The following is a 72089-nucleotide window of genomic DNA, read 5'->3' on the forward strand; positions in this document are numbered from 1 at the left end:
TCTGCCACCTGATTCTCCTTACCTGGTCTATCTAACACTGTGATATTAAATTCCTATAATAATAAAATCCATTTGGTAAATCTGCCATTAGTTACTGGTTTATTCATTAAATACTTAATGGCAGAATGGTCAGTATGTACAAAAACCTCATAACCAGTTATATAATGTCGGAATTTATTCACAGCATGTATGATTGCAAGCATTTCGTTTTCAGTGACTGTGTAGTTTAATTCTACAGGTGTTAGATTTTTACTAATGAAATAGATGGCATAATGGAAAGACTCTTCTTTTTGGCCTAATGAGGCAACTACTACAGTATTAGATGCATCTGTAAAGATGTGAAATGGTAGGGTCCAGTTAGGTCCTTTTAAGACTGGTGTGGTTGATAATTTTTCCTTGAGTGTTTCAAAAGCTTGCTGACAATTCTCATTCCAGTTGAAAGTTGTATCTTTTGCTAGAAGCTTAAACAGAGGCAAAGCTATTTTACTAAAATGTTCAATAAACCTTCTGTAATAGCTTGCATACCCAAGAAAACTTCTTACCTCTTTTTGAGTCTTCGGAATTGGAAAATTGACAATAATCTGGATTTTTGATGGATCAAATTTAATGCCTTGAGAAGAAATATAGTGGCCTAATACTATCTCTTCATTTAACATCATAAAGCACTTTTCATTGCTTATGGACAGATTAGCTTCAATACATCTCTTCAAAACTTTTTCAAGATTCTCTAATGCATGCTCAAATGAATTACCATACACTGAAAAATCGTCCATATAAACTTCAACACAGTCATGAAATAAATCAACAAAAATAGCTAATACAGCTCTCTGAAATGTAGCTGGAGCATTGCAAAGTCCAAATGGTAAAACATTATAGGCATAAGTGCCCCAGGGACAAGTAAAAGTGGTTTTGTCCTGGTCCTCTAAGGCTATCCTAATCTGATTATAGCCACTGAAACCATCAAGAAAAGAGAATGATGATTTCCCAGCTAATGTGTCTAGCACTTGGTCGATAAATGGTAGTGGTAAATAATCTTTGAGGGTTGCTTTGTTCAATTGTCTGTAATCAACACAAATTCTCCACTTGCCATTTTTCTTGGGCACTACTACCAATGGGGATACCCACTGACTGTCAGAGATAGGATAAATAAAGTTGACTTTCAATAGTTTTTGTAATTCATCTCTAACAATATCCTGAAGCATGGGATTCATTCGTCTCTGCGGTTGCCTCACTGGTTTGATATTACTATCTGTATAAATATGGTGAGTACATATTTCAGGGTGAATTCCATGCATATCGGTGTAGTCCCAAGCAAATGCTCTCTGGTATTTTCTCAATAATTGGATCAATTTTTCCTCCTAAGATGAGTCTAGGTGAGTGTTAATATTCAAAGTTTTTCCTGGACTAATCTCTATGGTCTTGCTCTGTGTGTTTGTGATAGATTGAATGAGAAAAATGTTCTAAAATGTTGTTTGCAAAGATTGAATGGTGCATGTTTCCTGAAAATTCTGTGCCAAAAGTTCATCTGCAGCATGGTAGTGTTCATTTCTTAATTCTTCAGAAATATCAGATTGAGAAAGGAACAATTCTACCAAATCATCATTATTATGTTCTTGAAAATCATAGATTTAATTGATGCTGAAAATAGATTGAACTTCTTCCTTGTCATTGTATTTATCGTCAAGCCATAAATTGTGTGCTACTGCTAGTGATTGTGCTGATGGGTAAAGAGTGAGTTTTTTTCTTTCAGTTCCTCATGAAATAATCATATTACCTGATCTACATCCTATGAATGCATCAGCAGTTGCTAACCATGGTCTACCAAGGATGATGGGGTGTCCTCCTAAATTAGATTTTGGCTGAAGAACTAAAAAGTCCATTGGATACTCCCAAGAGTCCAGTGAAACAATTATGTCCTCCAAAATCCCTTCAGGAATCACTTTAGACCTGTTAGCTAGTTCTAGAACAATTGTTGTGTGCTACAAGTTTGTGAGCTACAATGTTTTCATTGTTTCAAGAGTCATCACATTTATTGCAGCCCCAAGATCAATTAAGGTGTTTGGAATCTGTATGTTGTTAATGATTGTAGTGACTCTGGGAATACCAGGCAACATACTTTTCCATTGAAATGGTGCTTTTCATAAGGCCAGCTAAATGTCCAATAACATGAATAGTTTGTGGATCAATTCTTTTCCTAGTAGGCTTCTTGAGGCACAGTTCTTTGATTGCTTTAGTATATATGGGAATGTCTTTTATGGCTTGCAATAGTGGAATTTTTATATAGACATTCTTTAGCTCATCTAAAACATCAAACTGTGGTATAGACATGGGAAGTTTTGCTTGGACCAATCGTTCTGGAAAAGGTGGTGGATGCAATGGTTTCATTTGTTTATTTTTGATGTCATCATTTTGTTTCTTTTGAGTTGGAGTTTCATTTTCATTTTCTTCGTTTTCTTCTTGTTTTTTAGCTATTGGAGGTTCTTTTTGAAGTACCTTACCAGACCTCAGATTGATATTTTGTAAAGGTAATGTGGGATATGATGGTCCCTCATCTACATTATAGGCTGGTCTCTCTGCTCTGTTATTTGGATTTGGTACAGGCTGAGCAGGAATCTGAGTGGGTCTAGGAGGTTGTTGGTTAGATGGGAGTTGTAAGTGGGGTGGATTTATTGGTGGAGGAGCAGGCAATGCTTGTTGAGTGTTTTGGGGTTGATAAACAACTTGCTGCTGAGGATATTGCTGATATGTTTGAGGATATTGCGAATGTGGCTGATGATACTGTTGATATGGCTGAGAATACTGTTGGTATGGTTGAGGATATGGTTGATATTGTTGAGAGTACTACTGAAATTGTCTCCATTGTTGTTGTGGGTAATTTTGGTGTTGCCATGGCATGGGCACATTCCAAGAATTCTGAGCATACATCTGATCTTGTGCAGGAAATTGCAAATTTTGGTTTGGAAACATACCTGGAGGTGGAGGTCTAGGTTGCCACGGTCTCTTAGTGCCCATGAAATACACATTCTCCATATCTGTATTAGCTGCTTCCACATTACAATTCTGCAAAATCTTGACTTTAGAGCAATGAAATATATCATGATTTTCAGTACAAAAGGCACAAACTTGAATGTTTTCTAATGGGCAGTCTTTCAAGGCATGTTTCTTCTAGCACTTTGGATAAAAGACAGCCATTATTTGATCTTCCTCTTCTTGTCTTTTCTTGGCTTTCAGAGTGTCAATTTGAGTTCCTAAGGTACTTAATAGATCTGTTTTGAATTCTTCTAACAGGTTTCCTATTTCAGCCCTTGTGACACTTGCTGAAGCAGATTTTGTGGCTTTAGATGATAGAACTCTTTTTCCATTTCTAGCTTTTCTCCTTGAATACTTTTCACATAACTCAGCAATTTCTTCGAAAGGCAAGGTGGAAATATCACCTTTGCCCATCAAATTAAGATCATCTAAGTATTCCTCTCGAATGCCCTTCAAAAATATTGTTCGAATCAGATCAAGAGACATGGTTCTGTGTTTTGATTTTTGTAAATTGTAAACAAACCGCTCCAAGTACTCCTCTAAATTTTCATCCTCTTGTTGATTCATCCTAAAGATATCATCTTTGGAATCTTTCGATCTACAATAAGGCTGGTATTTCTTTAGGAATATTCTTCTCATGGCATCCCAATCAGTTATTGCATGTTCACCAAGTCCCATGAACCATCTTAATGCTGATGCTTTTAATGTTGCTGGGAAGAGTCTAAGCCTATGGGCATCATCTGTGTAACCATATGTTCGACATACTATGTCAAACTCAAACAAGAATGAATTTGGGTCTTCTGAAGCCATGCCATAAAAGTTTGGTAGCATAGATGGAGGTATGTTTTTCATTTTTATTTCGTCATCTTCTTCTGGTTCTTGAATAGGAAATTTAAAGGTTGACTCTTCCTCCTCTCTTTGACCTTGATTTGGTGGTCCTCTTGCTGATCCATCTCCTTCCTCAGCCATTTTGATAGGTTCCTCTGTTGATTTAATTTCTTGTTCAGTGTCACTTGTTTCAAAGAGAAGTTCAAGGAGAGATTGTTGAGTTACTGTGCTACTTTCTATTTTTATAGAGGATTCAGGGAGATGTTTCTTCTGTGATTCGTGTGCTAATAGAATTTGCCTCTCAATGAGTGTGAGTCTTTGCCCTGATTTCTGTTTATCCTCTAATGTTTGTCTGGTAACTTTCCTAGCTGGTGTTGTGTGTTCAAATTTTCCTAAAGGGTCTGCTCCTAGTGGTAAATTAGTTTTTGGATGGGGGGTTTTTATGAATCTACCTTTATCATCTCTAGATCTAGACATATGTAAACATGACTTCTAAAATGATGAATTAAAATTAAATCTAGTTGCGCCTCCCCGGCAACGGCGCCAAAATGTAGTGGCCAATCTAGGGTGCTAGATTAGACTAGATTTAATATCAACCAAGGTAGGTAAACTTAGAGGCACATGTCTAAAGTCTATAGACCTAAAATGATCTTATCTACCTAACTAAGTGTTTACTATGACAGGCTATAGTACTCCTTTACAGGAGATTGAAATATGTTTCCTCTCACACTTTAGCACTCAGATCATCTAATTTAATTAACTGTTCTAAAGAAACAACGTGTTACTAGTCTGAGTTTTCAACCCTCTTACAAGGATATCATTCACAAAAGCTCTTTCCAGCTAACAAACTAAGCATTCATGAAAATCAAAAACTCTTTTAAGCACATTAAAACTCAGATGCATGAAAACAGAGTCCACAGAGATACTTCGAAATTCAATGGTCGATCAAATATTTTACAAGATATTGTTCAATAATCTAGGATTCGAATTCTCAAACTATCACCATGAATAATACTTGCAAGAACTTCTAATCGAATCAATAAACTCACAGGCAAGAAAATAACATTAAACGCTATTCAACACTATTCAGATTCGAAAATGCTATGGAAATGAAAATAAAAGTATACCAATCTCCACGTAGGGTCCCTCCACGCTTCAATGGCACACTTAGGAAACTTCAAGTGATGAAAACGTTTACGCATAAGCACTGTAATGGTAAAACAATGCCTGTAATTAAGTTTTGGAAATCAAATCACATGCAAGAGCAATGTTCTGGAAACAATACACAAGAACAAAAACATTCTGGACAATACAATACGCAGTCCTTTTATCTGCTTGTCTCCTATCCTCGTTCACTAACTTTTCCTTCTAGTCTATAATCGGATGTACATACATTATCATGCAGATGTTTCTGCTTTTACAAGAAAGGTGATTTTTGTCTTTTCTAATCTTAACTGATTTCCAAAGCAAAACGAAATCAGTTTAGGCAACTCTAGCTTTTTGCTGCTTTTGTGACCAAAAAGGCTGGGTTTGACCAGCATTGACCATGTATCCAGGAGCTTTAGATTCGCTGTTGAATAGATCTTTCACCATGTATGTACATTCGAGATCATGTTCCTATCCTTTGTTTTGATTTTCCTACCATGCCACGTGTCACATCATAAACTATTTACAGGAAGTCATGACATCCTGTAATTTTGTTGAAAAATTCTAATTTTTAACATAAAAATTCACAAATTAAATTTAATGTAAAATAACAACTATAATGCTTTGATTAATCAATTTCAATGGACTATGAGGGGTTTATGGGAGAAAAAGATAGACAAATGATGGATTTCTAGAAGAAAAGGATGGCAATGAAATAATACCAATAGTAGGCCCGGACATTTTTCATGCAATTTTCGTAATCACTAGTGACATGGAATTAGCCTCTCTGCTGACTTTGCTTTTCTTAGTTTTTTTTTTTAATTCGAGTTATGCTTTGATTCCAATCTTGTTCACTTTCTTTAGTAGTTAGTTTAGATATCAGATTGCTCATGTCATTGATGTTATCTCTGAAAGCCATATCTTAGACTACCTGGCGAGGTATCAGACCATGATTGATGTGATTTGATTTTAGTTTTACTTTTCTGCAATTAGATATCAACTTGCTCATATCATTGACGATTATATCCGAAAGCCATAACTTAGACTAACTGGCGAGGAATCAGATTATGAATGATGTGATTTGATTTTAGTTTTACTTTTCTGCAATTAGACATCAACTTGCTCATATCATTGAAGATTATCTCCGAAAGCCATAGCTTAGACTAGCTGGCGAGGAATCGGATTATGAATGATGTGATTTGATTTTAGTTTTACTTTTCTACAATTAGACATCAACTTTCTCATATCATTGACATTATCTTCGAAAGCCATAGCTTAGACTACCTGGTGAGGCATTGGACTATGAATGATGTGAATTGATTTTACTTTTATTAGATTGCAATTTTTGATTTATTTGAGTGCAGTAGCTTAATTCATTTTTCTGTATTTAGACAGCAGCAGAGATAATGGTTTCATGATCAATAGTTCATTATTTGCTTGATTTAAATAGTAGCACATTTTTATTCTTGTTCAAGTATTAATTTCATCACTAGTTTGTTCTAAGACCCTCTGAAGTGTTAAGTTCTAGAAATCATTATAGAGGACACAATTGCCTTAAAATCTATATCCATACTTGCCTTCTAGAGTATTCTTAAAACTCAGGAATAGGATTTCCATTCATATTAGGAGATAAATGAAGATAAAAACCCCCAAAACAAAATAAAAATTGAAAACGACAAAAAGATAAGTGTTACACTAAAAAATGTCACCATGACTATTTACAGTTAGTATGGCTCTATCAACAGTCATGCTACCCTCTTAGGCAAGTCTTATGCCTCTGCTCTCCATGTCAAACTCCAAAAAGAGAGAAAGTCTTTCTAAATGTATTTATCTCTGGGGACGCAGGTTCTCTCATCCTTACCTGCGGGTACACACCCAATGTTCACAAAAGCTGCATCTTTGGACGCTCTGTATGTAAAGGGGCAGGTGCGTCCCCCTGTAAAGGTTAAAATGCACAAGTTTCATCTTTAAAAAGTTACTTGTGGTCATTTCTAGAGCATTCTAGAAGGTTGTTCGACGTGTATTGAGCGCCTCCAGATGGTTCATGCACTCCTACCAAAGAGGAACTTATCCCATCAATAAGGGAGCTATCCCATCCAAAGAGGGGATTATCCCATTGATGGTGGACCTGATTAACTTCCTCTTGAGCACTATAAATACAGACATTGGGCCAGAAGGAGAAGAGGTTGGAAGCTATACATTTCTAAGGGTAAATGCTGCAGGAATTAGGACTCCCATTTAGAAGCTTGTGAGGAGAGATTGCCATCTTTGCTTGTTCTATTTGGAAGTGGGTGAGCTTTGTCAAAGTAAAGGAGAACTCTTGATGGACCCTGGGAGGGACTTGCACAACACCAAGGCTCAGGTTGTATTTGTTCCTTTTGTTACCTATTAATGCAAATGAGTCCATTCTTCTCAATAACTTGTTATTTATGAGTTGTTTCATGTACTCCTTGGTCTATGTGTTAAATATGTTTTATTCTATGAGATTATCAAGTGCTATTTAATCGTTTGATTGTTAGTGTATGCAGGTTTCAAAGTGAAGGAGGAGCTCATCCGGATCAGCGGAGCTGGACTACTACAACAGCGTTGGATTACAGGTAGGATCTAAACACTTGATTTCCCATATAGTAAATGCATGTTTAGAGAAGGATTGCTCTTGTTTGTCTTGTTTGTCACTAGAGAGTCTTAGGCTCCTAGGGAGGTTGGTTGTGTCCGCACAATTGACTCTTTCCGCCTGAAAAATTGGCGACTCCAACTGGGGACTCCATTGATGTGAAAGTCTTTTCCTTTGTATGAACTTTGCTCTGAGAAAATTGGTTTATTTTTCTGGTTTTTGGCTCTGTGACTTTGTCTTTGGGTGGGTTAGCTTAGGGTTAGATTTATTTTGGTTTTTCTTGAGTTTTCTAGTAGGACGCACCCTCTGAGTATTGCACAGTGCGTCCCTGGACGCACTGTCGCTGTGTGCACAGAGCGGGCCCGCACCTGTTCTAACGGGTTGCCTGCGTCCCCTACTAAAATTTGAGAAAATTCCATTTTTTGCATTTTTTCTCTTAGTTTTTGCTTTTTCTTAGTTTTTACTGCCCAGATTCATTAGTCTCTTGTCAAAGGTCTTCACCTGAACTTGTTTCGATAGCATTGAGTGTTTTAGTGGATTTCATAGAAGTTTAAGCCCTAGGGTTTGATTTTTGAGTAGGTCTTGTAGTGACTTTGGCGGTAGAAGTTGTCAAGCCTTAGATCTCTCTGGTTTTGTCAGCATTCTTAGAAGTCAGACCTGTCATAAAGTCTACCTGTGAGAGCAACTTACCATTGAGTTGTCTCTTTGGCCAAATTTCGAAGTACTTGTTGATTGAGTCTTGAATTCCATTTTACAAAAAGAACAAAAAGATTTGAGTTTTGTTTTGACTAGTCTTTTGATTCTGCATTAGCTGGTCCTTGATTTGATTTTGGTCAAGTAAAACAACCTAGAATCATCTTTGTGAGCTTTTGCCTTGTTAGGTTTGCTTAGAGTAATTTCCCTTTTGATTTGCTTGTGAGTCAAGTTTTCATTGATTTTATAGCTTTTAAGATTGATTTTTGTTAAAATAGATTTATATGCTTTATTAAAAAAGAGAAAATACAAAAACATCTCCTTTGAAAAGTTTTGTTTCAAGTAGCTTTGAAAAGTTTTGAAAGAAAAAGAGTTTTTCGTGCACGTAAGGAGTGGTCATGTTTGTATGCTTGAAAAGATAAAGAGAATTGTTTCTTTGATTGTCTTTACTAAGAAAGTTGTTTTCTATAAAATTTGCATCTCTCAACTCTCTTAGTTAAGAATTTCATTGAAAAGGAAAGTAGCGTAAATCATCTTAGGTGCATCTTTGTAGTGGTTTGAGTCGAGTCTACACACCATTGGTTTCACTTCCGCTACCTTTTGTCTTTAAGAAAAAACATAAAATTAACGCTTAAAGTAAAATCGACATAGTAACTTTTATTTACTAGGGCTCTGAAACACCAATTTAGATCAGGCTAGTGTCTTGGAGTAGGTGAGTAATTAACTCTCCAAGACAACAAAACCAAACAAGTAGCTTATCTTGTGATAGAATAAATCCAATTGTCTCATTTGTACTCTGGGAAAGCTCCTCTTAAAGGAGAAGCACGAGCTCGTGTCCGAACCAGTGAGGGGATCAATCCCCCCTCGTTGGGAACGACGCCAGACACGCACGTATTACAAACGGTAAACCTCGGATTAACCATTGTCGAGGAGCCAGGGGTCACTTGTCGGTAAAACTTGGATTATTGTCAAGGAGCCGGCAAGGGGATTGAGCTTGCTACTCTGCCCTTGCGTGCTGTCGGAGTTTAGACTGTTCCCCCAGGTGCATTTGTTGCGGTTGGTAACCTTAGTGACCATTATCTTTAGGATTCTACCGAGGTGACGGTGGAGGGAAGATCCCACTGTACCTGGAGCAGACGTCGGCTAGACTCACTTGGATTTTCTGGGGGGTTCACTTCACTCGAGACGGTTAAAGTGGAGGAACTTGGTCCAGTCTATTCATTAAGCAGGTTGCCGGGGTAACTGTTCCACCCGCCACTTCTGTACTGAATCCAGCGATGTTGGGCTTCATCACCAACTAGCGCTTTCGGTCTGGAAGGCTACTGTTTGTGCTTGGTTTGACGCCCTAGATTCTTTAGGCGTGTGATTCAAATTTGTTTGGTTCTTTAGAGACTTTAGGTGGTTTGATTTGAAATTTTATTTTGTTTTCGTGTGTAGTAGTTAAAAGTTTTTAGCTGTGGCGGAATTACCGAGACAGTCCCGTAGACTTCGGGGCAAGTCACCTGAAATTGTTACCGGAACAGATTTGTTAAGAAAACTCCGTAGATCGCGAGGTGGATCTCCTGAAGATATTCCGGGTCAGTACGAAGGGTTGAAGGTCCTTGTAACTCCTCCTAGTGGCAGTAGAGTAGGTTCACCTGAAGAAGGAGAATCTTCCTTGGTAGTCCATCCAGATTACCAAAGTTTAGAGACAGGTTATAATCCCGAAGCTGTTACAGTTTCTGAGCTTGTTGGTAGTTTTTCGTCTGCTAGTGATACAGGCGAAGAACCTGAAATATCTGAACCTGTTACTCCAACTTCTAGTGTTCCAGATTCACCGAGAATAGAAAGAATTATCACCGAAAATCTTCCTACTGGTTTGATTGCTATCGAAGAACTTGCTCCAGAGGAAGAAATAGGCGTCTCTAACCTTGAAGATCAACTTACTATTGATCTAAGGGAGCGTGAATCTATCTTTTACAGTCCTCCTAGAAGTACTACTTGGTACCTTTCGTTAACCAATTATTTAGACAACTTCGGGCTAGGTTTTTCTACACCTCGTACTCCTTTTCCACCTGGAGGTATTCATACTCCTGTAAATATGTCTGGTCAGTCGTCCGTGTTTACACAAAGTCCTGAATCTTTCTTACACGGCGGTCCTTCTGTTCCCACTGGGTATCAATCACTTTCTGGTACCTTTGCGGGGGCATCTCCTCAACCCGTTGATCATGGGTTATTAACTGGAAACAGTGGTAATATACCATTGGGTGTAGGAGACATTTACATGATGTCAGGTTCAGTTCCCGTTTCCCAACCTCAAGGTGGCCAATTACCGCCTGGGGGGCAGCCTCAGTTAACGCCTGGGGGGCAACCTCAAGGTACACCATTCGTGTCTGGGGGGCAACCTCAAGGTCAGTATGCGCCTATGGCGCAATACATGCCTCAAGGTCAACCCCAGCCTCAATATGTACCCCAGGGTCAACCTCAGTATCAATATCAACCTCAAGGATGGCAACCTCAAGGATGGCAACCCCAAGGGTATCAACCCCAAGGGTATCAACCTCAAGGGTACCAACCTCAAGGTCAAGGTCAACCCCAGTATCCGTATTTACCTCAAGGTTATCAACCTCAAGGTCAATACTCAAGTCAAGGTTATCAACCGCCTCAAGGTCAATCATATGTTCCAAGTATGGGAACTGCACCTTACAATTATCAATCCTATCCTCAATCCGGTTATGGATCTCAGTATCCTCAACCTGTTACGGGTCAGTACCCTGGAATGTTAGTATGGGATCCATCACAGGGTCAACAGGTGTTGCAGCCAAGTATACAGTTGGTACCTCAAGCTGGACAACCCGTAGTTTCTGGTCCACCCCAGCAACCGCAACCTGTCCAGTCAAATGTTCAAACTTCTGTAACTTCGGTAGTTACTCAGCCGCCAATTGCACCTAGTACTCCATCTCAAACGGCTGCTGCAACTACCGCCACATCTACCATACTTACTTCTGGAGTATCGACGGCTCCGGTTTCTACTGTCTCTGTAACCACTCCTCAGACATCTTTACCGTTGTCTGGATCTACGATTCAAACCACGGTCCAGATGCCTGCAGGTCAGCCTGGTATAAGTACGGTTGTCACTACTCAACCTCAATTTGTTCACCAACCGTACCAGGGACAGTACCAACCTGGGCAAGCTGTCCAACAACCGGTTTACCAGTATCAACCGTATCCTGGGTACACTTATCAACAACCCCAGTACGGTCCGGTTAATCCTGGTTTTCCAGGAGGATATAATATCCCAAATGCGACTCCTGTTCCTAGTTATCCTGGATATCCTCCTCCTGGGACTGGTCTTGTGACCCAGAGTTTTAGAGATCCTAACCGGCAGTTACCGTTTATCGCAACTTTGGATTTACCAGACTTGACGCGCCTAACGAACGATCCAATTCAATATCTTCAGTTCTGGCCGCCAATGCCAAATAAGTTGCCCAGTGATATACCCAAGTTCGAAGGTAAGTCTGGAGAGGATCCGTCCAATCACGTGATGACTTACCACCTCTGGTGTGCTTCAAATTCTATCTCGGATGATTCGATCCGCTTACGTCTTTTCCAGCGTACACTCATTGGTCTCGCGGCCAAGTGGTACATTGAGTTACCACGGGCCTCTTTTTACAATTTTAGCCAGTTAGCTACCTCGTTCTTAACTCACTTTCAGTTGCCGGTCAGATACGATAACGGCACGGAGTTATTAACTTCACTAAAACAATCAACGTCCACGTATATTTCTGATCACATTCATGAGTGGAGACGTCGAAGAAGACTAGTGAAAGTTTTTATCCCGGACCAAATCTTAGCTGAATGGTTTGTTAAATCATTATTACCGAAGATTACTGAAGATGTAGCTAAGGCCGGAGTAGTTACTGAGGAGCAAGTCATTGCTCAGGCGCAATACCTTGACTTAGTTTACACTCAGTCGGGTACGTTACACGAGAAGATTCCAGATCTTCCAAAGTCGAATCAAATCGCTGCTGCTCCTTCGGGATCTCATGCCGCTGATGGTATGATTGGTATCGTGAATACAAAGAGCAAGAAGAAGTCTTCCAAGGCTTCAACTACTCCTATTATCACTTTGCCTGATTCCCCGACAGGAGAGTCTTCTCCTGAACTTACCGCCGATATTCACGCTGTAGAGTCATCTACGGCCAAATCAAAAAACGGTGGAAAGAAGAAAGGAAAGAAGAAGGCTAAAGCAGACAAGGCTCCGAAGGAGAAAACGGAAAAGTCGGAAACCAATGACGAAAAGCGCAAACCTCGATATCCTTGTCTTATTTGTGAAGAGGATCATTTTACGAGAGATTGCCCTCATCGGGCCGAGGTTGTGAAAATAGTCAAAGGTTCTCCCACTCCTGCTGTGTTAAAAAATCCATTTCCGGAGCAGGAGAATAAGATGATAGGTTCTTCCTCGAATGCCAGTGAAGAACCCATTTTGATGATGTCTCATGTGAGGATTGCGACTCGATCGCAAGATTATGGTAGTAAGAATCCTGTTGATGGTAAGGAAGCAGAATCTTCTCACTCTAACCCATCAACCTCAGCTCCTGGTTCCGATCCACTACAGATCGAAAAACCTAACCCGGACTTAGTAATTAAACCGCCCGCCAAGGGTGTACTTCGAAGGTCTGCTTTCAATCCACATGCGAGAGCAGCCCAGAATTACAACATTGTTGAGGACTTAGCTGTTTCACCCTCAGCAATGTCGGCGTTAGAAGTGCTGCAATCATGCCCAGCACAACGAAAATTACTTTTGTCGGCTATCGGAGCTGTTGATGTTCAGGACCCGAATCTAATAATCTTCGATCTAGAAAATAGTACACCACGTCTCCCCCATCAAATGGCTTTCCAAATCCCAGTGATAGTCAAAAACAGGCCTATTCATCGGACTGTGATTGATGAGGGAGCTTCTACGTGTATTATGTCGATTCAATGTTGGAGATCTCTTGGTTCTCCTTCGTTGAACCAATCCCCCACCATCCTTAAGGCCTTTGATGGCCGTGGGTTCCGTCCGTTTGGTATTCTACAGGAATTGCCTATAGGGGTAGAAGGTAAAACCGTTAGTCTGGATGTGGAAGTGGTTGATGCCCCTCTAGACTACAACCTTCTTTTGGGTCGAAGTTGGTCATATGCTATGACAGCGGTCGTTTCATCGGTCTTCAGAGTAATTAAGTTTCCACATAACGGTAAGATCGTGACTATTGATCAGCTGACATACTTTTCATCCGACCCAGCCTCTTCAGAGAGTATCCAGCATGTCGGTAAGACGACAATCCCTTATAGGGACGTTGGCGTAGGTTTAGTTAAAGATTCCGGTTTACTGGGAACTTTTCCTTTCCCTCCAATCAACGCAGACCCTTCATTTGCATCAATTCATATGATTACATCAGAAAACATTATTTATGATGATCCTTGGATTGTCCCATCTGAATCTGAGATAGACTCATTCGGTGATGCTATGCCTTTGAGTCCATATGAAATTGCTTATGAAGCTGTCATGTCTTTTACCGACTCGCGTTCAACCGAAATCGACCAAATGAATGTGGTCAGTGAAGAATCACTTTTCACCTCAACCTTAGAACGGATAGCGTTTCCCGAAGTCGTGTCATCTGACGAACAACTTCGCGAAATCCTAAGTGTAGACGATCTACCATGGGAAGATCTCCATCACAGATCTTCGTTTTTACCTAAGGATGATGCATTTGAAAATGATTTTTCATCTATCTTTACCGCTGAATATGTCAAAGACGCTCAGGATCCAACGAAACATTCTGATTCAGAGTTGAATTTAGGGAATATTTCTCGCACTATTCCCATTGATATTTCAGTGAAGCCCGGAATTGAGGAGAACATTCATATAGGTGCCGCATGTACAGAAGATGAAATCCAAACTTACAAGGCCCTATTCCAAGAATTCCGCGATGTGTTTGCCTGGTCTTACGAGGAAATGCCGGGAATCGATCCTGCCATTGTTGTTCATGAAATAAAAACCTACCCGGATGCTAAACCCGTCCGGCAACGGTTGCGTCAGATTCACCCTCGAAAAGCGGCTGCGATTAAAGCAGAAGTCGAAAAGCTGTTGAAAGCAGGTTTCATTTATCCGATCCCGTTAACGGATTGGGTATCGAATATTGTTCCGGTCAACAAGAAACAAGGAACAATAAGAATCTGTATCGACTATAGGGATATAAATCGAGCTTGTCCAAAAGACAACTATCCTACGCCTTATATCGATCAAATTATTGATGATTGTGCCGGAAGTGAAATGTTTTCCTTCATGGATGGTTTTTCGGGCTATAATCAAATCAATATTCTACCTGCCGACCAACCAAAAACGGCATTCATTTGTCCATGGGGGACATTTGCTTATTGCAAATTACCTTTTGGGCTTAAGAATGCCGGAGCCACTTTTCAACGGGCGATGTCTTACGCATTTCATGACATCAAGCACATTGTGCAACCGTATCTCGATGATTTGCCTGCTCATTCTTTACATCGAGCTGATCACCTTGTCCACTTACGAGCAATCTTTATGAGGTGTAGGCATTATCGAATTCGGTTGAATCCCCACAAGTGTGTTTTCTGTATAGAAACAGGTCGATTGCTGGGATTTGTTGTTTCAAAAGCCGGCATTCGCGTCGATCCCTCGAAGGTCGAAGCTATCATCAAATTGCCTCCTCCTTCGAGTTTGCGCCAACTCCAAAGTTTGCAAGGGAAAGCGAACTTTTTACGCCGATTCATCCCAAACTACGCCGAGGTCACTAAAGGTTTTACACGGTTGTTGAAACAGAACGCTCAATTCTTTTGGGACGAGATTGCCCAACAATCTTTTGATGCACTTAAACACGCGTTGACCCATGCACCGTTGTTGCATCCTCCCAACTACAACCAGGACTACTTACCTCGCAGCTTCGCATTCCACCATTGGAATGGTGTTAGTTCAAGAAGATGAATTCGGAGCGGAACATGTGATATATTATCTTAGTAGGACCTTAAATCCCACTGAGCTAAAATATTCGCATGTGGAGAAATTGGCCCTGGCAGCCGTTCAAGCTGTCCAGCGTTTTCGTCACTACATTCTTCTCCGTAAAACTACAGTTATTTCGGATTGCAACCCTATGATTTATATTTTGACAAAACAACTGCTAGGGGGCAAGTACTCTAAATGGATCGTTATCCTGCAAGAGTTCGACTTGGAGTTCGAGAAGTCCAAGTCTAAGAAATCCTTAGTTTTTGCGGAATTGATGTGTGATTTCCCTCGTGCTGACACAGAGACTGTGGCAGAGGAGTCCATTGCGGACGAATCTTTGTTTCTTATCAGTACTTTAGATCCGTGGTACGGGGATATAATCATCTATCTCCAAACCCAAACCTTTCGGCCTGAAGCTTCCAAGGCGGAACGTCGAAAAATTCGGTTTCAATCCCAGCAATACAAAATTATTGGAGATACACTTTATCGCCGGGGGCAGACTTAGTTTTTCGACGTTGTTTAACTCACGAAGAGGCTGAGAGGGTTTTGAATGATTGTCACTCTGGAGCATGTGGCGGTCATATGTCTGGGTATGCCACAGCTCAGAAGGTGTTGCGCGCTGGCTATTTCTGGCCGTCTATGTTTAAAGATTGTATCATTGCAGTCCGGAAGTGCCACAACTGTCAAGTGTTTGATCGCAAGATGCGCGCACCACCTGCTCCTCTCCACCCTATAATTGCCGTTGGTCCATTCGCCAAATGGGGTATCGACTTTATTACTTGTAACCCTCACTCGGCCGGGGGGCATGCGTATATCATCCTCGCGGTTGATTATTTTACTAAATGGGCCGAGGCGATGCCTACATTCGACGCAAGCGGCAAAACAGCTGCAGTTTTCGTATTCAATCATATTATAACTAGGTTTGGTGTCCCACAAGCAATCATTACTGACCATGGGAGCCATTTTCGAAACATCATGATGACTGAGCTTACAAGCCAGCTTGGTTTGCGCCACGATAGCTCTACTCCTTATTATCCGCAAGCCAACGGTTTGGTTGAGTCTATCAACAAAGTTCTAGTTATCATGATCCGACGAACCATTGGTATTCATCGGTCGAATTGGCACAACATGTTATTTTCAGCGCTATGGGCATACCGAACCTCAGTGAAAACTTCAACAGGGTTCACTCCTTTCCAGCTAGTTTATGGCTTGGAAGCTGTGTTACCCATTGAATGCGAAATCCCATCACTTCAAATGGCTGTCGAATTACTTCCAGCTACTTCCGAAGAGGAGAAACGTTTATTGTACTTAGCTAAATTAGATGAGACTCGACGTGACGCTGCATTGGCAATCGAGACTCACGCGAAGCGAATGAAAGCTCAGTATGATAGAAATGTGACCCCTCGAAGTTTTTCGGAGGGAGACCTAGTGCTATTATATGATCAAGCTAACGATAAGCTAGGTGCTGGAAAATTCGTTCCTATGTGGCATGGACCCTACATTGTAAAGCGAAAGCTAGCAAAAGGGGCTTATGAGCTGGTAGATTTTGATGGGGACTCTTTGGGTAAACCCAGAAATGGACTTTACCTAAAGAGGTATTATGCTTAAATGGTGGGTATGGAGAATTTTTAGTTAGGTTAGGTTTTCTTTCTAGCTAGTATGTTTGTTAGTTAGTTAGTGTGCTTAGCTTAGAGAGTGTGTTTTTCGTCGTTATTCTGGCTTATCTTGGTTTTACTCTTGATATTGCAGATGTCGACGCCTCTCCAAACATACATTGGATTTGCTGATGGTGCTTGTCGTAGTACACGGAATATCTCTTCCGCAGCTTGGGTTATCTATTCACCCTCTGACGAGTTAGTTTCTATGCATGGGGTAAGCCTCGGTCAAACAACGAACAACATTGCAGAATACAGTGCAGTGGTTGAATTATTATCCGAATCTATTTCATTTGGAATTCGACGTTTGATAGTGAGGTTAGATTCTGAACTTGTTGTATTACAGCTTAATAGAGTTTATGCCATTAGAAATCCTGTGTTATTAAGGTTTTTTTTGAGAGTGCGTCTCTTGGAACGTGAATTTGATTACATTGAATATCAGCATATTCCAAGGTCTTTAAATACATTAGCAGATGCAATTGCTTCTCGAATGTTGGACAGACATTTACAATAATCATGCAAGTAAATTTAAAAACATTTCATCACATATGTTAAACAAGATAAGCCGGTAATAGTGATATATATATATAGATAGGAGTGTGTCAAAAAATATACATCGTCTTCGATCATAGGTTGAAAAACACCTTATGATCGGCAAAAATGATAAAGTACAAAAAGTCAAAAATGTCACATGTGTCTACAAAGTGACTAGCCAATCACTGGTGGTGCTCCCTATACGACACCACTGCACGGGCTACCTTACACAAAAATCTCCTAAACGGTCCAGGGACTGCGACTACATAGCGCTGAAGTCTGATAGGAATATCATCTATGGTAGTCTCAGGCATATCCGCCGTCAGACGCTCTAGATCCTGCTCCAACTCAGCTAGTGACTCTGCAGCCGCGTCCTGTGGGGCCGGTACCGGTGCAACTGGATGTCTCCTCTCAAAAGGCCGGAGGTTGGCTGGGCGCTGTGGACCAACATCTGCATTTTGAAAATTTTTACTGTCAGTTTTGAGACGATATATATAAAAAACAAAAAAAATACATAATTTGAAAACTTGTGAAAAATAAAGTACCTCTGTCATCCCATTGTTCTCCCTGTGGAAGAACCATGTCCGGATCACCTCGAAAATCTACTCCGGCATACGGAAAGTCCTGATCGAAAAAACCTGGTCCTCTAACCAGTGAAAATAACTATCAGAGAATCGAACAATCGCCGTGCCCTCGTCAGGATGCCGGGCCATCACCGTAACCCATCGTATCAGCTTTGGCTCCCGAGGACCCAAGATATCAACAGTGAGTTGCTGAGGGATCAGCATCGGAACTCTCTCTAAGGCAAAGCTCACAACTAAAGGCCCATATCCAAAGGTCTTCAGTCGTCCGTTCTTTGCCCTAGTCAGTTGGCTCTTCATATTAGCCGACACAGCATCACACCAGTTGAAAATGGTGCCTTGGTAACAGTCAATCGCCATCCGCATTTGGGACCCGGAGGCAATATGTAAAGCGGCTGCGCCGCAAATTCTGGTAACCGTGAAAGCTATAACTTTGAGTTCACGCAGAGAGATGTGTTTGATTTCCACGCCTTTCGCATGGTGTGCATTGGGTGTGCACCAATCTGCCCGGAGACTAGCAAGGGATTGGCCACCCGGCCTAGTCCCGGCTAGATTGAGTTGCTCGCCTCTATTTGGCAAGCCAGTGAGAAAGTATATGTCAGAGGGCTCTATCTCGAGCTGGTGCCCTCCGATGTAAAAGCATTGCTCTTGAACGTTCCATCTCTCAACCAGCCATTCTAAGAACCTCACCTGAGCCCTCATGCCAGGTATGGCCCAGTATTTATATAGCTCGCATGCTTTTAGGGCATCAATGGAAGGTTGATGTTAAATTGCGGCTAAATCAACGTCCTCGTGCTCTCTTTCTCTCCAATCCAACATGGTGAGTGCCCTACACACCAAGAAACAATGATTAGAATTGATTTGGGAAAATTTAAATGGTTAATGGTGGAGTTTGGGGTTTCAAATTCCACCTTTCACGGGGGACGCACCCCGCGTTTAGAACACAGGGCGTCGGGACGCAGCTGGCCTGAAGGTGGGCTGCGTCCCCCGACCTTTTTCCTGTACAGGAAAAAGTCGGGGGACGCAGGTCACCCGAAGGGCACCTGCGTCCCCCGCAGAGCGCACTTTGAAACCCAAAACCCCCCAAAAATCAAAACTAAAACCTAAAACATAATTTTAATCGGATGAAATTGAAGAGTAGGATGTTGTAAAATACCTGGAAGAGACGGCGTTCGATTCTGACGGTCGGATTTTCCGCAGCAACCACGGGAAGTTTCTTGCCAAAAGCCCTTTTTTCAACCTCAACAGTAAAATGGTAAAAATAACATGGTAAAAAGTCTTTTTATAGGTTTTTTGGATGAATTTGTTCATTTTTCACCATGGAAGGATGTTTTTCGATGTATTTTTGCCTATCTTAAATAGGTATGAGTAATGTGTCGTTTTTGTGCAGGACAAAGGGATTTAGAGGGAAAATTGTCATTTTTCACGAACCAAAATATCAGAGTCATCTTTTAAGCCCTTTTCTGACTCCTAAAAAATGAAAAGATTGTCGAGCTTTTCTTTTACACTCGTTAAAACGGAATTAAAAGACGGTCCCCTTATAGCTCTTTTCTGACCGTAAAATCAGGAAAAGATTGCCGGGTTTTTGTCGTTTCAAACTCGATACGGAAATAAAACGACGTGTCCTTGATCGCTTTTTACTTTTCAGGTCAGTGGCACTAATTATGAAAGTACTCCTTGGTCGCAAGATCAAGCGGTTCCCCCAGGTATTATTTTATACTTTTTCGGGCTTGAGGGACACAAATCTACGAAAAAGTTCAACTTGGAGTCTTCTTAAGTTTTTCAGACTCTCTAAAATTGAAAAACGCCGAGTTTCTCCTATACTGGTCTCGTTAAACATTTCACAGTAAAGGACCTGTTCAATTACAAACAGGAACGAACCACTCCTTCCTAGGGTTCGAATCAAAACTAGGTTGGACTCATCCGAAGGATGAGCTTATAATCAAGCATATGTTATCCTCCTCAAGCTTGTTAAAAATAAAGAGGTACTTGCCAGAAATGGTGGGGGAAAAGAGAGAAGAATGAGCCTATTTGTTACCTTTTATCTCATAAGAAACTTTATTACCACTTTTGAACACGACACTTTTCATTCACCTGGGTTGGGAAATCCTTTGCCTCACAATTGATCAAACCACTTTGAAAGTCTTTAGCCGGGTTCCGGGGATTAACTTTGAGTCGTTTATCACCAAGCCATCTGTTGTGTCGTTATGTGTTCAAGAGGTCTGCAAGCAAAACTTTCATCTGCAAAATACTTGTCATCCATTTGACCATCCCTGAGTCAGTCCTTACAGCAACATTTCTTCAACTTGAACAATGATTTCGTGTTGCGGGCTTGCCTGCAACGGGTCGCTTTCTATCGACATCAGCACATTATCTAGAGAGATGACTTAGAAATCATCAGTACCTTGAAGTCTGCATGCATCAATGGCAGGTTTCTCGCCTTTGACGTCAGTTTACATCATTGACTTTCGATCGAAGGATTCCGTGAAATGTTTGACATCAACTCATTCATTCACATCTCATGGATTGTACTGGGTACTTTGAGAACCATTGACATTACTGGTGGTCTCTCTCACGCTTGTTAACAGTTTACATCATCGACTGGTAATCAAGTGGTTTCTACCATGTTCGACATCAACTCATTTACTCGCATGGCTAGAATCGTACCAATTCGGGAAGTAGAAATGAAGACCCTGGATCTAGTTTCCACCATCCAGTTTGCGAGGAGTTTTGTATTCATTATCTAAGTAGACTAATCATAAACAGATGGCTGCGCCCATACTGTGTCTACAAAAGTCTATGATTATGATGTACTGCAAGATCATTCCTGTATCAGAGTAGTTAGTATGTTAGTTAAAGTTTTAATCTGAGTATGGGAATGCCTACCTCAGTGATGATATAATCTTATACATGTATTTTGTGTTGAAAATTGCAGGTTCTGACCAGGCTCTCCATGAGATAATTCTTGAAATGATAAAGCTCTTCACCCTTCCTAGATAATACAAAACCCTAATCTATTACAGGCTTCGCACTTTAGGGGGCAATCTGTTACACTAAAAAATGTCACCATGACTATTTACAGTTAATATGGCTCTATCAACAGTCATGCTACCCTCTTAGGCAAGTCTTATGCCTCTGCTCTCCATGTCAAACTCCAAAAAGAGAGAAAGTCTTTCTAAATGTATTTATCTCTAGGGACACAGGTTCTCTCATCCTTACCTGCGGGTACGCACCCAATGTTCACAAAAGTTGTGTCTTTGGACGCTCTGTATGTAAAGGGGCAAGTGCGTCCCCCTGTAAAGGTTAAAATGCGCAAGTTTCATCTTTAAAAAGTTACTTGTGGTCATTTCTAGAGCATTCTAGAAGGTTGTTCGACGTGTATTGAGCGCCTCCAGATGGTTCATGCACTCCTACCAAAGAGGAACTTATCCCATCAATAAGGGAGCTATCCCATCCAAAGAGGGGATTATCCCATTGATGGTGGACCTGATTAACTTCCTCTTGAGCACTATAAATACAGGCATTGGGCCAGAAGGAGAAGAGGTTGGAAGCTATACATTTCTAAGGGTAAATGCTGCAGGAATTAGGACTCCCATTTAGAAGCTTGTGAGGAGAGATTGCCATCTTTGCTTGTTCTATTTGGAAGTGGGTGAGCTTTGTCAAAGTAAAGGAGAACTCTTGATGGACCCTGGGAGGGACTTGCACAACACCAAGGCTCAGGTTGTATTTGTTCCTTTTGTTACCTATTAATGCAAATGAGTCCATTCTTCTCAATAACTTGTTATTTATGAGTTGTTTCATGTACTCCTTGGTCTATGTGTTAAATATGTTTTATTCTATGAGATTATCAAGTGCTATTTAATCTTTTGATTGTTAGTGTATGCAGGTTTCAAAGTGAAGGAGGAGCTCATCCGGATCAGCGGAGCTGGACTGCTACAACAGCGTTGGATTACAGGTAGGATCTAAACACTTGATTTCCCATATAGTAAATGCATGTTTAGAGAAGGATTGCTCTTGTTTGTCTTGTTTGTCACTAGAGAGTATTAGGCTCCTAGGGAGGTTGGTTGTGTCCGCACAATCGACTCTTTCCACCTGACAATAAGAAAGGGGCTGTCTTGCACATATAGTGCATCACACTTCATCAGTCTACGACTCCCGGATTGATAATTAATGTAGAAATTTAGGACACACTAAATTGACCAAACAGAGGCCATCAAGGTTTGTGTGGTTGGTCTTGAAAAGGTTCAACCAGTTTGAGCCCTAATTCCTTGTACCCTGACCTCATTGGGGACTTGCAAAGAAAAATAGAGAAAGAGCAGACCACTCTAATACTTATGATCCAAACATATGCATGAACACAAAAAAATACATAAATATCCATATACATATAGATGCCTCTAAACTGTGTTACAATGAGGCTCAAGGGCCTATTAATTATTTAACAACAAGGGAAAGCCCTAAACAACCAAAACCCTAACCCCAGGAGATGGAAAGCCAAGAGTTTGTTGGCTCTATTGGGGTTAGTTGGGAAACCAACTTCCAGGGGTCGTAAATTTGGCACGTATGATACCTTGTTGGAAATATCTCTCTGAGTACTACAGGATTTACAAGCACGAGCCTACTATGGACCTCAAAAAAATGTTGTTTAGGGGGTCAAAATTTCTTCGGAAGTTCAGGACTTGAAAACTACTAAAAATAGTAAATACTGCAATAAACAAGGAAACATATGAAACTGACTGGAGGTCTAGGTGGAATAGGTGGGTGGCCACCAATATCGACTTGGATCACTACTAAATCCATGTAATTACAATGTTATATGTCATTTGAGTCATGGTCATATGGAGTCTTGGTTCACATTGTGCTTCTTTCTTATGGAAAGGAAGCAAGGTTTGCAACGAAAGTAGTTCACTATAGTTTTGAGATGATGTTGGAGATGGCATGTGTTCATGGAGAACATATTATTTTCTCTTGTTTACTTTAGCCATCCATTGCTGGAATTATGATTCACTTGGAGGTGTTCATGATGTGCCTCATGCTATGCTATGACTATTGGTGTTTTTGACCTCATTATATGAGGAAAGAAGTTGATGATGGCCATTGATGTTGTTGATAAGAGATATGCATTTAGATATGGTTGGTGGTTGTTGTATAAGTGTTTTGCCAGTATATTGTGCTACTAACAAGTGTTTACTGCTATCGAGAGTATAGGTTGGTGCCCCATATACATATTATGATTGATGTTGCTTATAGATGCACATATTGTTATTCATCATGCGACTATTCATTGATGTCCTCGTATGCATATTGTTGTTGTCGCTAGAGTTGATTGGCTTCATAGGTTGTTTGTTGCTATTGATGTGAAGGCTTGGATATTTTTTGATATACATTACTATTCATCCATGAAGAGATCAAATTATCCAGTGCTTGTGCTTGTGTTCTTGTTGCCTCATCAGATGAATTTGGCCCTTTTCCATTGATGTCAAAGGAGTGAATGAAGAAAATATTGGTTTGGAGATTGTGTGTGACTGTCATCAATGCCAAAGGGGGTGATTGTTGGAATTATGGTTTTCATAGTTGCAAATAGCTTGTGTTGCCATTACTTCAACCTTACGATAGTATACATGATGCATTGATGTCAACCTTGTGATGCTCTAGATGATGCATTGGTGTCACACTTATAATGGTCTATATGATGGTATTGATGTGGTTTGATGCAGATATGTTGAGCCATGAGAGATGTTTCTCTATGGGATGAGTTTGACACACTAGGTCACATGTTGCATAGGTGTTTGGACTAGTTGATTAGTTGATGTCGTAGCCTATTTGGTATTCTTGTAGAGGTGCTACAGTGTTGTACAAAGGTATTGAATGTTGTGCAGGAGAATATATGACTTGTTGACACTTATGTAAACCCTTTTCTTGTTGGCTTCTATGTTAACTTGGTGGTTACACTTTGTTGTGATGTTTAACCTATTTGCAAAGGTGTCATAGAGCTTGGCAGAGGTTTGGAGGTGTGTACAGATGCTCAAGACAATTTGTAAGCAGCTAGTAGAGGTTCTGAGTAGAGGATCCATTGTTTTCTTTTATGCTCTGCCACAACCAAGATTTTCTTGTGTCATGGGTGTGGTTGTAAACCTTCAGCTGATATTTTCCCATGTCGTGGGTGTAGCTATAAGCCTTTCAATCAAGATCTGCTAGTATTTTCCCTATAGCTGAGGCTATACATGAGATTTTCTCCATATTCCTTGTGCACATCAGGAGAAATTCGACTTGGTAATTCGTAGAAGCTTCAAAATTAAGTGGATAAGTTTTCAAATGGTTTAAAAAGGCCTCCAATGGATGTGAATGACTTAAATGCACAAGTAATGATGGTTATGGATGGATTTCATTAAATTTTTGCACCTTTGATCTCAGTCCAAAAGTGGAACTTGCCCAACACATTATTTATACTTCATTTTGGATCTGAGAAATGGTTTGTTGGTGTGGTTGAGAGTGAGAGAGGGTTGTAGAGAGGAAGAATGCTTCATACATAGTTGTGATCAAAGATACATATTGCGTGTGTGCAAATGGTAGTTGTGTGAGTAGATTCAAGGGTGTAGGAGAACACTAAAGAAAAATATTGTTTTTTAGGAAAGAATTGATCCTGTTGTAGCAGAGATTAATTTTCAGTACATGAAGAAAAGTTTTATGGCAGAGAAGAGATAAATCATAGAGTGTCCTATATTTATGTTTTTGATCCATTTGTTTTCCAGGGTTGCTACTGCATATGGAAAAATGCCATATTGTTTTTATGCTGTGGATATACTGAGGGATTGATGTTTTTCTAGATTGTATTAAAGGAGACATGTGTGGCCTTGAGTCACTTGTTTGATGAGTGTAATGGCTGAGAGTTTTCTTGTTGGTTGTATGTATTAATGAGTTTATTTCTTAGTGAGTTTTTTGAGACTTCCTTGTTGCTGGGGTTTGATAGTAGTGTTGAATCTTATTGAGCATAGTGTCTTGGTGATCTAATTTGAAAATAAATGAAATTGAGGTCCACATAGAGTTGTGGAGCATTGACATCTAGCAAGTGTGTGTTTTTTTAACTTGGAGCATTGATTCCATGCTAGTGGGTGCTAGTAGCAATGTTGTAGAAGTGGTTGCTTCTGCCAAGTGGAGATGGAATAAATGGTGGTCGCCAACTCACAATATTTTTATGATTGATTCTCCTAGCCTTTGGTGGAAGGATAACTATTGTTTGGGGTCGAGTCTCCTAGCTAGTGGTTGCTAAAAATATATGTAAAATACATCATTTTGCTTGACATAATAGAAGATTCAGAGTAGTGCAACAATAACAAGGGTGGTTTTTTGTCCTAGAGGAGGTTTTCCCTCGGATATCCTCATGTCTCATGTGTATGATTTTTGTGTTGTTTATTATTACTCTCATGGATCTTTTGGTTTAGCTGATCACATGTTTATATGCTTATGTGTTGATCTATTAATGGGTTGTTGGTTAATTTATGCATGATTTAGTTGGTGAATAAAATTGGTAAAATATATATAATAATAAACACTACTTATTCACCCCCTCCTTAGTAGTGCTCAAGGTTTCTAGAGAAAAGGAGGGCATAGACTATGAGGAGTCATTTTCTTCAATCGCCAAATATACTTCTACCCGGGTCGTTATCTCTCTAGTAGTGTAGATGGGATGGCAAATTCAGTACATGGATGTCCAAACGAATTTTCTAAATGAAGTAATAGAAGATGAGGTGTATATTGAATAGATAGAAGGATTTAAGACACATGGGAGGGATACTCAAGTTTGCAAGTTGAAGAGGGTGCTTGGACTCAAGTTGACATATGGAAAACTCCCAGAGCACGGCATGGTCAGGTTGACACTTACTTGTAGCAGACGGGCTTCATGAAGAGTGTGGCATATTCTAACCTATAATATTTTACCGTAGGAGGTGAGCTGATCATTCTCATACTATATGTGAATGATCTATTTCTAACAAGGTCATCAAGAGTCATAGAGGACTGTACGAGGGACTTATCAGTAGAGTTCAAGAGGAAGGACTTAGGATTGACACATTATTTCCTAGGACTGGATGTATGGAAGACAGATGGGGAGATCTTCACGAGGAAAGGGAGATGCACTATCGATATCTTGAAGAGATTCAATTTTTTGGACTGTAGACCCATGGTTATGCCTATGATTACCAACTGGGGAGATATGGATGCATCAAAGGACAAAGTAGTGGACCCAACCTTGTTTAGGTAGCGTACTAGTTCTCTTATGGATTTGGTAGACATAAGGCCATATGTTTGTTTCATATTCAACACTCTCAGTCAATTCATGGTAGAATCGAAGAAAGTACCACGCACAATAGTGAGACATGGATTGTAGTATCTATGAGGTATAGTTGAGTATGGTCTAATATATACTGTAGGTGATGGTGCCAGATTTATGGGATATACATATGCAAATTGGGCATGTAATTTAGTGGATCAGAAGAGCACCTCAAGATGTTGCTTCAATATTGGATCAGGGGTTGTCTCTCAGTCCAGCAGGAAGCAAAATTCTATGGCATTGAGTTCTATAGAGTAAAAATACATGGCAACAAGCATGGCCACATATGAAGCTATTTGGCTTCAGAAGTAGTGGAACTATTTTATCAAACGATGGACTCGACCAATATCTATTGTGATAATCGGAGTTGCATCAAGCTCTATGAGGATCCAGTGTTCCATGATAGATCAAAACACATCGACATCAGAAACCACTTCATTAGAGATTGTGTAGAACATGGATCATTTGAACTACAATATGTTTCCATAGATCAATATGTTGTGGATATTCTGACGAAGGCATTCGGTAAGGCAAAGTTTGTGTTCTTTAGGGACAAGTTGACAGTCGAGGAGAACACTTTCTTTGCTAAGAGGGAGTGTTATTTTTTGTAGCTTGGACAAGTGTTCTAGTGTCTATTAGTGTATATGAGGCTAAGGAACACTGGAGAATAATTATCTCCAAGGCCTAATTTTTTTTTTCTAAGGTAAATGTCTTAATTATATTAATTAACTAGTTTATAATTATTTTCCTAAGTCTAACTTAGACAAAGTGGTTAATTAAATCATATTAATTGAGACAAAATCATTTTTCTCTAGTGAATTCTAAAAAAATCATGAGAAGGGGTCAATATAACGGTAGCCATTGATTGGAGTTAGATAATGGTTGTTGATTCGTCAACAAGAGATTATAAGAGAAAATTGATGGGGCACTTGGAGATCAGAATTATAGTGATAGCATGGAGGAAACCACCAACAAGGTTTCAATAGAGAAATTGAGGAGAGGATTTCTTGAGAAATTCTTCCTAGATATTGCAACATTTCAAGAGAAATAAGGAGGAAAAATTATTCTGCAAGAGGAAGGTCAATTTAGCTAGTGTGAATCACTAGTTTATCCAGTGTGAGTTGTTGAAGCTACAATTCAATTTATAGTTGTAGGAGAAAATTGTTGGAAGAGGTGCGAGAGGCTTTAGTGTGTTTTTGGATGTAGTATAATTTCTTGGACAATTTTCTAGAGGCTAAATGAATTCCTGAGAAGGCTATGCACATTTCCAGACTCGCAGTGTGAGTTGCTAGAGGAGGTGTGAATTACACAGAGTGGGCCAAGTTGATTTGCAGAAAGAAATTTTGTATTTCTAGTTTGATTTTGCAAATAGGACTGGATAAAAATATTTTTTGATGCTCTTCCAGTGAGAGATAAGAAATTGTTGTAATTCTCAATTTGATGAAGAATTATTAATAATAAAACCCTCATCCACAAAACTAGTTTTCCCCACACTGGGATTTTTCCAAGAACTATTGTCCAAATATGTCAATGTCAATTTTTTTGTGTGTGTGCATTATTTTCTCAATTCCATTTATTATTGGTGAAAATTACAGTAGTGAATTAATTCATTACTTTTCGTAATTAATTTCTAAAGACAAATAATCTACATAATATAGAAGAATAATTTATGGTAATTGTTGGCTTGTGTGGGCCTGACCCGTGTTCAGAGGTGCTTTAGCCAAGCAAATTCCGGTACTACTGGCCCTTTCGGCAACAGTCCATGGAGCGCAAACTGAGGTCTCACCCGAAGTAGTATGGGAGGGTGCTAGAACTAGGTTTTCGCACCCTGGGGATGTTTGATGAGCTTCTGGAGGTCCGCGGTTTGACCCTGCGCGCACGTCGCTACGTGCACCTGTTAGTCATTTGCAACCTGTGATGCTGCTTCTGCGCAGCCCTACTCGGGGTGCGACCCATATTATACCCAGGTTCCTTGCTATTTAATATGTTATTACCCGATTTCTCAACTTATTTGTGTAATACTAGTGATAATTAATAACATATCCAACAATCATATCAGTGCGCGTGATAAACAAAACAATATAAATGTAAATAAGGCAATACACAAGTAGATACATAGAAATTGCAATAAACTTCTCTTTATTATTCTTTGATCAAAATTACAGACTTGACACTGCCCTGCGCACTCAGTTGCAGGGGTCCATGCACTCAGCTGCGAACTCTACTAGGCCTCTGCGCACTCAGCTGCAGAGCCTCTTCCTACTACTATGACCCAATACACTTAGACTCTTACTCTATTCTCGAACCATGTGTAATCATCTATCTCTCCCATTCACCCTGTACAACTCAGGGTCTCGCTCTATTTATACAATCCCATAGTCCACAGACCATGGGTAGGCCGACATGACATTACATTACTTTACAATACTTAGGGCAGACAGACCTATGACTCATCCTATACTTCACGCTCCGCGCCCGTAATTCGCGGAGTCTTACTGTACATTTGACCAAAACTTGCGCTTTGAGCCCCAAAACATGTTGTGGGGGGATTCCGTGCCCAATAGGCCCCTAACACAATCATCGTGACTCGTCCCAAGTCACTCTGTTGGTGCAGTGATCTTGATGCATAGCCCCTCCAATTGGTCCTGTATGGCTTGGAGGTCCGCGATGCATTGTTCTGCAGTTTGCTGGACCCAATGCATGCGCTCTTCCGATGCTTCTTTGTGAGGATCAACTACCTACCTTAGCGCGTAGAGTCCCTGCATCTGTGCGAGCTTGCCATCAATATCTGCTGTAATGGTGAAGGCCTCATCAATCCATGGCTGGACATGCACTTTGAGAAGTGCCTATTTCTGTCTTGTAGCATCCACCTTCTCTTTCAGTGCCCTTGCTTGCAACATCTTCGTTAGCTGTCGAGTGAGGACAACTGTCTGCATAGTTCCCCTTACATTATCATACTGCTCCTAAAGCTCACACACCTCTGTTTCCAGGCGCTGTATGTTGGGGTCCTCCTGCAAGGATGTGAGGATGCCAAAGGCTTGATCTAACATACTGGTACAGTCATGTACTGCCCGTCCAAATTCTTCCAATCCTATTTGAATAGCACTAGTGCGCTGCTCTCTAACTTTTGAAGGAGTGGAAGGCTGTACTTTCAGCCGTAGCTCAATAATCTGGAGATTCATCTCTAGCTACACTCGCGTTGTTTCCTCACATGCGTTTCAGACTCCACTTTCCAGATAGTGAATTTGCAACTCTTTGTTGGTAGGTTTGCGGCGATGGACAACTCTGAGACTCACCAGCACGCTTCATCAACTTTCTGCACGATCTGCTGGTTCTGTGATACCAGTTCGTCACGCTGCAGGCTGAGCTATTCGATGTTGATCTTTTGCTCACTCATCATCTGAATCATGTGACCCTCCCTGGCGCGAAGCTCTGCTGTTACGCCATCCTGCAGTTGGTACAGTGTGTCTCACGGAAGGGCAGCCAAATTAAGGCCAAGTCCCTTGATCTTTCCCACCGTGGTTCTGTCGTTCTCATTCTTTGTTGTTAGCGCTCCTTCCGGTAGCACTATGGTGTTGGCCATCTTTGCGCATAGCAGCTGCTCCACTACTGATGTGCCTGCTGCGCCGTAGGTGGCTACGATTCCTTCCTGTGGGGGCCGCACCTGTAGTTCCTAAAGCTGCACCCTTAGGGCCCCCAACACAATTTTTTGTTCTGACATGGCTTCCTGAAGCGCTTCCTTGGTGACCTCGCAAACTGTGTCACTGATGTCGTAGAGGTTGCCTTCCGTTAACATGATCGGGTCGATGGCCAATTTGGAGGCCTTGACCTTTTTTCGTGGACCCGATCTCTCTATGACATGCGACCTTTTTAGTTGGGTGGAAGTTGTGCCCGAGTCCATGCCTTCTTCTGTGAGGTCTGTGTCCTCTGCTTCTTGTCCTGTAGACAAGTCCTGACCCTCCTCGTCTGGCATTGTGGTGGCCCCTGTTGTCTACGCTACTGCTGCTACTTCGATAGCCTTTGCCTGCTTTGTGGCTGCCTTTGCTGCCTCGTAGACAGCCCTTACCTCTGCAGTCACTTTTTCATTGCGCCTCTTCTTGGCCAACTTCGTGACATGCAACTTGGCCTCATCCTTTCGTTTCTGTACTGCTGCCCTATCTAGCTCCACCAGATCTAGGGCGTGCCACTCCGAAGGCCATGATTCTAACACTACAAAGATTGCATCATCAATGGCGATGAAGGGGTGCTTGGTCCATTGCTGTGCTAGATCCTTACGTGCCTTTGTTATAGCTCCAAATCTCACTCTTATGGTTTGTGATGCTGCACTCGTGGCCTAGGGAAAACCCTCCTTCCAGACCTGGTTCAAAATTTTAAAAACAGCGTTTAATCCCTTATACGTGACATTGCCCTGAGTTAAACGCGTGTATACGCGGGTAGGCATATACCCAACCCGCGTATATGTATTAAAACACTTAAAAAAATATAAAACTCCTTAATTTCGGGTGGAGATCGCGGGTTTTATCTGCTGATCATCTGTTAGTGCCCGTGGCCGAACTGTTCCCAACCAACTCCCAACTAAAAAACTACTTTGGGAGAAGTATAAAAAGGCTTCAATGGGAAGGCCTAAGGGAGGAGAGAAGAGAGAGAAAGGTTATTATGCTAAGATTTCCCTGACCAGGTCTGAAGATCCTTGTGCCTCCTGCACTTCCCCCATTTGTACAGGAAACCCTTGTTTCCTTGTGTGTTGATGTCCATCCACTACTTGTGATATCATGGAGTAAGTCATGGAAGGAGTTTGTTAAATGCTTGAGGCTAGACGAATCCAGAAGAAGGCTTTGCTTGGAGCCTGCGAAAGGATGACTCAGGTGAAATTATTCCTTTTCTGTACTTTATTTGTCTATAATAAAAGAAACACATGTCTTGGTTCCTCATATAAATCTTCTTCATGTTTATGATATTCATGTTAGAATTCATATGTGAATGGTTGTTTAAATTTCATAACTAACTACCTTTCTTTATAATATGAAGATGGTTTCTTTATAAGGTTTAGTCCATATACTGTTGTACTCTCCGGAATTGGTTGTTTTGCAGGTCAAAGGAGCAAAAGGAACTCGAAGAAGGGTTTGGACCCTAAAGGACCTTCTTAAATGTAGGACCTTAGGTACACCCCTTATCATAGAATTTGATTATAATAGCATAATGACTGTGTGAATGTGTGTTTCTCTGTATAGACAACTTTCAGTCTGCTAGGGTTTCAACCCAAAAGCCCTAGGGGAACATTTCCCTTAACAGAATTGGTGACTCCACTGGGGACAACACTGTTGTTGTTCCTAGTTTGGGTGTTTTCAAGCCAATCAAGGCTCAGCTGCCTGTTTTCTTGCTGTTGCTGTGTGGTCTGTTCTTGAATTGTAAGTTTTGCCAGTTTCTTCAGACTGTTTTTTATTTTTCTTGAAATCTTTTATATACGTTGTTTTTCTTAGTTACAGAAGCGTATATACGCATGTTTCCTCAAGTGAACCCGCGTATACGCAAGTTTCCTTAGGCATAGTTGCGTATACACGCAATCTGTACATCAGTACAGTCGCGTATATCTTGCAATTTTCAAGATTTTTAAATCTTTTTGCCTCTGAAGGTCTGTCTGCTGGTTTGATTTAGTCTTAAATAGTCACTTTCCAGTATCAGTTGTTAGTTTTATAGCAACCATCTTGTTCCAAATTCTCTCTGATTGTAAGAAGTGTTGGTCTTGTTTTGTTGTTGCAAGTGTCATCGTTTTTTGCTTAAGCACGCAAGATTTCTTGCTGGGAATCTTGGCTACTCTGATTCATCAGGGCAGGAAGATTGATCTCAATCTTTGTGTTAAATCTTGCTTTTGGTGACTTTTTCTTTGCTTGACAAAACCTCTTTTTGTGACCATCCACTTTTTTGTTTCATGAAAGTTGTTGATTGACGCTTTCTTGAAAATTTGTCTTTTTGATCTTTTTGGTCTTTGTTGCCAAAGCTTTCATTGCTGCTTTTGATTGTTAAGAGCATCTTTAAACACATTTCTTTTTGTTGAGTTTTCATCCATTGTGTGGTGTCAACTTGCAAAAGTGTTTGTTGCCTATTCTTCAATCACAAAGTTTCAGTCTTGTTGAGAGCATTTTTGAAAAGACATCTTTGTTGTTGCTTTTGAAGAAAACTTTTTGAAAAACTTGGTTTTGCTTTCTTGAACTTTGTTTTGATTTGGTTTCCTTTTAGTCAATGAAAGTGCGTTTTTGTTTGTCTTGAAACTTGTTTTTAGTGTTTAGATGAAATGAATGGTAGCATCTCATATTCCATCTAAACATTTTAAGTGGCAAAATAAAAATTGATAAGCAAGCAACTTTCATTTCTTGATTTTAGAGTAATTTGAGTCCTGCATCAGCATATACTTGTTGCATTAGGATAGATTTGCATATCTTTTTAGGCATCCATAGCTTTGTTAACTTTTGTGAGTGTGAAGCTTGAATTTAAGAAAAGAAAAGAAAATTTTGTTTTATTTGAAGTTCCTCTGAACCCTGTAGAGATTTCTTTTCATCGAAAAACGAAAACAAGTGCATTTGCATGTAGTTTGGTTTTTATTAATTTCTTTTGCATCAAAACACCACTAGTTTCACTTCCGTTTATCTCGTGACTTAAAGAACAACCTATTTTAAAATCAAGCGCTAATTAAAATTCACTAAAACTTTTTTTTTATCAAGTTAGATACACCAACAAGTTTTAGGATTTTAGGGCCTTGGATTAGGCGAGTGGAGAATTAACTCTCCAAGGCCATTTAAATTGTCAAACATAGGAGTCTGAATAGTGAGTGAAAATCCAATAGCGTTAGGAAGACCAGGAAAGCTCCGGATCTGGGAGTTAAGCACGAGGGTCTGTGAAGACAGGGAAGAGAGATACCCCCTCTCCTACTTGTCTGAACTTACCTCACGACTGTTCCGCCTGGCTTCTATGACAAGTTGGTATCCATAGTTGCTACTCCTAGGGATCTACACAGGTGGCTGCGGAGGGGAATCCCGTGGCACCTGAGGTCGACGTTGCATCACTCTCAACGGTACTACTGGAGGGCACCCTTGCAAAGCTTGGGGGCTTGCATCGGTGCAAGCTGTTGTTAGGAGGTCAGCGTAACTTCCTCTATTACCTTCGCTGATAGGACTGGGCCCTCATCATCCCAGACTATCTTCGGAAGGCCCCTTAATTCACTTTCTTGTATTTTGGTGTCCGGTCCTAATCACCCGGAGCGGAAATACTTGGAAGTTGTTTGACTGGCTGATATCTTTAGGGACTTTATAGTGTGTGCTCTGTGCTCTTAGTTGGCCTAGCTTTCAATTTTTTGAGTCTTTAGTTAGATCTTAACAAAAAATTCAAAGTGGCTAACCGATCACCTAGACGGTCTCGAAGACTTCATGGTCTTTCACCACCAAGTTTAGAGCCTTCTCCTAGAAGGCGCAGAGGTAATACTGCTGGTGGGTTTCGTCCCACGACAGTTGACGCATCGGGGATTGATCCTCCTCTCGGGGGCATTAGTGTTCAAGCAAGGCCTGGCACTTCCGCAGAACAAGAGAGGAACACTCCAGTTCTTTCTCGAGTTCTCTTTCAAACAGAGAATAACATAGAGGTAGAAGAACTCTCAGAGTCGTTAGCGGCTCCGAATTCTCCCCTACCATCTAGCCATCCGGAAGTATTACAATACGTTGGGACTCCGACGCATAGACCATCAAGTCCAGGTCACATTACGCGCTTACGTCGATGACCACTACTGGAAGCATGGCTTCTACTACAAGTGCTACAACTATGTAGACTCCAACATCGATACAGAGGGGAGGAACGATTTCCATCTCCTCTACTTCTTTTTTTGGATCTTTTGCTAGCACATCTTTAGTTGGGTCTACCTCCATTCCATCCATGAGTGGAAATTCCCAAACCATTGCTTTTAGTTCTGGATTCTTCCCATTTGGCACCCATTCACAAGGTATTCCATCAGTTCTGTTTAGTGCCGCCACATCCATGATGGGTGGATCGGCTTCATTCCAGGGTTTTCCTTTCGGAAGTGGTCATATACCACATTCCAACCCGACAATAGGATCCATGCCTTTTTCTTCTATAGGACAAAGCAGCAATCCTTTCCAAGGTTGGACTAACCCTGGGGTTAGTGGCACGGGAACTGGGAATCCGTTTTTCGGCCAACAAGGGAATAGGCCGTACTCCACAGTTAGTTCATTTCAAAGTATTCCTCCCTTAGCTTTGGCTTGGAATCTGTATCAGGGGTTATCAACTCCTTATAATCCTTTAGGAGGAAACTTTGCTGGTTATGGAGGCTTTGCGGCTGGAGTTGGTCAAACTCTGAATTTTGCTGGATCACAAGGCTTGCCTTTTGGTTCAGCCGGTTCTGCTGGTTACTTCAGGCAGCCTGGTGCCTTCCAAAATCCAGGCCAATCTTTTCAGAACTTTGGGAGCTCTGCCCAGTCTGGGTGGAATCCCCAAGGTCCTCCTAGGCTTCCGTTTCTGGCAACTTTGAACTTGCCAGATCTCACTAAGTTAACAAACGATCCAATCAAATACAATCTGGCCTGGCTTCCAGTCCCAACCATACTCCCTTCGGACATTCCAAAATTCGAAGGGAAGAGCGGTGAAGACCCAGGCGACCATATAACCACATTCCATTTGTGGTGCTCATCGAACTCCCTTATTGATGACTCAATTAGGTTGAGACTTTTTCAACACACCTTGACTGGTAATGCGGCCAATTGGCATATAGAGTTGCCAGGGGGCAGCTTTTCATCTTTCGCTGGCTTAGCTAATATTTTCTTAAATCATTTCCATTTTCCTGTCCGTTATGACGCCGGAACTGAACTTCTGGCCACTTTTCGTCAGGATAAGGCAACTCACATTTCTGACCATATTCAAGAATGGAGACGGAGAAAGAGGCTCATTAAAGCCGAAATCCCTCCGGAGTACCGTCTCGAATGGTTTTTGAAATCTTTACAACCCGAGATCTCTAAGGATGTCTCCATGTCTGGAGTCTATTCTGAGGAGCAAGCCATTTTTAGGGCCCAACAATTAGAATTGATCTACTCTCAGTCTAGGATCCTACAAAAATACTTGCCAGATGCTCCTGGGTCTAAGGTTGACATAGCCAAGTCGAAGCCAGGTCCCCATGTGGATGGTATCGTTGGGTCGGTAGACACAAATGCGGTGAACTTGTTGAACCAATTGCAACAGTTGTCTTTACAAACTGCTTCTAACAACTAGGTCACATCGTCTAACCCTCCGGCTTCCCAAACCTCTTCGATTAATGCCGTCCAATCTGATAACCCCAAAGGAAATCAAAATTCCAATGGGAAAAAGAAAGGACGAGGTAAGAAAAAGAACCAGGATGGGAAGGCTGATGCAAATAAATCTGGCAATAATGCTGGTGGTGGTAGAAATGAGTCTAGAAAGAAAGTCAAGTTTCCATGCAAGTTGTGCAGTGGAGACCATTTAACTCACCTCTGCCCCAAGATTGAAGATGCTCAGCGCTTGTTAGGGCAGCAAGGGACTTCTAGTTCTCAGGCTGTGTTAACCAACCCTTTTCCCCAAGGGCAGCAACTTCTTGCTGGCGCGAGTTCAAACCCTGGAACCTCCGCAGGGGGCAACCAGGAAGGGGAAAAATCATCAAATGTTTTCATGATGGGTTCTAACATTCATGTGGCTACTCGGTCACATGATTACGGTGAAGTTGAAACTTCCAAGGACAAGACTGCTCCTGGAAATACCGACCTTCATATTGAGCGACCCCCTGTCGAGACTATACCACGGATAGCAAAAGGTTCCGCTAAACGCGTGACTATTAATCCTAATGCTAGGGCCGCCCAGAATTACTCCATTGTTGAGGATCTGGCTTAGAGTCTGTGCGCCATGTCCGCTTTAGAGGTTCTCCAGTCATGTTCGGCTCAACGAAGTGCTTTACTTTCCGTGATTGGGGCAGTCGATCCAACTAACTCTTTAGTGCTCACTTTGACATGTTAAATGTAAAAAAGAGACTCCCTCATCATATGGCTTTCCAAATAAAGTCTACTTATTGGAAAATTAACATTTTTCGTACCGTTATCGATGAAGGAGCTTCCACGTGCGTCATGTCGATGTCATGCTGGAAGGCTATTGGATCGCCTTCGGCTGTTCCTTCACCTACCATCTTGACTACATTTGATGGTCATTCTCATAAGCCACATGGGATTATCCCGGCCTTTCCTATATATTTTGGGGGGAAGGTCGTCAATATTGAAGTAGAAGTCATAGATGCTAACCTAGACTACAATCTCCTCTTAGGAAGGAACTGGGTATACGAAATGGACGCCATTGTTTCGACTCCGTTTCGTGTCATTTGCTTTCCTCATGAGGGGAAAATCATTAAGGTTGATCAATTGGATTATTGTCTAGTCGATCCTCAAACAATCTCTGACTCTACTGTTCCTTTAGTGGATAACCTTCATCCGCCTACTGAGAATTTAGGAGTGGGGATGTATTCCTCATTGATGGGTACTGTTGATCTTCCCTCTCCTATCGCTAGAATCAATGTCATTTCATCATCTAAGGAGTCTCCTCGAGAAGAGTTCTTCTGAAGTCGTTATTTTTCAGACCCTTGGACCTTGCCTTCACCTACAACCACATTAGTTGAAGGACAAGTAAATGGAATGGAATTCCCTATATCTACAGCTGAGCTTAGATATCAGTCTATCGTCAACTCTGCAGACGACCACTCTACTCCTTTTTCCGAAGAGGAGTTAGATGGTGATGTGGCCCCAGCCTGGAGCCTTGATTCTACCTCTGCCTTGGACTGCTTAAATTCGGTTTTACCTTCTGAAGAAGCAATCCTCAAAGTAATGATGGGTATAGATCGACCTTGGGAAGACTTACACCATCGTTCATACTTTCTTCCTCCATTGCAGGAAGTAGAATCTAGATTCTCCGAGCTCTTTACTAGTGATGTTTGTACGGTGTCAAATCCTTTGGCTCCAACACATGTTCGTGCCGAAGATAATATGTCGGTGATTTCAAAAACGATACCTATAAACATCTCTAGGGCTAACGTGATCGAGAATCTTTTCATCGGAATTGAATGTTCCCCTGAAGAAATTCAAATTTACACCGACCTTTTCAAGGAATTTCGAGATGTATTTGCTTGGTCTTATGAAGAAATGCCTAGCATTGATCCTTCTATTGTTCAACATGAGATCAAGACGTATGAAAACGCCAAACCGGTTCGTCAAAGGCTTCGGCTGGTTAATCCTAAGAAAGCAGCAGCTATCAAAGCTGAAGTTGAGAAGCTGCTAAAGGTGGGTTCCATATACCCTGTTCCTCTTACTGATTGGGTTTCTAATCCAGTCCCTGTGGATAAAAAGCAAGGAACAATCTGAGTATGCATCGATTTTAGGGACCTAAACAAGGCTTGTCCGAAAGATAATTACCCCACGCCATTCATTGATCAGATTAGCGACAAGTGTGCAGATAATGAGATTTTTTCCTTCATGGATGGTTTTTCTGGTTATAATCAAATTTCTATCCGTCCTGAAGATCAACATAAGACAACCTTTATATGTCCCTGGGGTACCTTTGCATATAGAAAGATGCCTTTTGGTCTTAAAAATGCTGGAGACACTTTTCAGCGGGCCACGTCATATGCTTTCCACGACATCAAACATATCATCGAAGCATATTTGGATGATCTCACTGCACATTCTTGAAAGAGAACTGATCACCCTAGTCATCTTCGAATAGTTTTCGAGCGATGTCGTTTTTATAAAATCCGGTTGAATCCCAACAAGTGCATTTACGCGGTTACAACCGGTCGGTTGTTAGGGTTCATTGTGTCAAATGAAGGGATTCGAGTTGATCCCTTCAAGGTTGAGGCAATAGTTCAGTTGCCTCCCCCGTCCTCAATTCAACAACTTCAAAGCCTTCAAGGGAAGGCTAATTTCTTAAGACGGTTTATAGCAAACTATGCCGAGATCACTAAGGGGTTCATGCGTTTGCTACGGAAAGGAGATCCATGTGTGTTGGATGACTTTGCGCATCGGTCGTTCGATGCTTTGAAAAAGGCATTAGTCTCTGCCCCGTTTATGAGTCCACCGGATTATGGTAGAGACTTCCTTTTATATCTCGCTGCAGCAGAATCAACCATTGGTATGGTTCTCATTCAGAAGGACAATGCTATCACCGAGCATGTGATTTATTATTTGAGCCGAGGCTTAATAGGTCCTGAACTTCACTATTCTCCGGTTGAGAAGTTGGCCTTGGCAGCTATCCATGTTGTCCAGCGGCTCAGTCATTATATGCTGCTACGCAAAACTTTTGTCTTAGCAGTGGTCAATGCATTTCAATTTGTCCTCAGTAGGCGAGTGATTGGGGGCAAATATAATCGATGGATAGTCATTTTGCAAGAATTTGATCTCGAGTTCTTGCCTGCCAAGTCTAAGAAATCCATGGTTTTTGCTGAGCTAATTTCTGAGCTGCCTTGTGGAGAGGATACTGTTTATGAGGAAATTTTTCCCAACGAACATTTATTCCTGATCTCTTCACTCAACCCTTGGTATGGAGATATCATTGTCTATCTCCAGACTTCGAAGTTTCCCTCCACTTTCTCCAAGGATGAACGTCGAAAATTACGTCACCTGGCTAAAAATTATGTTATCATTGGTGACACATTATACCATCGAGGGGTTGATTCAATCCTTCGATGCTGTTTAACCTTAGAGGAAGCAGAGTCAGTGCTAAATGTCTGCCACAATGGAGCTTGTGGTGGTCATCTATCAGGGCTTGCTACAGCGCAACACATCTTGCCTGCCGGCTATTTTTGGCCTTCACTCTTTAAAGACTGTGTGGAAGCGGTCAAACGCTATCACCCGTGTCAAATTTATACTCGGAAGATGCACGCACATCTAGGTCCTCTTTTTCCCATTGTCACCGTCAATCCCTTTACTGAGTGGGGTATTGATTTTACAACTTGTAATCCACCTTCAGCGGAAAATCACAGGTACATTATCGTGGCTGTAGACTACTTTACGAAGTGGGATGAGGCCATGCCCACTTATAAAAACGATAGTGACACGGCAGCATTGTTCCTTTTTAATCAGATTATCTCAAGATTCGGTATCCCGAAAGAGATTGTCACTGATCATGGCAGTCATTTCCAAAATCAACTGATGTCTGAATTGGCTCTCAAATTGGGTTTCCGGCAGGAGCATTCGACTCCTTATTATACTCAGGCCAATGGATGGGTCGAGGCAGTCAATAAAACTCTTAAGACTATCCTCCAATGGACAATCGACAAAAATCGGTCCAATTGGAATGTTATGTTGTATCCGGCTCTTTGGGCATACTGAACCTCCGTAAAGACTGCTACTGGTTTTACACCTTTTCAGTTGGTTTATGGGATGGAATCTATGTTTCCGGTTGAATGTGAAATTCCATCTCTTAAGTTAGCTGATGAGCAGCATCGAGATGTCGCCACGATGAATGAGGCTCATAAGAAAAGGGTTAAAATGCAGTATGATATAGCTGTCCATCCTCGAGTCTTTTCTGAAGGTGACCTTGTCTTGTTCTATGACCAAGATAAAGACACCTTGGGGGCAGGCAAGTTTAAGCCTATGTGGTATGGTCCTTTCATTATTAAATTAGTTTTAGAAAAAGGGTCGTATGAGTTAATCGATTTTGAGGGAAACAAGATGGCGGAGCCTCGAAACGGGCTCTACCTAAAGAAGTACTTTGCTTAAGTAGGAGTTAGGCAATGGCTTTTTTGTACATTATGTATATTTGTACATATATCATCGAGAGTTTTTTGATATCAACACTTTTTGGTCTGCTGTGACAGGTGTTGATGGATGACTTGGTCTATTTTGGATTCGCCGATGGTGCTAGTCGGCACACTCGGAATCTCGCTTCCGCAGCTTGGGTACTCTATTATCCAACTGGTCAATTGATGGTATCAAGAGGCGTATGCATCGGTCCCGCTTCAAACAACATGGCTGAGTATACTGCCGTCATTAATTTACTATCCAAGGCAATTTCTGTTATGAAACCAGCTCACAAAAAGATAGAAAAGAGAGATCCACGACTTAGAATTCAGCCTCTTCGAGGGGGCAACCTCCTTTACATTACATAAATGAACAATTCTTGGATGATACAAATGAAAATACCTCCTTTCTATATATAGGATTCTAAGGGGTCATAACATACTCAGAGCCGACATAACAATAATAATTTAAGGGCACAATAATAACAATAGTGGGCTTCTATGGGGCGCAATAGTAACAATATGGGCACTACATGGGTACATCAATATAATAAGTGGGTTATACTAATAACAATAAGGGGTTACACTAGTAGTATAGGGGCCTAACATGCCCCTCTCCTTCAAAAAGCGTTGTCCTCAACGCTTGAGTAGTTCTTGATGCTTCTGTATAAAATTCTTGTCCTCCCATGTGGAATATTCAACGGGTAAGTTCTTCCACTTGATGAGATACTCTGAAATTGATCGATTTCGTAGCTGTCGGGTTCTTGTTTCTGTGACTGCTCCAGGTTCCAATATGATTTTTCCTTCCTCTTTAATTTCTGGCAATATTGTTTGAATTGGGATCTTTTGCAACTTTTGAATAAGTGGCCATACTTCTTCGTCCTTCTTCCATTCATCCCTTGCTTCGTTTATCCAATCTGGTTGGATAATATAAATAGCACAAAACAATGCCTCCGCATCCTCATCCTTGAAGAGTCTTCCCATTCGGTAAGGTCGCCATTTTTTAAGTGCATGTAGTATCGCCAACATTTCCTGTTGTTTCATTTGATTTTGCACCGAAGTGGTGTTATCCATTAAAAGTTGGAGAACTTGTTGTTGATGCTCGATGTGATCTTTCACTGCCTGAACCTTTTTCTTCTTGATATGTCCTTCTACCTCTAGAGTTTGAGGAGTGGTAATTTCTTCCAATCCTTTACAAGATATGGTCAGATTCATTTCTTGATGCTCGATGTGATCTTTCACTTCTTGAACATTTTTCTTCTTTATATGTCCTTCTATCTTGATAGTTTGAGGAGTGGTAATTTCGAACAATGAATTACAAGATATGTTTGGATTCATTTCTTCTTTCTCGATGTGATCTTTCACTTCTTGCACCTTTTTCTTCTTGATATGTCCTTCTATATTGATGGTTTGAGGAGTGGTAATTCCCGCCAATGCATTACAAGATATGGTCGGATTTATTTGTTCTTCATCTAGGCTTTGTTCCTGGAGTATATCCTCTTCTTTTGACCCTTCTTGCTCCTTTTCTTCTTCCTCTTCACAATCTATGTAGAATAATTTCTTCTCAACACACTTATGACCTTTAGTGCATTTTCTATCACAATTGTAACAAAGCCCTTTTTCTCTTTTTTCTTCCAATTGTTGTGGTGTAACCCTTGTAGGTTGTGGAAGGCTAAGAGAAACAACACTTCCATCTTTATAGTTGTGAGGGGTATGCTTCCTTGTTTCCATAATTTTGTTTTCCACTATGTCACAAAGCCCTTTTACTCTTTCCAATTGTTGTGGTGTTTCTCTAAAGAAGGTGTTGCTCTTTGTATCCTCATAATGTGCTATCATTTCCTCCGTGAAAATTGACCACGTAACAAGTTGTTTACGAGAACAAAGCCCATTGTACCATAAAAATTGATCTGGTTCTAAATATGAAGATGCAATACATACCTTTTGTAACAGTTGTACACCATGTAGATCAAAATATTGCTCCATCTGAAGTATCCAATTTACTGGATCCTTGCCATCAAACTTTCCCATCTTGCTTTTTCTTGATTTTAGGAGCTCGACCTTGAAACGACTGTAACTATGTACTTTCAGATCTTTAAGTTATGAAATTGTGACCTGTAGTAGCCCTATGTGTCTTGTTTCCAATGCCACCAGTCTGATCCAAATTGGATTCTCCAAGAAAGAGTTATGCACAATCTCCCAAGATGACCTGATTATAGACTAGTTCAGTAGAGCAAACTTGTATGATGTGCCACGAGTCACTGTTTCAACCTTTGGATATAAAAAATGCCTACAAGAAACTATAGTCCGTCCTCTTTCTGCACCTTCTTACGAAATTTCAATCCGATCCCCAGAGAGAAAGTTATGATGATTTTCCCCAGGTCACCTGTTTTAAATGTAATTCAGGAGTCTGAAAAAAGACCAACTTCCTCAGATCATATCTCCGAAACTATCACGCAAAAAGCTCTGAAATTCGGACCCAAGGTTCAGCGAAATTTCTTCTCAAATGGGTTTTTTTTTTCGACTTCTAAAACATCACAGAAAAAAAGTTATAGCGAAAATTCCACGATGACCTATTTGGAGCAGCGAAACCCTAGAATCCAAAGCTCTGATACCAAATGTTATGAAACCAGCTCACAAAAAGATAGAAAAGAGAGATCCACGACTTAGAATTCAGCCTCTTCGAGGGGGCAACCTCCTTTACATTACATAAATGAACAATTCTTGGATGATACAAATGAAAATACCTCCTTTCTATATATAGGATTCTAAGGGGTCATAACATACTCAGAGCCGACATAACAATAATAATTTAAGGGCACAATAATAACAATAGTGGGCTTCTATGGGGCGCAATAGTAACAATATGGGCACTACATGGGTACATCAATATAATAAGTGGGTTATACTAATAACAATAAGGGGTTACACTAGTAGTATAGGGGCCTAACAATTTCTTATGGAATTGACTCGTTGGTAGTTTATCTTGATTCTCAATTGATAGTGTCACAATTAAACAACATTTATCGGGTAAGGGATCCATGTTTATATCGCCAGCATTTAAGGGTGAGGTTGTTGCAAAGATCATTTACTTATATTAATTATTTGCACATTCCAAGATCTCATAATTGGTTAGCTGATTCTATCGCTAATCAAGCATTAGACTGGCACATCAATCATTCATCACAATAAAATCAAGCATCAAAAAGTCGAACTGTATATATATATATATATATATATATATATATATATATATATATATATATATATATATATATATATATATATATATATATATATCATAAAGCATCTCAAGTGTACATATGTTTGTCCAAAAATATACAAAATTGGGACTCAAATGCCCATAATCATGTCCGGTATATCTAATGCCCCGGCTTAGGATGAGCGGCTAAGTAGGTAACTATCGCATTGGCCACACGCCGAAAAGTGCGAACCCAGTCACGTGGCATGCCAACCACATGATGCTGCATATCCTTGGGAAGGTCCTCTACGGCAGCCATCGGTACTCGGTGACTCAGTCTTGCCAAGTGTCGCTGGATGTTACGTAGAAGTTGTTCTGTATCAGCAGCCACCTCTTCGGCTCCTCGGTCGCGCCGTCCATGCCGCGGGAACCCATCTGGTCGTACCGGCCCAATATCTGGAACATGATCATCATATTTTTCATTTGAATGCCATCAAAAATATTTTTCAAAATTCATCATTATATTTGAAAAAAAAAAAAAAAAAATCATAAAATCAAAAAATATTTACCAATGTCGCCCCATGCTGCGGTCGGTGGTAATGCTAGATTAGGATCTCCTCGGAAATCCAACCCAACATAGGGGTAGTCATCTATGGTGATGATCTGTTGATCCCACCAGGTAAAGAAGTCATCGTCAAATGCAGTCCGTGGGACCTCCCCACCCCCTAGACGTTTCATCAGGTCAGCCCACCGGCCCATGCGTGGATCTCGTGGGGTGCTGATGGAAACTGCTACCCTAGGGTGGAGTGCGGGGACCTTCTCAAAAAAGAAAGAACACAGGATAGTCCCATATCCAAATTTTTTGGTCTGTCCCCTCTTGATAGAAGTGAGTTGGCTCTTCATGTTGGCTAGAAGAGGAGTACACCAGTCAAATACAGTGGTGAGACAGTCAACTGCCACGCTCATGGTTAGCCATGATGCCTGATGCAGAGAGGCTGATCCGTTCACTCGAGCTATGGTGAACAAGATTATCCTCAGTGATAAACTCGCCACATGTGTGATGGAAATTTGACTCCCAACCTTCTTGGGATGTCTCGGGCAATATATCTGTACGTAGTCCTCGATCGTGAGACTGCTCCGTGTCCTGCCCCGGGAATGTACTACCTCTCCCCTTCGGGAAAGGCCCGTGATGAAATAGATATCTTCCACTTCTATCCTGAGTGGCATCTAGTCAATCATAAAGGCATCCTCCTCGATATCCCAATAATCAATGAGCATCTCAAGCAGATGTGTGTTTGCTTTCATATTCGGCAGTTTGAAGAATTTAAGCAAACCACATCCCCGTAGGGCATCCAAAGCATCAGGATCATTCATGACTTCATTATCCACCGCGGCATGCTCTCTTTCTCGCCAGGTGACCGGCATCCTGAGGAAAAAATGATTTTCAACCGTTAGTTTTTTGTTTAAAAATGTTCGCGGCATATACGCAGGTCCCTATGCACACAGTCGCGTATAGGGCCCGCGTGTACACGGGTTTCATATTACCAACCCGCGTATACACTGCGGTGAAATTTTTGGCAAAAAATTCAATGGTAAAACATTAATTAAAAATCTTAAAACTAGTCACAATCAATTGCAAGATAAGTATAAGAGTTACCTGGAGGTTTTTGAAGAATCTGAACGGTTGAATTTGGCGTATGGGAAGTTTGCTCCTTTTGCTCCAATTCTTTGCTCTCAAACTCAAATGGTGAAAATGGTGAGTCCAAAAGCTCTTTTATAGGTTTTGAAAATGCAAATTTTTTTCAAAATTTTATTTTGTTTGGCCTCATGTGACTTTTAACTTGGGAGCTTGGAATGTCGAGAATGGTTTGATTTTCAGGACATTTTGGACGTTTTTTCAACAGTTTCGAGACGGTTCCATGACTGCTGACCCGTCATGGCAGGTATCGTTTTCTCACTGGCATATAGGTTAGGGACACCATTTTTCCGTTGCATTATGCATACTAGCCTCCATTTGTCGATACATCTACCATAGGGTCGACCCCATCGTGTTATGGTTCGTAAGCCATCTTCACTCGCCAATTCTTTAAATCATGACACAATGGTAGAGCCATCCTTTACATGGGAATCGTAGTTAGCACCTCACTGACATTTGTTTCCCATGCTGCTCCGATTTGAGTAGGCTCGGGAGTCCTTTGTAGTCCCGCCATGACTTATGCATTGAAGACTCATTCCTCTTAGCTTCTTTGCTTCGTTCTAGCCTTATACCCTAGAGGCTCCTTTGTGTTGAGTTGTACTACTACATTGCATGTTGACCACTTGCACCTTTTGGCCTAGAGCCGGCTTCACTTGGACTCGTGTTTAAGCCAACTTTTGACCATGAAGACTGCAAAATCAACCTTGCATACCTTTGACTTCTGCAGCTTGAAACACCTTGACTCGTGGAAGGAACGCACCTTTGAGTGTCACTGACCAGTTTTCACCTCCCTGCATTGAGCATAGGAATGTTCCTTTCCCAGGAACTTGATCATCTGTTTCATCGACACTCGTTCTTTCCACTATACCATAGCATTCTTTTATTCTTTTTCAAGATTAACAGAAAAAGACAAAAAAATTAAATATTCCAAAAAAAAAGAGCGGGAACGGGACAATATTTCCATTTATTGTTGGCAGCTAGAGTCAGTGGTGTCGCCCTTGAAAAAAGCACTCAAAGCAAAGTCTCCTCCATTTGGGCAGGATTTAGTTTGACTTAGGTATGCCTTAACCTTGTTATTGAGTCAGTTCTCCCCCGATTGGTTATCTCTTCCAATCATATGGAGGGTTTGTTCATGCCTCCTGCATGATGAACTTATACATAGTCATCATATGCTGCCACATAGTCACATTGAGTCGTGCTTTTGTTCAAGGGAAGTTAGCCTGAGTCGGCCTCTCTGCGGTGTCTCTTGACCAATTTTTCAGTCGGCCATCCCTGGTTGTCAGTGTCATGTCTATCATCACATCAGCTATATTGGTCCTTTACTCGTGCCGGTTTGAGAAGGTCTCCATTGACTTCTTGTTGGCGGGTCTTGTCCTTATCGACAACGACATCTTGCTCTGAGGACAGGCCTAGAGCTGCACCCTGGCCCTATTTTCATTATTGATAGGTCACCTTTTGCTCAACATCGATCAGTATCATGGGTCTTTGACTGAGTGGTTTCCCTTGTGTTCGACATCAGCTTACATTATCACACATTGGGATTAATGCAGTACCTTGGTTTCCATTTGACCCTATTAGTGGATACCTCGCCTCTGTGTCAGCTTCCATTATTGGTTGGTTTAGAGGGTTTCTGTCGTGCCCTAGCCACATCTTCTGTATGCCGGAAACGTACTTCGATTGGGTTACTACATCTCTTTCGTCCGATTCCTTCCACATTATTGGCCTACGGGTTACACTCGCACTAGATTGATGAAGGATGCGTTAATGCCTTCCTTCTAGCGGATCTTTCCCTATCGACTCAAACTCATTGCTCTGGGGCAAAGATCTAGAGTCCATTTGGCAGTACCTTGGGGTTTGCAGTCATTAGTGGCAAATCCTTCGCTATCGACAGTGGGAAACCATCATTGTCTCCTGATCGATAGATTCTTACAGGTGTTCGACTCCAGCTCATCTATTCACACTTGTTGGATTGTACTGGGTACCTTGACGCTCATTATCATTATCGGTGAGTAGTCTCGCATTTGTTAACGGTATACATAAATGACCGGTAATCAGATGATTTCTCACATGGTCAACTTCAGATCATTTATTCCCATGGTGTAGAAATGTGCCACGGCGGTCGGTGAAGACCTCAGGTTGTATCAGCATTCATTGGTTCACTTGACAGTTACTCCTGTTGCTGCTAGTTGATACCACTCCACCTTATATGTTGCAGTTAGTCATGGTGACATTCTATATGCTGGCACTTGAGTTTGCAGTGTAGTACCATCCTATTCCATCATGTTCAGTTGGTAACTTTTGGGATCAGTCTTTGATATCAGTGATCCGTTGCATCTTTCAGCATCATTGACAGTCTTATATGTGATATTCAGACATGTACTTGTTCGATCATGATCAGATGATCCATTATGTATTTTCCAGTCATTTATACTTGTATACTTAGTGGATCCGCTTGTACTTGATATGTAGACATGCTTTACTTTTTCTGAGCATGGGTATGCCCGCCTCAGACAGTGTTTCTTTATGATCTCCTTTTGTGGCTTGGCAGGCTGAACTCTGGTGAAGTCCTTCTCGGTTTTTGACAGATTTCCTTTCCATGTACTTTCTTAATACATTTCGGCCATCATGTACCCCTTCTGACCTCATATATTAGGGGGCATCTGTTATAGCTCCAAATCTCACTCTTATGGTTTGTGATGCTGCACTCATGGCCTGGGGCAACCCGTCCTTCCAGACCTGGTCCAAAATTTAAAAAACAGTGTTTTATCCCTTATATGTGACATTGCCCTGAGTTAAACGTGTGTATATGTGGGTAGGCATATACCCAACCTGCGTATATGTATTAAAACACTTAAAAAAATATAAAACTCCTTAATTTCGGGCGGAGATCACGGGTTTTACCTGCTGATCACCTGTTAGTGCCCGTGGCCCAACTGTTCCCAACCAACTCCCAACTAAAAAAATACTTTGGGAGAAGTATAAAAAGGCTTCAATGGGAAGGCCTAAGGGAGGAGAGAAGAGAGAGAAAGGTTATTATGTTGAGATTTCCCTGACCAGGTCTGAAGATCCTTGTGCCTCCTGCACTTCCCCCATTTGTACAGGAAACCCTTGTTTCCTTGTGTGTTGATGTCCATCCACTACTTGTGATATCATGGAGTAAGTCATGGAAGGAGTTTGTTAAAGGCTTGAGGCTGGACGAATCCAGAAGAAGGCTTTGCTTGGAGCCTGCGAAAGGATGACTCAGGTGAAATTATTCCTTTTCTGTACTTTATTTGTCTATAATAAAAGAAACACATGTCTTGGTTCCTGATATAAATCTTCTTCATGTTTATGATATTCATGTTAGAATTCATATGTGAATGGTTGTTTAAATTTCATAACTAACTACCTTTCTTTATAATATGAAGATGGTTTCTTTATAAGGTTTAGTCCATATACTACTGTACTCTCCGGAATTGGTTGTTTTGTAGGTCAAAGGAGCAAAAGGAACTCGAAGAAGGGTTTGGAACCTAAAGGACCTTCTCAAACGTAGGACCTCAGGCACACCCCTTATCATAGAATTTGCTTATAATAGCATAATGACTATGTGAATGTGTGTTTCTCTGTATAGAAAACTTTTAGTCTGCTAGGGTTTCAACCCAAAAGCCCTAGGGGAACATTTCCCTTAACAGCTTTGATGTAAATATTACGCATGTCCACCTTGAAGTCTGCAAATATCCGCAGACTATTGTGCACTGTGGGGGACAAACGCGGCCTTCTATTGATCCACATCCAGATGATCGCCTCCATGAGCACCTAGAATATCTTTGCCTCATGAATCCGCTTCGTGTCCTTGGTAGCCCAAAGCGACGCATACTTTGCGGCATCTGGTAAGTCCTGTTCAATGCTCAGGAACTAACTGTCCTCTAGCAGTTCTCCTGTTAGCAGCAAAATGGAAAAGAGCAACCGCGTGTAGTGGAAGGTCTTGCCCTGCTCCTGGGCTTCCTTACAGTTGGTCAAGAATTCTTCGCAGAGGAACTCAGCTCAGTTGAATTGGACCCCCTCTGTGCATTTTTCGACCAACGCAACTACCAGTGCTGGTACCTCATCGCCGCGACATTTTCTCACTACCTTCTCGGCCAGGAGTTGGGTGGCTATGCACACCCCTCTATCATTGATGCTACTAATCATGTAACCCCTCTTTTTCTTCTCATGTTTATATTTCTTCTTCGTGGCCTCTGCAAGAACCAAATCTCTGATTTTGCCTGCTATTGCCGTGGGGTCCTTGCCCTTATAGGGGAGCCGGGAAATTCTATGGATGAGATCTGTCGTGATGGGAATAGGCTCCTCCAACCATAAGTACCCATCATGCACCAGGCAAAGCAGCTGCCTGATGATGAAAATAGTGATGTGTGTACAGCGAAAGTGTGGAATCGACAGCAGATGAAGCAATTCAGCCTTCTACACACCGCATAACCATTTTCGCGGCTCTAATGTTGTGACTAGCCCCTCCGTGCTTTGCTTCATGACGCTCTCCATCTGTAAGTGTGGGAACTTCTCGCTGTCTGCGAGTTCCCAATCTTCAAACTTCATTGTGGGCATGCGACCTAGGTGCGAGCCCTCAAACAAAATTCCATCAGGGAGGAGCGTGGTCTGGAGTGCACTCTTAGTGGCATCCAGATCCTTTGGTATCTTAGTTTTCCCTTTCCATGGAGGGACGTACTCAGGCAATTTCGCTACAGAGCACATCGGCTGGATGTCCTCTTCCATGTCCTCTACTTCCTCTATCTCATCGATGAGAGCCTGTAGGTCCTCGTCCTCGTCATCTATCTCGATGGTGACAACGTTGCCCTTTTCTTCCATTGAGAGTTTACCGAACTACGGATTCTTTGGGGACATGCGAACTGGTCCCGCTACCTACTTATCTTTCGTAGGCCTCGGCGTCAGAGGCGATTTCGAGATTTCCGACACGACCCCAATATCTTAGGGAACATCATGTACCATGGGGTTCTTCGCGGCCTCGTCGATGGTTCCTTCTGCAAAGCCCAAACCTCTCCTAGTAGCCGTCATCTTGTTTGAACTATCTGTGGTCATTCGTGAACTTCGGGGCTCAAATATTGCTCGGCGCTCAACACTCTGTGCTCTAATCAACTGCTCAAATCTCAGGTGAACAAGTGTTGTCTTGTGGCTAGCCCCTGGAGTTTTATAGCGCCTTTTGAATTCAAATCTGACCATTCCCCCCAATTCTGGGCCATTAATGCTTTCTTGGCAGCAGATTGCCCCAAATCTTGTCCTTAATTCGTGTCTTAAATGCCCATTGCCCTTTTCCTTTTGACTTAAATCAGACATCCCGTCATGAATAGTGACACCAATGGTCACTACCTGCTAGGTAGCGCAACCCCCCGTGCGTAGACGTGACCCTTGTGACATGCTGACTCTGTGCGCACCTTCGTCATCGCGCAACTCCCAAATAGACTCTTTTATAGTCTCGCGCTCTCTTTCAACTACCTGGAGCGCTGAGATTGTGCTCCCTACGGCTAGTCAGGTGGTTGCACCACCTGTGTGAGACTTCAACTCACCTTCCAGTATAGTCCGTTGAAGCTCCTTAATTGCCTTCACGATAGCCAGTGCTGCACATTTTACTGTATGTACTGTGCTCCCTTGGTTACTGCGTTTGGTGAGGTGCGGTCATAGCCATGGCAGTAGAGTCATAAATTCTCGGCGACAATCTTCTAATCTAGTGGGATGATCATCTGCACCTTGTCTTGTTATCCTTGGTTGATCGATGAGACATGCTTGCTTGATCTTATTTTCCAACCTTTTGATCTTGGTGTCCATCAAAATGATTTTCTTCCTCAGTTGTACCCTATCTTTTTTGAATTCACGTAGTCTAAGGTTCCCTCACTGAATGGCTTCCTGAATCTCTATGTGTTCGACCTCGCATAGCTGTGTGATTTCTTCGTCCTGGTCTTCGCGTATTGTCACAACTGCGGGAGCTATTACATGTGGATTCCTATTTGCATTCTCTTCAGAAATTACGGTCCCTACTCTGTTTCGCACCTTCAGAATCATTTCCGTAGTCAGGGTTTTGCACATGGTCCTATAGGCCCATCGAACCACTGGTACGCGTAGGTCCCAATCAGTGCGTCTTGCCTGGTGAACCTTGTTCAGTACTTCACACACCCTATCAAATGCTTCATCGTGGATAATTGGTAGCGTGCGTCGCCTTTCTTGTTGTTGCGGTTTGTTCTGATTCTCTATTCTGGGAGTGGTGTGTGCTTGTGCGGGCTGTACAACATATGTTTGTACCCATCGGAAAAGGTGGGCATGCAATTAGTTCTACCCCCATTGACTGGCTCGCATTCTGAGCTGGGGTTTTCCAAAGCATAGGCGCATCATCCTTCTACATCCGTGCTAGGCCTCAAAATTTCCTTGATGTGTACCCCACCATCATGTGGGCATCACGCGCAGTGCCCACTTCAGCACATTGAACCGCTATTGTTCTGGTACTGCACTTTCAAATTTTCTCAGGAATTCATCCACCGTTGTCAATCCATCATATGTCGGCAGATCCCTTGCTTCTGTTGTCATGCAGCACAGTGATCTAACCATCATGTTGCAATTAAGCGTTGTTACTTCATGTAGCCAATTCTACCATCGTTCTATCTCTTCATTTGAATCCGAGGTGTAGGAGCTTTCACGCTCCCACGAAATCCTTCCATCTGTAGTCGAGTTCACCCAACCCTCTTCTTGCATAGTTATCTTATAAATACAATCGAGATCGTCATCACTATCGTTGTCGTGCACCGGTTCAATGTATCGCGCTCCTTTGGCTGGATCTAGCGGTACTACTATGGGTAGTGACTTTTTCTCAAAGATCATTTTGCGCTTCTTCAGATTTATGACTCCTTTCATATCGATGGCCCAGTCTATTCCTAGTAGAGCAGGATAGGGATTACTGTAAGCGAAAATCTCTATCACTTCAAAATCCACCTACATGCTTGCACCTTCAATATCTACCATTACCCCTTACAATCTTCCCATGTGCAAGATCTTCTGTTGGTTTGCCATTCGTAACTGAATAGGAGACCACTATAGCGCGCGTCTGCCCATGCGTTCCCATGTTTGTTTTGGTAGTACATTCACGTCTGATCCCAAATCCAAGATTACCTAATCCATTTCGTATTCATTGATTTGCACAGTCAACCTCATTTCCCTTCCTGTGTGAAATGCATGCTTTCCAAGTTTCCGGAGCACGCGCGATTCTCCTGACCCCACGCACCTAGTGATAAGTTCCTGTAGCCCCTTTATTGCCTTGTTGTCACATAGCAGTTTCATGCATGTCTCTAGAAAGGTAGTGAGCATTGAAGGATCCATTTTTGGTTCTAACTGATCCTTACTACCTGAAGTGGAGGCCTCCGTGAAGCTCTTCTTAGCTTCCATGAATGTCTCCTTCGCACGTTCTAAATCAAATTCAGGTTCCTTTTTAGGAGCCTTGCAAACCCACACACTTTCTTCTGGTTGCTTCCCTTTATCATTGCCAGTGGTCACATCGCTCTTGAGCATCATTTTTACATTTAGGTCTTCTCCGCGCGGTTCAAACCTCATCATCTGCAAATTCTGAGTTGGCGGGGGCTGAAGTACCCATTTTTCATGCAATCTCACTATCAGTGTAGGGCAGTCTTCTGCCTCATGATCAAAATGAGTACAATACAAACATGATGTCCTCATCGAGTTTGTACAATCATGGGCATAGTGCCCTGGCCCTTCGCAATTATAACAATTAAACTATCCGTGACCTCTTCCTGGTCCCATTCCACTTCGACCTTGACCACACCTCTGAAATCCAGTGCACGCCATTCTTGCATTCATGTCAAGGGCTCATGTTTCGGTCTGCACCCTGTAGGCAGGGGTCCGATCCATCATTAGTTCGTAGCTTCTGCAGGTGCACTCATCATGGCCTACCGACATGCAGAAGTTACAAAACAATTGCTGGGACATCTGCGTATACTTCTGCAATAGATGACAATTGTCCATAGTGTGTTTTCCTCCTATCTGACAGATCGCACACCATAATGCAGGCGTCACACTCAGTTCTATCTGTGCCTAAGGTCTTAACAGCATCTGCCCTCCTCTTGCCAAGTAGTTCGCGAATGCTGGATAGTGGTCCTTGTCATGCCCCTGGCCTTTGCATTTTATGCACCATACCTCCTTGCGCGCCTCCAGCCGAGGTGTCCTATCTTGTTTCAAACTTCGCATTTCCAGACATAGATTTTACAATTGCGCATGGATTTGTTGGACTCCCAAACCAAGGTCTTGTATAGGGGTCTCTTGCAATCTCATCACCATTTCTAAAGCTTCGGCTTGGGTGGAAAGTTTTTGCCGTGACAACGCCATCCTTAAGTGTGGTGTCAATGATGTTACAAACCATGCGCAGTGCTGTCCATCTGTCAACATCATGTTGGCTTCACGAATCATACCTTTCAATATTTGGTCTAGATCCTAGGGGATCTCACCCGTGAGCATCGTGATCTCCTTAAACCTCATGATTGATTGTGTTTCTGAATTTTGCCTACTAAATTCCCTATTCAGCGCGGCCTGGATTTCTGCAATTCTTGCGTTTGGATGGTCATTAGAATGCTTGATGTACCATGTTAATGCGCGATCCTGCAACGTGTTCATTGGTGTAGCCTTCCTGATATTGTCATCCGCGATGCCTTGTGCTTCCCATACTGTTCTTACCACGAACCAGAATTGGTTCGAATCTTCATTCCCTACTCCTCTGAATACCGGTAGTTTGATCGCACTCGCGATACTAAACTGTGGTGGTGGCGGAGGTGGGGTGGGTTGAGATGGAGGTGAGGAGGGTGATATAGGTGGCAGTGTGGGTGGAGGTGGTAAACGCGAAATGCGCTACCTTATCAGACTGATCGCGCTTCTCGGAGAAACTTTCATGAGCTCTTCCTCGCTTTCCCACGAGGGGGAAATTAAGGGACTAGTTTCGAATTCATCACTACTGCTTTTGTAGATCTTCCCACTTCACGTAGTCCCAAACATTAATTTATTCGCATAACCCACTTTTCACACAATAGCATCTTAATCCAAGTGTTCAAATATTTAATATACTTACCCCGCGGTCCCTTGAGGAAACATTGCTCCGCCTCACTGTAGCTAACGATCGTATCTAGCATGAACTCATAATTAATTCCTCCTATAATTTTGTCGAGCCAATGGTCCACAGCTCGTGCAATCTTATCTCCTAACACTTCTAGTTTGTGCACTAATTCCTGAGTCCACATGATTGGTTTGTCGAGCCTACACCTTCCCTGACTGTTTGCTAGTTTCGCGATCCACTCATACAGCTTAGAAGGAAAGGATGCAAAGAAATTTTCATGGATTTCCACATATAAGCAGTGCTCCAACCACTGTTCCTTAGTCACTCATGGATTTTTGTTTCCTGCGTCATGAACTCGTGAATCTTCTTATCTAACCACTCTTCAATTTCTTTCTTTGTTGGATTCCAGTGGCACGACATTATACATCCCTTATGCAAATCCTGGTCCTGACAACGGAACCATTTGTTGGCTTGTATGGGCCTGACCCAGGTTCAGAGGTGATTTAGCCAAGAAAATCTCGGTACTACTGGCCCTTTTGGCAACAGTCCGTGGAGTGTGGACTGAGGTCTCACCTGAAGTAGTATGGGAGGGTGCTAGAACCAGGTTTCCGCACCCTGGGGATGTCTGATGAGCTTCCAAAGGTCCACGGTTTGACCCTGCGTGCACGTTGTTACACACACCTATTAGTCCTTTGCAACCTGTGATGCTGCTTCCGCGCAACCCTACTTGGAGCACAACCTGTATTATACCCAAGTTGCATGCTATTCAATCTGTTATTACCCGATTTCTCAACTTATTTGTGTAAGACTAGTGATAATTAACAGCATATCTAGCAATCATATTAGTGCGCGTGATAAACAAAACAGTATAAATGTAAAGAAGGCAATACACAAGCAGATACACAGAAATTGGAATCAACTTCTCTTTATTATTCTTCGATCAAGATTACAGACTCGACACAGACCTGCGCACTCCGCTGCAGGGGTCCACGCACTCAGCTATGGACTCTACTAAGCCTTTGTGCACTCAGTTGTAGAGCCTCTTCCTACTACTACGACCCAATACACTTAGACTCTTACTCTATTCCCGAACCATGCATACTCATATATCTCTCCCATTTTCCCTTTACAACTTAGGGCCTCTCTCTATTTATACAATCCCATGGTTCGCAAACCATGGGTAGGCCGACATGACATTACATTACTTTACAATACTTAGGGTGGAAAACCCTATGACTCATCCTATACTTCACGCTTCACACCCGTAATTCGCGGAGTCATACTATACATTTGACCAAAAGTTGGTCTTTGAGCCCCAAGACATGCTGTGGGGGGATTCCATGCCCAACAGTAACTGTAATTAAGGAAATTTCATCGATGGAGGTGGAGCGCTAATCAATACATTCCTCCTGTATGCATATATTGTACAAAATTATGGGATCCAAGATATAGAGGGTTTTATAACAAGATTACCGAGCATTTTATTTCATTGACTTGCATGTCGGACAAGACTCGAGTTTCCTTACAAGATGTTGCAATTTTTTTCACTCCCAAACATATGACATTCATTAAGGTTTTTGGTGTGTACAAGCCTCCTCACCAACTACCTACATTTGTCACAAATAAAGTAGTAATGCAAGAAGTCACATATCAACTTTCCACATGGGTGACTATCTCATTGGTGAAATATAAGAAAGCCTCATGGCCCATGTTTAGCCTACACTATCATTTTAATTTTCAATATTATTCAAAACCCAAAAAAATAAAATATCATGTCTAAGTTTTGAAAAAAAACAGAAGAAAGTTTAAAATTTTGAATCATTATTTTGAATTGCACTAATGGCAGAATTGAAGGCATTAAGAAGGTGGGCTCGACCCATATACTAAAGCTTGAGCATTTCCGTGAAGCGCGATCAAGTGTTGACAAAGAAGACAGGTAAAGAACTCTGTGGGGGAACAACTAGCACAGGTTATAATCCATGGCTCAACCCCCACAGTTGACCCTGACGTCAGCACAGTTGACGGAGATCGATGACCCGTGATCACTTTGGGGTTCAGCCTTGATCAACATCTCGTACACCCCCTACCCCCATAGTGGGCCACCCCTCATCGTCTCGCTCCACCTCACGTCTGCCACATCATCCTCCTCTCCCATTCATTTATGTCCAGCTCACCTACCGTACCCTGTCACCTCATCGCTGTCACTTCATTAATTCACTACACGTTCCATTTTTCCCCCCGTTTTGCTTTTCATTTATAAAAAAAAGGAAATAAAACCCTGTTGTATTAGTCACTTGTTTTTGGTACGAGCAGCTCCAGCGTATAAAATCTCACCTCTAGTACAACATTCCAAGTTAGCAATTGTCATTCTCAGACGCCATGGCCAAACAAGTAAGTTCCTCTTCTGTCATCCATACCCCGCTAATGGACGTCGAGCATGATATTTCTGATACTTTCTGCACAATTAAGCATCTCCCTCTATATCAAGAAGTTATTCTGAATCACAAGAAGTCCCCTGTATTTATGGCAATGGTTAGGTCAGGTGTCTTAGCAGCTTTTGTCCCAAAAAACCACTTGTTTCCAAAATTCATTTAGTGGTTAGCATTGTCTATGTACCCTAAGAAGTGTTTTGTGATGAATCAACTAGGGGAAAGTGTCTTCCAGGTAACCTCTCAGTTAATTTACTAGCATTTTAATTACCCTGTCTCTGGAACTTATGTCACTTTTACTGAAGAGTCTTTGGTCTCGTATTATGACAACCTATCATCCCAGGAGTCCTCTTATGTTGTATCCTTCTTAGCTCCTAAATCTGGACAGTTCTCTCCAGATGAAAAATTGTTTTCTTTAGATATCTTTGCAGCAGATATAAGACCAATTTTGCAGGTGATTTCTAAGATTCTGGGGAAGGAAGACTCTAGACAGGTTGATAAAGCAATTTTTGGATTTTTCACTATGATGATGAAACCAGAGGTGATATTAGATATTCCAACATTTTGGGTGCACACCATTAATACTGAATTCATGACTTTGTCACTTACTGGTTCATTCAAATTTCCTTCAATTGCCACTTATTTGTTTTTGTACCAGAACGCTGAGCGTGATTTGAGAAAAGCACAGAGGGAGATGGAGACAACTTGTAAACTCTTAAACATGAGTGAAGAGGAAGCTAAAATGGAGAAGGAAAATGCAAAGAAATATAGAGAAGCCTTTCAAAGGGCTGAAGAGGAGATTAAAAGGCTGAAGGAGAAAATGAAACGTAATATGTCTTTAAGCCAGGCTAGGGACATTCTCCGGGACAAGATTATTGAAGTTATCAGGAACATCTGGGAATTCCTTATCATTGTGTCTATAGAGAAAACAATTGTCAGAGACATGGAAAGTTTGGTTATTCAAAATAAGAAGAAATTATTAGAGAGATCCAAGTTTGCAAAAAGAATGGTAGATTTTATTAACTCTAAGTCTGCTTCAGAGCTAAAGGAACATGACATTATGGAAAAAACGCTATGTGCAATGGATTTTAATAAGATGACTATCAAAAATATCTACATAAAAACTACTGAGAAGAAAATGAATGAAATAAAAGAATCGGTTTCCAGGTTCAATATCCTGTTTGATAAAAGAGTTAGAGCTGGGCTCCCCTCGTGCTAGGATTTAAAAGGAAACTTTCTGCCATGGAAATCATATGAGACTTTGCTAGTTGAAGCAAAAAGTAAGATTGACAGCACCCATGAGAAGACGATAGTACTGAAGGGAGCAAGTATTGTGAATTTTATTAATAAGGATTTTAAACTTCTGTGGATGGTGAAGACTTTGTTTATAGACAAGCCTAATTATAGTAGGATCACAATGTTCAGAATGGCGCTCAACAAATTGGAAGAAGCAGCAAAGTCGAATGTACCATTGTGGAGAAGATGCAAAGAGTGGATGATAGAATAGAAAAAAGATACACTAGCAGGGCCATCTACTCAAGCCACCAATCCGAATAGTGGCCAACAACAACCAATCATAATTAATTCCATTTCGTTTTATGTTATTTTATTTCCTAAGGAAAGTGAGGTGTCTATTACTCTCCAATGTAATATTTTAAAATGACTTTTTACTTTAGGCAGTTAGAAAGTAGTTAAGTAGTTCGACAGTTTTTTGGTAGTTACCAACTATCCCATGATGTATAAAAAGAAGGAAAATCAAAGAAGAAAAGGTCTGAGTTTTGAGAATCTGAAGACTACACAATTTTGTACTTGATGAATTGATGATTAATGAAAGAATCAGGAGTTTTCCATACGGTGTTGGGTATGATTTGTAATCTCTCTGTTATGTGTCATTTTGTCTCTTTCTCTCTTTAAATATGGTAATGAAGTTGTGGGTCTTTGTTTGCTTCTGTGAATAAAGTTAAATTTCCTTAAAATAGCACTCCCATGTTTAAAGCTTCTTTCTCTGTATTTCTTCTAAGTTAAAGATAATAGTTTCTGTTAAACACAACATATTGTCTTTAATCTTCCCAAGTATTCTTCACACAACATTTGTATCTAGCACCACATGGCATCTTGAAATTTTCATATCAACTATATGTCAAGGGTTTTAAGATAATGCTCTTCATACTCCTCAAGATAAAGACACTTTATACAAATGAGTGACATGCATAATAAAACTTTAATGTCTTAGGCACAATTTCTCCACAGCTTAGAAATTGGTTTCCTGCGAGACAACATTAATTGGTGCCGTTGTCAGGGATCAAAGACAAGAACGCTTTTCCCTGGGTTTTAATATTTCCCTCTGGTTGTTCAATAAGGAGGAAATATTTGGCTATATTGAACAACAATTGCAACTCTAGCTTCAAAAAGGCCTCATACGAGGTCAAATACCTCACAGCAGAAAGATCAAGTTCTTTTAGATCCTGAGAGATTAGTTTCTAAGAGGGTTTGGAAACCAAAAACTTCGTCTACATCAAGTCCCACGCTATTTGCACCTAGAAGCAATTCTTTACATATTTCACCTGAAAATTTAGAAAAAAGGTTACCTTTTCTTGATCAAGAATCACCTTTTACATCCACCTCATTTCAAGAACCCAAATTTCAAGAACAGTATTTAGAGTCTGTATTTTTTTCAGTACCTGAAAATATATCTGTTATAGTTGTACAACCTAAACCAATATCTACATTACCTCCTTTTCATAATCCATTTACCTTTCAGGCAAGTTCCGCATCTGCTGGTACTCAAGGTTCAGTAAGTTCCAGTGCAAACATGGCAGCACCTGCATTCTTGCTGAATAGGTATGCAACTATTCAGTTGCCTCAACAACTGAATCTGATGCCTCAAGAATACTTAAAGATTCTTCCTCATTTCACGAGTGAAGATGAACAAACAACAGAGAAACATATAGTGGTGTTCTATAACTGTGCAGAAAAGCAAGATCAGGGATATTCGCTTACAGAATTCAATTCTATCAAAATGAAATCTAATTAAAGCATTGTTGATTTCATCATAAGGTTTAATAAGATTTACAACAGTGTTCCAGTGGGGATCAAGCCCCCTCATAGTGGTGCGAAAGTGAATTTTGCAGGGGCATTTGAATTAGACTTTGGATTCACATTAAGGGAGAGAAGATCCCCAACCCTTGACCAGATTCAAACTGATGCTTTAGGGATAGTAGCAAATCTGGTGCTTGTAGGGAAAACACTAGAGACACAGCCTGCAAAAGATAAGGGAAAGGCCAAAGAGGAATCATCTCAAAATCAAACATTGGAGGATATGAACAAGGTGATAAAGTATTTGTCTAGAAAATTGATTAAATTGGAATTGGAGAATAAAAATTATCAAAGGCAAGTACAACAGAACAAAGGTTTTAATCCCCAATACAAAAGGCAACCTTTGCAGATTTTGTAGAAGGAAAGAAAGGACCAAGATCAAGTCCAAGTGCCACTCTACATATAGGCAGATCTTGGTGAAGCATCAAAAGAATATTCTAAAGATCATGATGATCATATTTCCACATTATATGGAGGGGGCGAAGATGAAATAGGTGTTGATGAAGAATATACCGAAACAAATGTCACTTTTGATGAAAATGAAATTGATGAGTATTGGAAGCAGTTTACTAATTTTATGCAGGAATAATTGCACAAGAAGTATGACTTGAGATCAAGAAAAAAATTTAGATTTCAAGAAAATGAAGGTGAGAAGCAAGTTTCTACTCCCTTACAAAAGGCGATTCCACAAGAGGCACAACCTACAAAATAGCTAAATAAAGGAAAGCATTAGCAGAGTGTAAATAGCAAGACTCAGAAGCATCAAGGTGAGCCTTGTCAAAATAAAACTGATAAAATTCCTTTAGAAAGATTTGTTTCCATTCCAGAAGAAATTCCAATTATGACGGGAAGTGAAGAAGAAAGAAAAAGGAATGCAAGACAGCTCCATGCATTTAGTCTCACTAAATAATTGGAGAAAATAAATATTTAGGTACCTCTCAGAGAGTTGGTCAAGGCACCAGCTTAGAAAAAGGAAATTTTCGAGTTTATCAACGTGTCTCAAAATGTAAATGTGAATGATACTATGAATCTACAAGAAGATAAACTTGTAGTTGTGTTTGGCCCACATGTCGAGGAGGTAGATTCTTCAATCCCTCCTTTCTACATTTCTTTATTGATTCATGACTTCATCTTCCATAACCGTATGCTCGACTCTGGAGCTTTGCATAACCCCATGCCACTGTCAGTAATGAAAAGTTGAATTTACAAATCAATAAGCCCTACACAGACTTATATTCCTTCGATTCAAATAAGGTCAAGTGTCTTGGTGTCATTAAGGATATGGTGGTGTCATTAGCCCAGATCCCAGCCAGAAGCTTAGTAATGGATGTAGTAGTAGCATATATCCTTGCTAGGTTTAGAATGATGCTATCTAGATCATGGGGGCCTAAGCATGATTTGAAAAGAACACAGAGGGACATGGAGACAACTTGTAAACTCTTAAACATGAGTGAAATGGAAGCTAGAATGGAGAAGCAAAACACAAAGAAATACATAGAATACGTTCAAAGGGATGAAGAGGAGATTAAAAGGCTGAAGGAGAAAATGAAAGGTAATATGTCTTTAATCTAGGCTAGGAAAATTCTCTGGGATGAGATTATTGAAGTTATCAAGAACATCTGCTAATTCCTTGTCATTGTGTCTATTGAGAAAACAATTGTGAGAGACATGGAAAGTTTGGTTATGCAAAATAAGTAGAAATTGTTAGAGATATCCAAGTTTGCAAAAAGAATGATATATTTTATTAACTCTAAGTCTGCTTCAGAGCTAAAGGAACATGAAATTATGGACATAACACTGTTTGCAATGGATTTTAATAAGATGATTATCAAAAATATCTATAGAAAAATTGCTGAGAAGAAAATGAATGAAATAAAAGAAAAAATTTCTAGGTTCAATATCCTGTTTGATAAAAGAGTTAGAGATGGGCTCCCCTCTTGCTGGGATTTACAAGGAAAATTGTTGCGATGGAAATCATATGTGACTTTGCTAATTGAAGCAAAAAGTAAGATTGACAACACCCATGAGAAGACAATAGTACTCAAGGGAGCAACTATTGTGAATTATCTTAATAAGGATTTTAAAATTCTATGGATGGTGAAGACATTGTTTTTAGACAAGCCTACTTATAGTAGGATCACAACGTTCAGAATGGCACTCAACAAATTGGAAGAAGCAACAAAGTCGAATGTACCATTGTGGAGAAGATGCAAAGAGTGGATGATAGAACAGACAAAAGATACACCAGTAGGGCCATCTACTCAAGCCACCAATCTGAATAGTGATCAGTACCAACCAATCATAATTTAATTCCATTTCGTTTTATGTTATTTTATTTCCTAAGAAAAGTGGGGTGTCTTTTACCCTCCAATGTAATATTTTAAAATGACTTTTTACTTTAGGCAGTTAGAAAGTAGTTAAGTAGTTTGACAATTTTTTGGTAGTTACCAACTATCACATGATGTATAAAAAGAAGGAAAATCAAAGAAGAAAAGGTCGGAGTTTTGAGAATCTGAAGACTAAACAATTTTGTACTTTATGAATTGATGATTAATGAAAGAATCAGGTGTTCTTCATATGGTTTTGGGTATGATTTGCAATCTCTCTATTATGTGTCGTTTTTTCTCTTTATCTCTTTAAATATGGTAATGAAGCTATGGGTCTTTGTTTGATTCTCTAAATAAAGTTAAATTTCCTTAAAATAACGCTCCCATGTTTAAAGCTTCTTTCTCTGTATTTCTTCTAAGTTAAAGATAATAGTTTCTATTAAACACAACATATTGTCTTTAATCTTTCCAAGTATTCTTCACACAACATTTTTATCCAGCACCACATGGCATCTTGAAATTTTCATATCAGCTATATGTCAAGGGTTTTAAGATAATTATCTTCATACTCCTCAAGATAAAGACACTTTATATGAATGAGTGACATGCACAATAAAAATTTAATGTCTTAGGCATAATTTATCCACAGTGTAGAAATTGGTTTCCTGAGGGAAAACATTAATTGGCGTCGTTGCTGCTGATCGAAGACAAGAATGTTTTTCCCTGGGTTTTAATATTTTCCTCTGGTTTTTTAGTGAGGAGGAAATATTTGGCTGTATTGAACAATGATTGTAACTCTCACTTCAAAAAGGCCTCATACGAGGTTAAATACCTTGCAGCAGAAAGCTCAAGTTCTTTCAGATCTTGAGAGATTAGTTTCTAAGAGGGTTTGGAAACCAAAAACTCCATCTACAACAAGTCCCACACTGTCTGCACTTGGCTACAGTTCTTTACATCTTTCACCTAAAAATTTAGCGAAGCGATTACATTTTCTTGATCAAGAATCACCTTTTACATCCACTTCATTTCAAGAACCCAAATTTCAAGAACAATCTTTAGAGTCTATCTTTTTTCAGTACCTGAAAATATATCTGCTATAGTTGTTCAACCTGAACCTATATCTACATTACCTCCTTTTCATACTCCATTTACCTTTTAGGCAAGTTCTACATCTGCTGGTACTCAAGGTTCAGTAAGTTCCGGTGCAAACATGGCTGCACCTACATTCTTGCTAAATAGGTATGCACCTATTCAGTTGCATCAACAACTGAATCTGATGCCTCAAGAATAATTAAATATTCTTCCTCATTTCACGGGGGAAGATGAAAAAACAACAGAGAAACATATAGCGGTGTTCTATAACTTTCCAAAAAATCTCAATGTTGAACACTTGGATGTTATTATAAGACTTTTTGTGCAATATTTAGATGGTGAAGCAAGAAAGTGGTTTAAATGGCCCGCTAATAACTCTATCCCTACATGGGAAGAGATGGAGTGCCAGTTCACCCATAGATGGGGAGAGAAGCGAGATCAAGGATATTTGCTTACAGAATTCAATTCAATCAAAAGGAAATCTGATGAAAGCATTGTTGATTTCATCAGAAGGTTTAATAATCTTTACAACAGTCTTCCAGTGGAGATCAAGCCCCCTCCTACTAGTGCAAAAGTGACTTTTGTAAGGGCATTTGAATCAAACTTTGGATTCACGTTAAGGGAGAGAAGATCCCCAACCCTTGATGAGATTCAAATTGATGTTCTAGAGATAGAAGAAAATTTGGTGGCTGTAGACAAAGCACCAGAGACACAGCGTGCACAAGATAATGGAAAGGCCAAAGAAGAATCATCTCAAAATCAGACATTGGAGGATATGAAAAAGGTGATAAAAAATTTGTCTAGCAAATTGATTAAATTGGAATTGGAGAATAAAAATTCTCAAAGGCAAGTACAATAGAACAGAGGTTTTAATCCCAAATACAGAGGGCAACCTTTGCAGATTTTGCAAAAGGAAAGAAAGGACCAAGATCAAGTCCAACCGCAACTCTACTTAGAGGCAGATCCTCGTGAAGCATCAAAAGAATATTCTAAATATCATGATGATCATACTTCCACATTATATGCAGGGGGAAAAGATGAAATAGGTGTTGAAGAAGAATATACCGAAACTTATGTCACTTTTGATGAAAATTAAATTAATGAGTATTGGAAGCAATTTATAGATCTTATGCAGGCATAATTGCAGAAGAAGTATGACTTGAGATCAGGAAAAATATATAGAGTTCAAGAAAATGGAGGTGAGCAACAGGTTTCTGCTCCCTTACAAAAGGCGACTCCACAAGAGGTACAACCTGCAAAATAGCTAAATAAAGGAAAGCAACAACATAGTGTAAATAACAAGTCTCAGATGCATCAAGGTGAGTCTTCTCAAATTAAAACTGATAAAATTCCTTTAGAAAGAATTGTTTCCATTCCAGAAGAAATTCCAATTATGAGGAGAAGTGAAGAAGAAACAGAAAGGAATGCAAGACAACTCCATGCATTTAGTCTCACTAAAGAATTGGAGAAAATAAAAATTTAGGTACCTCTCACAGAGTTGGTCAAGACACCAGCTTACAAAAAGGAAATGCTGAGTTTATCAACTTGTCTCAAAATGTAAATGTGAATGATACTGTGAATCTACAAGAAGCTAAACCTGTAGTTGTGTTTGGACCACATGTCAAGGAGGCAGATTCTTCAACCCTGCCTTTCTACATTTCTTTATTGATTCATGACTTCATCTTGCATAACTATATGCTCGAATCTGTAGCTTTGCATAACCTCATGCCACTGTTAGTAATGAAACAATTGAATTTACAAATCACTAAGACCTACAAAGACCTATATTCCTTCGATTCAAATTAGGTCAAGTGTCTTGGTGTCATTAAGGATATTGTGGTGTCATTAGCCCTGATCCCAGCAAGAAGATTAGTAATGGATGTAGTAGTAGTGGATATCCCTGCTAGGTTTGGAATGTTGCTATCTAGATCATGGGGGGCTAAATTGGGGGGAGTTCTGAAGTTGGAATTTACTTATGCTATTATAGAGGTTTTTGGTGGGGAAGAGAGAAGGATGTATAGAGAAACAAGGTTTGTTAAGACAATTACAAAGAATGGAGCAAGTAATTCACCTGTGTAAAACCAAGAAAAAGGATGATTTATCTTATTTTATGCTGCATGATAATCTAGAATTTGCTGAAGATAATCAGAGGCATCTCACTTCAGCATGTGTAAATACATAGCTGCAAACAGAAGGTGTATGGAAGTGCTTCTTTGACGGCGCCTACTCTAAGGAGGGCACAGGTGCTAGTTTCTTGTTGATTACACCTAGAGGTAACATAATTCCATTTTCTTTTAAATTAGAATTTAAACCAACTAACAATGTGGCAGAATATGAATCCTTAATCATTTCTCTTTAGACAACAAAACGAATGGGCATTACAGGACTTATTAAAAATATCTACAGAAAAACTGCTGAGAAGAAAATGAATGAAATAAAAGAAGCAATTTCCACGTTCAATTTCCTGTTTGATAAAAGAGTTAGAGTTGGGCTCCCCTCTTGCTAGGATTTACAAGGAAACTTGTTGCCATGGAAATCATACGAGACTTTGCTAGTTGAAGCAAAAAGTAAGATTGACAACACCCATGAGAAGACAACAATACTAAAGGGAGAAACTATTGTGAATTATCTTAATATGGATTTTAAACTTTTTTGGATGGTGAAGACTTTATTTACAGAAAATCCTAATTATAGTAGGATCACAACGTTTAGAATGGCACTCAAAAAATTGGAAGAAGTAGCAAAGTCGAATGTACCATTGTGGAGAAGATGCAAAGAGTGGATGATAGAACAAACAAAAGATACACCAGCAGGGCCATCTACTCAAGCCACCAATCCGAACAGTGACCAGCAACAACCAATTATAATTTAATTCCATTTCGTTTTATGTTATTTTATTTCCTAAGAAAAGTGAGGTGTCTGTTACCCTCCAATGTAATATTTTAAAATGACTTTTTACTTTAGGTAGTTAGAAAGTAGTTAAGTAGTTCGACAGTTTTTTGGTAGCTACCAACTATCCCATGATGTATAAAAAGAAGGAAAATCAAAGAAGAAAAGGTCAGAGTTTTGAGAATCTGAAGACTACAAAATTTTGTACTTGATGAATTGATGATTAATGAAAGAATCTAGAATTTTTCATACGGTGTTGGGTATGATTTGAAATCTCTCTGTTATGTGTCATTTTGTTTCTTTCTCTCTTTAAATATGGTAATGAAGCTGCGAGTCTTTGTTTTCTTTTGTGAATAAAGTTAAATTTCCTTAAAATAACACTCCCATGTTTGAAGCTTCTTTCTTTGTATTTCTTCTAAGTTAAAGATAATAGTTTCTATTAAACACAACATATTATCTTTAATCTTTCCAAGTATTCTTCACACAACATTTGTATCCAATGTTAGAAAAATTATATATATGACAGAGAAATGCAAGACATATAATATGTGGAAAAACACAAACACATAAAATTGTTGGGTTGTGTTATATTCTTTCCACAACTAGCCCACATAGTTAACTGGGGGGTTAGAGGGGGGGCAGATCCCCCCTTCCCCCTTCGTTGCGCCGATTATGTAGCGGGGGGGGGGGGGGGGGGTAATAGGGGGTTTGAGACATACCCATAACCCCAATTTATGCGGTCTGAGGTAGCGCCCTAGAAAAATTTGGTTTTGGACCCTATGTTAGGATGGTCAAGCCCACCTATGGTTTTGTGCATGATTTTCGCACATGTTTTTAGACGCGATGGCTTTCGGTCCATGGTATTGGACACGATGGTTTTCGGTCCATGGTATTAGATGCTTCGGCATGTATAAATATGTATTATAACATTGAAAGGAACATAATGAAAAATCAAGATGGTAGTCTCAGTTTTGGGATCCAGGGGAAAATCTCTGTGTTTTATGTGTTATGCTCTCGCATTGTTTATTTTCTGTGTTTTAGAATTCATATTCAAGTAATTTCTGTATAGGGATAAAACCTACATTTGGTATCAGAGTTGTTTTGGCTTCAAGGGGATGCCTTTGTTGCTGAGGGGTTTCGCTTGGGCCTGTGGTAGACCCTATTCAGTGGGAGATCTGCAAGATCGATTATGTTGGTGAAAGAAGATGGCGAGCAGTGGAAAGATAGAGATCAAGAAATTTAATGGTCAAATTTTTGAGTTATGGAAACTCAAGATGGAGAATCTGTTGGTGGATAAGACCAGTGGATCGCGGTAGATCCAGGTACTAAACCAATGGGAGTATCTGATGAATAATGGAAGAAGTTGGATCGGAAGGCAAAGAGCACAATACGATTGTGTGTCTCAGATTCAGTATTGTTGAATGTATCAGGGGAAGCTACAACGAAGGCTTTGTGGGACAAGTTAGGGACTTTGTACCAATCTAAGTCTCTGGTGAATAAACTGTCCCTGCGAAAAAGGCTGTATAACCTGAGGATGAAAGATGGAGAGTTAGTGACAGAACATCTAAACGCATTTAATACTGTGGTAAGTCAATTACCTTCTATTGATATTAAAATTTCAGATGAAGATAAGTGCATTAGTTTGTTGTGTTCTCTACCAGATTCATGGGATATTCTAGTTATTGTAATAGATAGCAATGCAACTGCCTTGTAGTTTGATGAAATAGTCTCAGCCTTGCTGACGGAGGAGATGAGACAGAAAAATATGGAGAGCCAAAATGGTGATGCCTTGTCTGTACAAGGACAGTCCCAGATCAAAAACAAAAATAAGTCATCGAGTGGGAGATCTAAATCTCCAAGAAAACCTGTAAAGGTGGTGTGCTGGAAATGTGTAAAAGAAGGGCACTACAAAAGGGACTGTAAATCTAAAGCTCTTGATAAAGGAAAGGGATCTAATGATGCTCCTTCTACAGAGGCGAAAACCACCTAAGATGAAGATGGGGATGTGTTCTTGGCTTCTTCAAGTACACATGTAGATCATGAGGCATGGTTGATTGACTCAGGTGCATCATTTCACTTCACTCCCCATAGAGAGTGGTTCTTCGAGTATGAGAAATATGATGGTGGTGATGTCTTCTTGGGGGATGATAGGAAGACTAGAATCATTGGTCGTGGAAAAGTAAAGTTGAAGTTGCAAGGTGGAAGGGTTAGAACACTTCCGGGTGTTCTGCATATTCCTGCATTAGCGAGAAACCTGATTTCTGTAAGCAAGATAGATGATGCAAGTGTAAAAATAGTGTTCGAGAAGGATACCTACAAGATGGTTCAGGGAGCACTGGTATTGATGCGGGGAGTTTGGATTGGAACTCTGTACAAGCTGCAAGGTAGCATTGTTATTGATGGGTGCAACAGCTCTGTGGTTCCTGAAAGTGGAGTAGAAAATTTAGTGGTCTCTGGAGAGAAGACCATGTTGTGGCATCAAAGGCTTGGACATATTGGAGAGAAGGGCCTTCGAATACTTCATGGTAAAGGTATGGTAGAAGGTATGAGTAATAGCTCTTTGGATTTTGATTTCTGTGAAAATTGTGTATATAGGAAGCAGAATCGGGTGAGTTTCCCCTCTGGTGGTAAGAGGGTGAAACATATATTAAAGCTTATGCACAGTGATGTGTTTGGACCTACGAAGGTTCCATCACTGGGTAAGTCTGTGTACTATGTATCATTTATAGATGACTTCTCAAGGAATACAGGGATATATTTCCTTAAGAAGAAATCTGAAGCCTTTGACAGGTTTAAAGAATTTAAGGCTCTGGTAGAAAACCAGATAGAGAAGAAGATAAAGGCGTTGAGGACAGATAATGGTGGAGAGTTTTGCAGCAAGGAATTTGAAGAATTTTGTAAGAAGTGTGGTATAGCACGATAGAAGACTACTCCATATACACCTTAGCAAAATGGAGTTGCAGAAAGAATGAATATGACGTTGATGGAAAGGGCAAGAAGCATGCTCAGTGGTGTAAGGTTAGGACATGAATTCTGGGCAGAGGCGGTGGATACTGCATGTTACCTAGTTAACAAGTCACCTTCATCAGCATTGGAGGATAAGACTTCACAAGAGGTATGGACTGGTAAGAAACCCTCTCTTTCACATCTGAGGGTATTTGGATGTGATGCATATGTACATGTTCCAAAGGAGAAACGAACCAAGTTGGATAGTAAATCTGGAAAGTGCATCTTCCTTGGGTATAAGGATGGTTTAAAGGGTTATAAGCTTTCGAACCTAGTCACACGGAAGGTTGTGTACAACTGAGATGTGGTGTTCAGAGAGGTAAAAGATGTTATTAAACATGAAGTCCAACCAAAGGAACTTGAGAAGATAGAGTTTGAGCTTAAGGAGGAAGAATCAGACTCTACAGTAGAGGAGGAATCAGAAGATGAAGAGCCACAAACTCCGAGTGTGAGAAGATCAGTTCGAGAAAAAAGGCAGCTAGAAAGGTATAGTCCATTTGCTTTCTGTTCAAATTTTTCTTTATCTATTACTAATGATGATCCCAGCACTATGAAGGAAGCAGTGGATTCAAAGGATGGAAAACTCTAGAAAGAGGCCATGGTTGATGAAATGGCATCTTTGCACAAAAATGAGGCTTCGGATCTGGTGGAGTTGCTAGCTAGAAGGAAACCCATTGGTAGAAAATGGGTGTTCAAAAAGAAGACAAATACAGAAGGAAAAGTGGAGAAATACAAAGCTCAGTTGGTAGCAAAAGGTTATTCCTAGGTGCTGGGAATTGATTTTGGTGATATTTTTTCTCTTGTTTCCAAGGTAACTTCTATTAGAGTACTTTTATCTGTTGCTGCTACTTTTTGCTTTTGAGGTAGAACAGATGGATGTGAAGACAACATTTCTTCACGGGGATCTGGAAGAGGAGATCTACATGAAGCAACTTGAAGGCTTTACGATGAAGGGTAATAAAGAACTATTATGCAAGTTAAAGAAGTCTCTGTATGGGTTAAAACAATCACTAAGGATGTGGTATCAGAAATTTGATACATTTATATGGGGAATTGGCTTCACCAGAAGCAAAGCAGATCACTGTGTGTATTTTAAATTAATTGGTGACCGTGTTATTTATCTGGTCTTGTATGTGGATGATATGTTGCTGGTTGGAAATGACAAAGAAATTATCCATGATTTGAAGATCCAATTGTCCTCCAAATTCGACATGAAAGATCTTGGTGCTGTAAACTATACTTTGTGCATGGAAATTAAAAGAGATTGGACAAAGAGGAAGCTTTGGTTAAACCAGAGGAAGTATGTCGAGACAATACTGCAGAGGTTTAATATGCATGATAATAAACCAGTGAAGGTTCCTATTCCTATAGGTGTGAGGTTATCTGCTGAACAATTTCCCAAGACATAAGAAGAGGAAGAGGGCATGTCCCGTGTTCCATATGCAAGTGCAATCGGTAGCCTAATGCATGTAATGGTTTGTACTAGACCAGACATTGCATATGCAGTGGGAGTATTGAGCAGGTTTATGTCAAAACAAGGGAAGGAGCACTGGACAATAGTGAAGCGGGTTTTCAGGTATTTGCGTTGCACTAGTGATTATGGTTTGTGCTACCAAGGAAGACTAGCATTGGATAGAGTGTTGGATATTCGTGGCTTTTTTGATGCAGATTGGGCTGGAGATCTGGATCAGAGAAGATCTACAAGTGGGTATGTGTTTAACCTATTTGGAGGTGTAGTCAGTTGGATGAGTAAGAAACAATCTATAGTGGCACTATCAACTACAGAGGTAGAATACATGACATCCACTCATGCAAGCAAGGAAGCAGTTTGGTTGCAGAGATTGTGTTCACGTAAGGGGTTAGTACATGGAGCTATAAGGATAGATTGTGACAGCCAAAGTGGAATTTTCTTGGCAAAGAACCCTGCATATCATTCAAAGACAAAGAACATTGATGTTTAGTATCAGTTTTTGAGGGATATGATAGAAGAAAAAAGGTGTTGCTGGTAAAGGTGGACACTTTGAAGAATACTACAAATGCATTGATAAAATCTGTGAGCTCTAAGAAGTTCTCTTGGTGTAGAGAGATAATGGGCATTTCAAGGCTGCAAAAATGACTAAGCTCTCTTGTGGCCCTCTGTGGAAAGAAAACAACAAGTGGGAGAATGTTGGGTTGTGTTATATTCTTTCCACGACTAGCGCATGTAGTTAACCGGGGGGGTTAGAGTGGGGGGGGGGGGGGGGGGGGGGGGGGGGGAGCCCCCCTTTGTTGCGCTGATTGTGTAGCAGGGGGGGTCATAGGGGGTTTGAGACATACCCGTAACCCCACTTTATGGGGTCCGGCGTAGCGCCCTGAAAAAATTTGGTTTTAGACCCTACGTTAGGATGGGCAGACCCACCTATGGTTTTGTGCATGATTTTCGCACATGTTTTTGGAAGCGATGGTTTTCGGTCCATGGTATTGGACGTGATGGTTTTCGGTCAATGGTATTAGACACGATGGTTTTAGGTCCATGGTATTGGATGCTTCAGCATGTATAAATATGTATTATAACATTGAAAGGAACATAATGAAAAATCAAGCTGGTAGTCCTGGTTTTGGGATGTAGGGGAAAATCTCTATGTTTTATGTGTTATGCTCTCGTATTGTTTATTTTCTATGTTTTAGAATTTGTATGCAGGTAATTTCTATATAGGGTTAAAACCTACAAAAACCAGAGAGACATAGATATATGTGGTTCACCCAGTTTGGGCTACGTCCACCTCGAACAGCCAATCCTTCCTTTCTATTATCCAGCAAAATGAAGAGACACAACCTATAGCAAATCCGCTATAATATCCTCTGTTTTCTCTCACAGTCTCACCTCTCTGTTTATCGATTTGAGAATACACATATATTACACAGCCTCAATACAATGCCAAAACCCTAAACTAAACATAAATTCTACCGTCAGATCATCCGCCTACAATCTTGGAGGGGTGTACAATCTTCCTAGGGTATACATCTGGCTAAAAACAAAGACCTCTAAATAATCATGCTCCACATCCAAGATCTAGCACCACATG

This window comes from Pinus tabuliformis, chromosome 6 (assembly GCF_031772625.1).
Source record: "Pinus tabuliformis cultivar Carrire ecotype Pingquan chromosome 6, CPIR1, whole genome shotgun sequence".
In the NCBI taxonomy this organism is placed as follows: Eukaryota; Viridiplantae; Streptophyta; class Pinopsida; order Pinales; family Pinaceae; genus Pinus; species Pinus tabuliformis.